Below are 72,089 nucleotides of genomic sequence, written 5' to 3'. Positions count from 1 at the left end.
TCAAAGGTTTCTAACAGATAAAAATGATAAATGCTTGAGAAGCCAATATTAACAACCCTGATTTCATCATTACACTGTGGTCATGTATTGAATTAGACCTTACTCTTAAGTATGTAGAAATGTTTATGTCAATTAATTTTATGACTTAAGTTGAAAAACTCCAGAAATTGATGACAGAGTGTAAGTAGAGGATTACAGAAATGTTAAGAGAGTTTCTGAATGTTCTAGCCTGAAATAGAACAAATTGACATCATTCAGAGAAATGAAAGTGCTTAGACAATTTGTCTGGAAAGCTCAATAACGTTTGAGTCTGAGATGTACTGAATCTGTGGGAATGATAAAAATTTTATAAGATAGGTAAGATGCATATTGAGGTGATAGTGCAAAAGAAATAAGATTGAAACACCCTGTGTTGAAACAATAGCAACTCTTATATAGATGATTACCGTAGAAGAAGGGATATTAGTGTGGTGGTGAGGTGGACGCCTTAGAGAACCCTTCACTGGAATAAATATGAACTTATCAGTAGAGTTTAAAACTCTAGTTACCTAAAAGAAAACACTTTTAAAGAATTAACTGAAGGCTAAGGAGTATGTAACTCAGCTGGTAGAGGGCTTGCCTAGAGTGTATGAAGTTCTGGGGACAATCTGAAGTATCACATAAACCAAGCTGGTGGTCCATGCCTGTACTCCAAGCACTCTGGAGGTGGTAGGTAGGAGTATCTGGAGCTCCATTGTGAGTTAGAAGCCAACTTGTGCTATAAGAGGCACTGGATGAAACAAAATACTCCTGGGGAGGAGAAGGAAAGGAAAGAGGAGAACAGAGAGGAAAAGGAGGGCTGGAAGGGGGAAGGGGGAACATGACAGAAATAAAAGCAGAAAGAGAATGGAAAAGGAGGAAGGGAGAGATAATGTAATGCTTTCGCACATTAGAGGACAGTGTGTGAAATGATCACATTTTCTGAAAGCTTGATTAAAAAAAATAAGTGAGTAGGAAACTTTTTTATTTGTAATTAAAATTTAATTGTATCACTTCCCACCTCTTTTCTCCCTCCAGCTCCTCCCACACCCCTCCTTCCAATCTCTCCCATGTCCGCCACCCTCGATCCCCTCTCAGAATCATGGCCTCTTGTAGCTAGAGTTTTCCTGCCTGACCCACAGTCAGGACAAATCTTTGTCACCTGCCAGTCCCGCAGCCGCTCAAACCCGACCAAGTAAACACAGAGACTTATATTGGTTACAAACTGTATGGCCGTGGCAGGCTTCTTGCTAACTGTTCTTACAGCTTAAATTAATCCATTTCCATTAATCTATACCTTGCCACATGGCTCGTGGCTTACCGGCATCTTCACATGCAGCTTGTCATGTTGGCGGCTGGCAGTGTCTCTCTGACTCAGCCTTCCACTTCCCAGCTTTATTCTCCTCCTTGTCCCACCTATACTTCCTGCCTAGCCAATAGCCAATCAGTATTCTATTTATTGACCAATCAGCAACACATTTGCCATACAGACATCCCACAGCAGCCTCTTTTTCTTTTTATCTCATCTTCAAATTGTTTTGATGCCTGTTTGCTTCTCTGAGGATAATCACTGTGCTCTGCCCTCTTTCCAACCTTCAAGCTGCTGTGCTCTCAAGGTGTCTGCAAGGGAACATTTTTTTAAAATATCTCTGTAGGTTTTATCTTCTTGTCTGTGTGTGTCACCATAAAATTTTGATTGTTGTGCTGAAATTCAGTGACCCAGACTCTGACTGAGTGTGGTAAAAACTTCCATAAAATGACACACAAAGATGCAAAAGGCCCCGATGGGGTCTGCTTGGAGGCAGGAACTCAGCCCCAAGTCTACAACTTTGCAGGTGGAGGATAGGATCCATGGGGTGAGTGCTCTGGGGTGTGCAGATGCTGCTCCTGTTTTTGTCCTGTTTGGGATTACTGCTTCATACAGTTACCCGAGGGCACAGCCATGGCATCAAATCCACTTGGCTGTGAAGCGCTGCGGGGAGTTACTTCACTTTCTCAGCATCTATCCATTTCCCCAGATGGTGTTGGGTAGGGTGGGACCACATAGGCGAGAGAGCCACATACCCTAGTGAACTGTGCGATCTACGGGTAGAGCAGTTTTGACGCTTTAGAGTCTGGACCACACTTCCTTGAACAAACACAGAAAACGAATGTTTTCTAAGGCTATTCAGAAGATCCAGGCCGTCATCAATGGGCCTCCATCAGCTCCTGTCTTCCCTCTCATCACCTCTTCTTCCCTGATACCCTGATGGTTCCCTCTCAAGTCCCCTCGGGCAGATGAATCAGGAAATAAACACTTGATTCTTTTGCTTCTTAGTGGAGAGAAGAGGCATTTGGGGTCCTTTGGAGCCGATGAGAAAGGGCAACAGGGGAAAAAAAAACAGTCCTTATATACTGTAAGCAAGTAAGGAGCAAACCTAAATTGGACAGCAATCGCACAAATGGCTGAGAGGCTCCTGCTGTAACAGCCTGGCTCAGGCCCTTAGCAGCTCTTCAGAGAGAAGACAGGGGTAGCATAAAGAATGAAGCAGCCATCTGTGGAAATGCAGCAGGCCCTGGCGATGGCCCTGGTTTCAACTCATGACTGCACAACTTGACAGAGAAGCCATTTAAGCATGCTGAGCCTCGTTTCTCATTTTATGTGGGAATCATAACTCATTCTCCTTGGGATGGCTGTGATAGTTAAAGGTTAAATGGCCAGTGCTGTCTAGGCAAATGTCACTTGTCCTTCCTCTCTTTTGGCTCTTCCTCTGTCCCCCACACCTTTGTATTACTCAGAGCATCACTATTGTAGCATGGTATTTTATCTAGCTTTCTTCTCCCCCTACTTGAGGAAGTCCCTGATCACAGAAATGCATTCTGTTCTTACGGAACTATATTGATAGCCATACTATTTGACAAGAACATTGATTGGTCAGAATGAATATCGGCCAGTGTGCCATAGTCTTATTCTCCAAGTCCTGTCTTTAAGAGTGTGAGTTGGGGAAGCCCTACAATGCCTTCATGCAGAGCCCTTGGAGGGCTGTGATTAGCAGATCAGTGGAGTTTTTTTTTACCTCCTTCAGTTAAGCCTGAGTTACTCCCATTCATATCAAAGCTGTTATGTCCTGGCCATTACATTCCCAGTAACCGTGTAAATCAACACATGTCAGGATCTAAGATCTACCCACAATTTAGCCAAAAATACATCTATTGAACCCTGATCTGATTCTTCTCTTTCTAAATCCCCCCCAAATGCCTGTTAATCTACATTCTATGTGGATTTGCTTCTGGAATATTCTTATTAAAAAGATATAACTAGAAAGAGTGGAGAGCTAATGGCAAAGGACAAAGTCAGTCATGGAAAGCAGACAAGGACTTATCTCTGCTGTTTGGAAAGTGAAAATAAGAGTTAATCCTACCTTTAGTGAATGTTTTTGACAAAATCGGGTTGATTAGACTTTACAACACAAATTCCTGTCTCGAACAATTGGGGTGTGCTCAGCAGAATAAACCCCAAGACAATAACTTTATTTTGTCCACTCCAAATTTTTCTGTGTTAATCCACACTCAGCAAAAATGTCATCAGAGAGGTCGAAGGCGGAAATAATGAAAAAGTGGGATGCTTCGGCATTGCCCGACCTTCTAGGAAGCAGGGCAAATCCAGATTTGTGGTCACCTGAACAAATCCTTCAAGGACCTGCCCTCCAAGTGTCCTTTAGCTGGCTATGCCGCAATAAGAGCTCAGTGCATAGGAAAGTGAAAATTGCTGCTGTGATGTGAGCAGCTGAAGGAGAATCGAAGCAGCATTCTCCTCAGTAGCTAATAAAAGGCCATCTGGAAACACCCTTCAACTTTTGTGTTAAATTTTATTTTTTAATGCACCGGGAGTCACACAGAAAATTAGGTTTTGTGGAAGCTAGCAAAGTGGCATATCTGTTGCCTTTCCTGGAGAGTTTGTCATTTATATTTATGACATTGTTTCAAAACTGACAAGGTGACTCAACTCCAATCCATTTGCAGAACTTTGGGACGCGCTGCTATAGATTCTGTGAATTACAAGAACACACCTTGGAGAGTGACTAAATAAATACCGTGTCTCAGGTACCAGTGTCCTCTAAGTACTGTTATAGACAATGCAAAGTGAAAATTCTCCTTTTGTTTCCCTTTCCACATGAACTGAGTTTAGAGCATTGTCTATCATGCAACTACATAACCCACAGATCTGTTTCTCTCGCTAAAGGAAGCAAAACCTAGCATGCAGGCAGTTGGCTCTGTCTGGGGTGCACATTTGTAGAGAGTGGATTGAAGGAAAATACCAAAATAGTAAGAAAAAAAGAGGCTCGGGAGAACAAGTAGGTGATTTTCCCAAATCCAAATGCTGGTGAGAGGCTGAATGATAACTACCTCCTCTACCTGTCCAGTGTCTGAGTCACAAATAAATTGATTTAGTTTACAAAATTAATAGGAGGCCATGTCCCAGGTGGACCTTATGTTGCTTCTTGCCTTTGAGCTCTACGTTGAGGACTTGGGAAACTGAGGCAGGAGAATTGCTAGATTAAAGTAAACTTCAACAACAATGTAGTGAGTTACTTCATTTAAAAGGGCTTAAAGAGAAAGTGAAACTTTGATCGAAGGAACAGAAGGAACGGGCAATTCATTTTCACATTGGAATCAGAATCATACACATGACACATAACATACCCATCAAAACCCAGAACTATGGTACTTCTCCCTCAGCTACACACACGTGTTCATCTGCACACACATGCTCATCTGACACGTGCTAAAATGCACACATGCACGTACGCACAAACATGACTGTTCAAACCTCTGAAGTTATTTAATATGAAAATAAAGAACTTGACAGAAGAAAAATCTCTAGAGATGTGTAGGAAGCATTTCTTAGAACATTCATTCCTGTCAACTGAGGTCCCCGTGGAGTGCAAAAGTCATGTTCTCGATCTCTTGAGGAAGCGTCTCTCTTCATACAACAGAAATTCCAGATACTTGAAGCAAAATGGCCTCATTAAATCCATAGTTTCTTTGAGGCTAAATATTAGGGTAGGAGAAAGAACAGGAGCTTGAGCTGAACATAGTGCATGTGTGTGTGTGTGTGTGTGTGTGTGTGTGTGTGTGTGTGTGAGAGAGAGAGAGAGAGAGAGAGAGAGAGAGAGAGAGAGAGAGAGAGAGAGAGAGAGCCAATTTACTGCAAGAACACATTCCAATCCCCTCCTCTGTGTTCTTTTCTGCACATTCTACATAAATTAACTTTTCACTTCCCCAACCCCTTTACAGCATCTCCGAAATCAAAGCCCATGTGTGTAAGACAATAAAACACAAATTATACACCCCTGTTGAGAGACAGTGTGTCCTCAGTTGTAGGGAGAAAAATGTGGTCTGCCTGAGGTAAGTTTCCAGTAGAACTTAGCATTCATGGACTGGACTTTGGGGAGTAACTCTGACATCAGTTTACTTGATATTTCCTTTCCCCTGACAAGTCATTCTTAGCTGCTGATTGATTAAAAACTGGATGTTAGAGATGGAAGCCTTCAATGTATAGCAAGTGCAAGTTTGCAGTTATCTCGAAGAATAGAATTATTTTCCATGTTGACAGCTGACATTTTAGAAGTAACAAAGAACACTTCAAGTCTTGAGGCAAAAAAACAAACCTACACCTCTTCTGATTCTTAATCCCTTGCTTGTCAATTAAATACAACACAAATATTTGGATGAGAAATGTCCATAGGAATCATGTTGCCTATTATATATATATACATATATATAATGTATATATATATATATATATATAAACTGTATGTCTGTAGGTTCTATTTTTCTCCACCAAACCAAAGAATGGTTTGTCAATAGTGTACCTATTAAATTTCTTTGTGACCAATAATACATTTACTGTAATAATCATGGGTTCTAAAATGGACCTTACAAAATGGATTGAAATTGAGAGTTCTGCTCTGCCATGACCAATATTTTTAGTAATCACAATGGATTACAAAGAAGGTTGATCATATTCCACAACCTGAGAAATAGCTCCCTATGTACAAGTGGATTGGCTATTCACAGGCAAACCACAGGAAAATACTTTCCCATTCCTATGTCACTGGCATTTTAGAATGCTATTGTCCCTCAATCTCTTCAAATTCCTTAGATACAAAAAAAAAAGATACAGAACACAGAACGTGTAAAAGGTTAGAAATTCTTTTACAAGTAGAGAATTTTTTTTGATACATCAGTAATATGTCAATTTGAAATTAGCAAGCTCCCAGGAAGAAATCCATTTTTGAAACTGTTTCAGAGTAAGGTGTTAATGAGCGATAAAAACTTAGGAAATATTTTCACCCTCATTGCCTTTTGTGGATCCCATGTTCTTCTCTCTAACTGCTCCCTTTTCCCTGAACACCCTGTACCTCTATGCATCTCTGCTCTGCATCCTCACTCGTCTGCCCACTGTATCCCTCCCACGGTTTAAGTTCCAGATACTGGTGCTTCCTTGGAGCTTTCCTTTATTCCACAGGAGAAAGTTAGCCACTCCCTCTCTGCTTCCACAGCACTAAGGAGACCTCCTTCATGGCAGGTAGTCACAGGTACCATGAGGCATGCATGCATATTTCTTTTCATTTCTAGGGGCAAGACATGAGGTGTGCAATACATAGTTAATACTGGGTTATGGAATAATGATTTCTATAGCAATAGGACTCTGGCTCTCAGAAAGTACAGCATTTTCTATGCAGTAAATGTTTTATTTTGCTTTTACTGCACAGTTCAAAGACATCACAAACCTTATCTCAGTCCTTCCACTAGAGAGTTTAGTGGGTCGCTATCATCCTTTGATTAAACAAAAAATGGACCCAGCTCAAAATTAGCAGTGACACTCTTAGTGGTTTTGGAAATGAATTCAAATGATCATGTTCATATTCAGCTTTTTTTCCAGGTATATTTGCAATCATGGAGAATATTTTTAAAAGCATAATTACCTTAAATCAAAAAGAACATGTCGGAGACCGAGCCATCTGCTTCGTGTGCTTCAGTACTTAATGTCTAGATATTGATGTATTCTCTCTGCAGGAAATTGTCACTAATATTGTTCTGATGACCATATGGTCTGACAGGACTGGCCACACTAGAGGGACGGTAGGACAGAAGCACATGAAGTCATGGAACCTGAGGATCACATCGCGTTGCTCTGGACCCGTACCTCTCTAAGCAGCTGTGAATGAAGCTGAACATTCACAGGATGACTGAACAGCAAAGCTGTCTGTCTGCTGCATAGACACATCAAGGTTATTGGATTTGCAGCTGTGCAAAATTTAAGAGTGAGGAAGTCACGCTTAGTGGACAAACCTGAGATCCTGCACTGTGAGGCGGAGGCAAGAGGACTGTGAATTCAAGGCATCAGTAAAAACTTGTCTCAAAAAAATCAAGTCACAACAGTAAAAAAGAAGACAATCCTTACATTGCTTTATTTTCCAAAGTAGTAATATATTATGATTTAACAAATACTAATCAAAGCAAAAACACATTACAATGAAAACCATTTGCATCTGATTTCAGAATAATACACAGAATTGTTCTGAAACAAATTATTGATTACTGCACTTCTCTTTTTAAGTATTTGCACGTAATTATTTATTATGTTTAACATGCAAAACAGACTCCAGTTCATAGCTTGGTCTCATGGTGAACAGTAAGAGGTCAGCACAGTAAGAAATTTGAAATGACAATACAGGTCAGGAAAAATTTGTAACTTAAAATGAGTCAATGTGAATCAAAGATGGATTTACTCAACAAAATTCAACATTAATCTTGTCTTAGTTACAGTGCTAATAAACTGACCACCTCAGCAACCATGTGCAGAGCTGTTCATAAGCAATTACCAACAGAACACGCTCCAAATGATGACATCAAGAATGCCTAAATGGATTATTAAACAGACATGCTTTTTCTGTAAGTGCCTATGGGCCAAGGGTTTTAAAACTGAGTATCATGTCAAGCAGTGAAATAGAGTAATCCTGAGCTTAGAGCACCACCTACAGGTCAGCAAGGAAAAAAGAGAGGGTAGATATGAGAACCAAAGAAAAACAACAAAGAACTATTAAGAAAACGGGGTACCAATTAGTTTTAGTCATGTTTGCAGAAAAACAGAACCAAGGAGGTGAATATGTATGTGTACGGGTTTGTACGTGCATGTGTGTGTGTGTGTGTTTGTATATATAAATGTGTATACATTTGTGCATGTATGCATGCTTGTGTATATATCTGTGCATGTATATATGCTGTGTATATATTTGTGTGTGTATGTATGCTTGCGTATATGTGTGTATGTATACTTGTGTGTGTGTATATATATGTATGTATATATGCTTGTATATATATATATATAAGTATATATATGTGGGTGTGTATGCTTGTATATATGTGTGTATACATATATAAATGTATTAAGAGAACTTTAAAATCACAATGAATCACACCTGGGATGCTGAGAAACTCATACTCAGGTGTTGTTGTCTGTTTTTTGCTCTTTTAGGGGGTCCACCACCAAGCTCCTAAATAAATCACACATGGAGGCTTATTCTTAATTATAAATGCCCAGCCTTACCTTGACTTGTTTCTAGCCATGCTTCCTTAACTTAAATTATCCCATCTACCTTTTGCCTCTGGGCTTTTCCTGTTCTCTTACTTCTGTAAATTTTACTCTTACTCTGTGGCTTGTTGTGTAGCTGGGTGGCTGGCCCCTGGAGTCCTCTTCCTTCTCTGGCTGTTTCCCAAATTTCTCCTTCTATATATTCTCTCTGCCTACCAGCCCCACCTATCCTTTCTCCTGCCTTGCTATTGGCCGTTCAGTTCTTTATTAGACCATCAGTGGTCTAACAAAGCTTCACAGAGTTAAACAAATGCAACATAAACAAAAGTAACACACCTTAAAATAATAGTCCCCAACATTACTTTCCTATTTTCAGTGGATATTTCATTGTAAATAGATGCCACATTTTGACAGATACTGGGATTGCCTCTGCCTTTTGACCTTTATAAATAATGCCACTGTGAACATAGTATCTATTGGTCAGATTGACAAAATAAAATAAAGTCCTGTAGACTCAATAGCCTAGAAACGATGTTTAATTTTCAGTTTTGGAAGTAGTGAAGTTGCTGGGTAGTGTTGGCACAAGCCTTTAATTCCAGCACTTGGGAGGCAGAGGCAGCTGTTACACAGAGAAACCCTGTCTCAAACCAAACCAAACAAAACAAAAAATTGGTGAAATAAAAGATGAACATGTCAGGCTTTGTCAAGGGGCATGTTGAGGACAACTCCCATTTTCTTACTGTAGTGGGGACAGGGACCAGGGTCTGTGGCCTCTTAACAAGACATGCATTCCATCATAAAGACTGGGCAATGATTCCCTTATCTAACCTACAAACACCATCACATTTCAGTATTCAAGATACAGACTGAGGCGACAGTCAGTACCTGACAACTGCTACATAAAGGTGTTTGAATCCCTGCACTCACCTTTTTAAAAGATGAAAAGACAAAAACAAACCTACATACCTAGAAACAGAACTACTCAACCATACGATAATCATGTTTAGTTCTCTGCAGGACTTAACTCTTTTCCACAATAGATGAACCACAGTAAATTTCAGGAAATGAACAAGGTGCCCAGTTCCAACCCCCGCCGCCCCCATCCTAGCCTTTTGTTCATTTCTTTATTTTAGACTATGGAATAGACATTCATATAGGAGTGAAATGAAATGCGCTTGGTGTTGATTTGCATTTACTTAAAGACTGGGAAGTAGTGATGGTGAATATCTTCTCCTGGGCTTTGAACAGCTACAGAATTTACTTGGAGAAGTGTCTTTAAGTCCTTCGCCCACTTTAAAAAATATTTTCATTAATTTTGTGAGAATTACATACATGCATACAATGTATTTTGAGGCCATTCACAACCCCATGTAGGTCCACATTCCATCTCCACTCTCTCTCAAATTCTATCCACTTTTTTATTTATTTTTATTTCATGTGTATGTGTTTTGCCTGCATAATAGGTATGTGTGCCATGTGCATGCCTGCTGCCTGCAGAGGCCAGAAGAGACAACACAACCACTGGAACTGAGATGCAGTTGTGAGCTGCCATGTGGGCGCTGGGAACAGAATCCAGTACCTCTGCAGGAGCAACAAGTGCCTTCCTCTTGGCCATCAATCCACCCCTTTGCCTACAATTAGAATATTTACTCTTATGCTTTGTTAGGCTGGAAACTATTGATACATTATGGAGAACAGCCATTTATAAAAACACATTACCATAATACCTTACACAGCTGCACATTTCTTGTGTAGATAATGTACTTCGAGGCACAAGTTATTAATTTTTATTTTTATTCTTCTCTCATATATTACATCACAACTGCAGTTTCCCCTCCCTCTTCTCCTTCTACTTCCCCTCCCCTCCAGAACCATCCCACACACACACACACTTCCCCTCAGACAAGAGCAGGCCTCCCAGGAAGTCTCAATAGATACAAGAAAATTGAAATAACCCCTGTATCCTATCAGATCACCACAGACTAAAGGTGGATTTCAAAAACAACAGAAAGCCTACAAACTCATGGAAACTGAACAAAGCCTACAAACTCCCTACTGAACAACTACTGGTCCAGAGCAGAAATAAACAAATTTTTAATTTTTATGATATCAAAATATTCCATTTTCCCTGATATTGCTTGTGCTTTTGATATCACATCCAACAAACTACTGTCAAGTTCAGTCCCTTGTTTGATTTTATTTTTATATTTGGTCCAATTTGGGTTATAAAGCATCCAACTTTATTTTTGTATACTGTTTAGTATTGCCATCGCCATTACCTTTTTGGGGGGTCTACTGTACTGCTTGGAGGCAGTTTTCTACTCACACCGTACAGGAAATTAAACATAAACAGAGTGTATCAGTCTCATTGAGCCAAGGAGATGATATCAGAGTTCAGGTGGTCAAGGCAACTAGGACCTGCAGGGCAGAGTATCAGGAAAGGAGTTACTTCTCAGGGAAAGGTGCCAAGGAAGACCTCCCTGGCCATGAAGGTTGAAATTCCAAGCAAGGAAGCAAGGTCAAAGGAAAACTAATACACAGGATGTTTGCAGAGGATTAGGAAGAGCTTGATCTCCCCCCCATTCAGAGTTAAAGAACGTGTTACAGTCAAATCCTCGGATACCCCTGGAAAATGAAGCTATAAGACTCTATAACGTATCCATCCTATCTCACGTCCATGTTATGCTGGTTAACCAACCTCCCACCCTTTATCCCAGCTCTCCTCAGCCTTAGTACAGCCACTCCTCTTCTCTCAGCTTCTACGAAATTTACTTTTTAAAACTACATTTAAAAGAGGATTTTTATGTCTTTATCATAAAGGAATGATGAAAATTCAAGGTGATGAATATGCTAATTACATTATTAGACTCATGAAACAATTACGCATTTAACAAAACATCTTACCATACCCCCATTAATACATACAAAACTATTTTGTCTCTTCCTAACAAAATTTCAAAGGACAAAAAAAGGAAAAGATTTGAACTCAGCTGCTTGTACATTCATTAACTCTGTCCTGGCGAGAAAAGGCAAAGTTATGCACAATCTATGTGATGAAAGGCTATTATCACCATCCAAATTTGTTAGGTTTTACATGGGGCAGAATTTTCCAGAGAATATCTAGGTGGACTATTGAGGAATAAAGAGTTTATTAGACAAATTACTAATGCTATAGACAGAGAAGTAACAACAAGGTGAGGGCTTTGAGGAGAGTTCAGGCCCCATCACCAGAGACAAACAGCATGATGGGTATAGAAGTGGAGGTCTGTTCTTACAGTTTTCTGAAGATGGGAGAGGTTTCATGGCAAGAGTTTGTAGCCAGGCTCTCTGGTTTCCAGGCAGAAAGAGGATAGGGGCAGAAATGTGGCCATTCTTTTTATGTGACTGAGCTTCCCTGATAAGAACTCCTGGCAAGGGTTGCCTGTTATTCAGTGTATAGGATATCTGTGGGAGAAAGGCTGAGCTGAGGCTGGAGTCTAACATCACATTCTTACCAATCCCAGTGGTTAGAGGTTCATGAGTGACATTAAAGGAACTCTGAGAATAAGAGTGAATTCTAATGGCTGGTTTTGAGAAAGAACATTCCAAATACCTTGGAGATAACCTGTTTGAGTTAGCATCCGTGGTCTTCTTCCTCAAATTTTCTATCACCAAATAGATATCTATTGTTTCTACACATGGGTTGCCACACTAGATAGCAGACATGGACAGGCATGAACCTCTGGGTCGTGTGCCTTTCTTCATATAGGAATATGAACCCATCCTCTAACTGCTAATACGGTGTGTCTCTAGTTAGGTGGCTTCCAGGGTTAGTCACCTGAGACTATGGTAGAAAGGTAAAAACAGTCAGCTCTGTGGTATGCATGCACACGGACACACAGACAGATGGACGCATGGACACACACACACACACACACACACACACACACACACACACTATACCAATCCTTCCTGAATCTTTAATGATACTGAGATGGAATTATATGTTATAACTCAAGGTCTTATTCGGTTGGCTTTAATCAAATGAGAGGTTATCCTGAATGGCCCATTTGACCCACTGGGAGGATCTCTTTGAAGGAGACCCAAAACCCTTGCTCCATAGACTCCAAACAGTGGCTGGACCTGCTGTTGCTCTCCCAGAACCCTGCTAGCTTCCTTCCTGACTGCCTACTTGCAGAGAGCATGCCTCAGCTTGTGCCTGAGAGTAGTTGCCTCCTTGTGGTCGTTTGCACGTTTCTGTTCAGTTATGTAAGCAAATTCCTCCTATAAATCATAAAGCATACATCACTGTCCCTGGTGATTGTTCTCATTATACCCTAACTGATACAGAGGTTCTCTTCTCTCTGCAGTTCCACACTGTGTGTGCAAGGGTCTATCTACTGTTTCTCACTGATCTGTTTATCCTTTATCTGTACATAAAGATTCATGTCCTATGCCACATGACACATGATTTTGTCACCTTTGCCCATACTATGGTTCACAAAACCAACATTTGATCAAAGATGAATGCTGGGACGAAGATGTGGCTTTGACTGTTTTAGCAGCTAGTAGAGACACTGACCTTCAACCCAGGTATCTCAGTAAACCTTCTTTGCAGTGTATTTTGAATGTGCTTTATAATATCACTAAACTTTCTGTTTTGATTCCAGTTTCCATCAGGAAGGTATAAAGTGGCAGATGCCGTCCTAATCTTTTTCTATTTTATAATATGTGATGACTGTGGAACGTTCACTTTCTTTTTATACATGGTCATTGTCTAATTCCAAAAGTGCCTATTGGTAAACACAGAGGTTTTGATCCAAAGACAGAAAAATTAGACAGAATATTTTCTTTGGAATTTTCTGAAATAGTAAAAATTTTTTTGGTTTGTTTGGTTGTGTGTGTGTGTGTGTGTGTGTGTGTGTGTGTGTGTGTGTGCCATGGTGATGTTTCCCTAGGTCCTCTCAAAGTCAGACAAACAGGTGGGATGTCTGGAGCAGTCCTGGTCTCTTTTTTTTTTTTCTCTAAAGATTTATTTATTTATTATGTATACAATGTTCTGCCTGCATGTATGCCTGCACGCCAGAAGAGGGCACCAGACCTCATTATAGATGGTTGTAAGCCACCATGTGGTTGCTGGGAATTGAACTCAGGACCTCTGGAAGAGCAGCCAGTGTGCTTAACTCCAGCCTTGAACAGTAAAATGTTTAAATGCTGGTATTTTCTATATACAATAATGATAAACACTTAATCTAGAGTAAGGCCAAACTTACTACCTATGCATCATGTTTCTGGGTACTTCAGGAAATATTGTCAAATAGTGAGATTATTGATTCTATTACTTTGGGGTTCAGGTAAAAAACACATGATAACCATAAAATCTGGTAGCTTTTGACGACTAATCTTCTCAAAGTGGTCATCAAAGAGAAATGTCAGGCCAAACCAAACTAGTAGGAACTCATGAAAGTTGGATCAATGGCTGTAGAGCCTGCATGGGACTGAACTAAACCCTCTGCATGGCAAGACAATTGTGTAGCTTGATCTGCTTGGGGGGCCCCCTGGCAGTAGGATCAGAATCCATCCCTGGTATGAGCAGGCTTCTTGGAGCCCACTATGATGGGACACCTCAGTGAAGCCTTGAGGCAGGGGGAGGGGCTTGGACTTGCCTGTACTGGATGTGCCTCCTCATGGGAGGCCTTGCTTTCTTGTGGGGAGGAGTGGGTTGGGAGGGAGAGGCTGGTGGGGTGGGAGGAGGGAAGAGGGGGATCTTTGATTGGTGTGTGAAATGAATGGAAATTTTTTTCTTAATTAAAAAAAAAGAAAAATTTCAAGAATTGTAAATATATAAAACAGTGCATGTCATATCACCAAGCACATAAGGGAACACATCACAGGAACAACATATTTATTGAATATGTATTTCTTTTTAAAAAGTACATAAGATGACACAATTAATATATTGCTGACCTTGAAGTCAAACTGCTCATCTTCGAAATACAAACAATAATCATGATGCCCTCCTAAGAGTCGTGTTCTGAAAATTGAACTGTATTATAGTGTAGTTTAATTCTACAGCAATATATGATTATGCCCTCCCAAACCCTACTGTCTGATTTATAATACAGAAATACACAAAAGAACCCTTATTACTTACTTCACCTTCATTAAATACCTTATGTTAACAAAGAATGATTCTCTTCCTTTATTGAATGAATTATTTAACATCACACTACAAGGGTTCTTTGGACTATTTTTATTTTTGTAACTAATCTTTAGTAAGAAAATCTATACGAATCAGCACATTTCTAGATCTGAAGACTTATTTTATGTAATGGACTTAGAATCAGAACTTCATCGAAAGAAGTGTTCACAAACATCCTTTCTTGAGTTTTGAATCAGCCTGACATTAACGGTATCATTTTCATGCTAAGGAAGAATTGAACAATCCTGGAAGGCATATCTGGTCTTTGTCCCCTATTCCATCCTGCAGGGTATGATGCAATACTTTTATTGGAACAATGGTAGATCTGGCTAAGGATCATAACTCCAATCTATTTCCATACATAAATACCATCCACTCTTTCTTCTAAGATAAATAGTATTTTATTAATATATTAACACAGGAACTTGAGTACTCAAATCAACACTAAATTGACAATAGGAATCAGTCAAATTTTAATATGTAGGGTTTAATTATTTGCTGCACATGTTGGCACACACCTTTAATCCCAGTACTCAGGAGGCAGAGGCAGGTAGATCTCTGTGAGTTTGAGACCAGCCTGGTCTAAAAAATGAGTTACAGAATAGCCAGAGCTACATAGTGAGACCTTGTCTCAAAAAAACAAAACAAAACAAAAGCTTAATTATTTATAAGTAATTGTATTATTAGTTATTTCTAAGCAGTTGCTGGGGATGTCTTTCTGTATGCTGTGAATGTGTTGCTCTGACTGATTGATAAATAAAACACTGATTGGCCAGTAGCCAGGCAGGAAGTATAGTATAGGTGGGACAAGGGAGAGGAGAATTCTGGGAAGTGGAAGGCTGAGTCAGGAGATGCTGCCAGCTGCCGCTGCCATGAGAAGCAAGACGTGAAAGCAGAACTGAGAAAACGTACCAAGCCACATGGCTAAACATAAATAAGAATTATGGGTTAATTTAAGTGTAAGATCTAGCTAGCAAGAAGTCTGCCACGGCCATACAGTTTATAAGTAATATAAGTCTCTATGTGTTTACTTGGGTCTGAGCAACTGTGGGCCAAGGGATTGGAGAAAACTCCAGCTACAAGCAGTATACCATTTTAATTTTTAATTTTCAAAATAATATATTTAAGAAATATTTGGTGTAGATAATTTTTAGAGATTTTTATTTTTAAACTCAGACTCTTTAAATATGTGTATTAGCATGACTTCATGTTTATAATCAGGGTCTTTTATTGTGAGGCTGCCAAGGCAGGCACATTAACAGGCACATAACATTTACTATCTTCTTTGGTCATAGCTAAAGATCCAGATGTTATACAGATTGCTGCTTCTCTGTCAAACACTTCTCAATATCATCAAGCACTTGAACGGCGGCTTTGGGAATCCGGGTTCCAGGACCAAATACATGGGAAACACCAGCTTCATACAGAAAGTCATAATCCTGTTGAACATATTTGCTTGATTAAGAGAGACATTATTTCAAGTTCAAAGAAATATACTTTATACATATGTGTCTGTGTGAGTGTGTATACCTTTTCCTTTCTCAGCTGGTACACTGTTTGCATGTGAAGCTGAAACAAACACTTTTCTTGACTGGGGCAGGTAATAATAACCAGCAACACTATGCTCAGATCCTAAGTCTAAATCAGAACTCTGCCTGGTGTTGTCTGCGATGTGAAGCTATGTAGCCCTAATGAGGAAGGAACTGCACTTTAAAATCTAATTTTTCTCTGTTCTACTGCTTATCCTTCTCTGTGTTAAACTTAATATCATGATGTTTCCAAGTTTAAAAGTCTATTTATTTTCTCCTGGACATGTAGCTGTTACTAGTGAATAGTGATTCCTTGAATGTAGCCTCACGATAAATCAGATTTTCTGTTTACGAAGACCAGTCGTTTTTCTGTTCTGCTGCAGCAGTCATTAGCTTAGTTTAGTGAAGGCCAAGTTTTAGTGTAAGGAGTCCCGGAGCACAAGTACTGTCACAGGCTTTAGGCTGCGTTAACAGCAGAACATATTTAGCTATAATAGTAAATTTAGGGTGTGCTGTGAGGCTTAACCCTTACCATACACGACAGATGGTCTAGTCCATGTTTAACTGTTGCAACAGTGGTCTTTTTCTCCTATTTTCAAATGATCAAAACTAGACAATAAATGGCAAATCACACGAATTATCTGCCAAGTACCCTTTCCTACCTTTGTACTATTCTTACAAATTCTTTACACTTTTTTTTTTTTTGCAATAGCATTTAACACATACTCCTGAACCTGTGTCCTTTTTGTCTGAACTTCTGAGAACAGAATTCATGTACAGTCATCTTCGTATCCCCTTCACTGGACCTATAAACACTGAAAACACATCACTGTCTGAGACAGCAGGTGCTATGTGTTTTAAGAGCCCATAAGAATGACTGAGGCATCTGGTAACAACCATCTCCAACAGGCTGACTGAGAGGCTGCCTTCTTTTCCTTTCTAATAATGCAGCATTCCATGACGTTATCCTTACATCTGAGCTATGGACATGGAATGGGATATTGAGCTGGCAGCTTGTGGAGTCCTCTGAAATTCTGTAACTCAAAAGGTCTGACTTGCTTAAGTCTTACACAAGCTTTGTAAAATATACCTTAGTGGGTGTGTTTAAAGTTAGCAATTCCTAAATGTGGGCAAAGGGCACACAGATGTTATTTATGCTGTTTTCATTTATGCACCTTAGGTATTAATTTGGAATTATCTCCAAATTAAGGTACTTCACAAGGTCTTCCACAAACCAGGCCAGGAAAAATATGCTTCAAAATGTAACTAGGATCCATGTATTCACTCAGCTAGCCTAAAGCATTTGAGGACAATGATGCAAAGAGGTCCAGATCCTGGCTGAGTTGCAAAGTAGTGGAGATGGGACATGTTTAATCAAACTGCAGAAACTGTAAATGCTGCATCTGGAATGGGTACATCTGCTGGATTCAACACTCTGTGTTACACTTTCTAGTTTAATACTAAGTGGCTTTAAGTTGAGTAACAGCAGCATTTCACATACACCCTGTACTATAGTTTAATCAGTGTTCCCCAAAGGACCACACATTAAAGGGTTAGACCCAGGCCTGTGCATGACTGTAAGGTGCTGAAGTGGTACAAGTGGGATCTAGGAGTCTTGGGTCACTAGTCTGAGAATTCATTCTTCTTTATTTTTCATGTTGGACCCTGAGGTGAATAATTTTCCTTCTCTATGCTCTCCTTGTTATAATGTAGATTCCCAAAAGCAACAGGAACAATAGACAATGGACTGAAATCTCCAAAACTGTGAGTTAAAATAGCTTTTTCACTTTGAAAGTTGGTTTTCTTAGAAATTTGTTACAGTTACAGAAAACTAATAATGAGTATATGAGCTCTGTTTTCACTACCTAATAAAGGCTACCCATACTGATAGAAGTCTGTCAGAGAAAGCAGCCATGCTCAGACTTTAACTTTATAGTAAAATATAGCAAACAGTTCAAGATGCTCTCAGTGACTCTATCAAGAAAGTTAACGTGACTTGAAATGTATTTCTTGAAACTACCTGTTTATTCACACAGCATATTTAATTTCTTTCTCAACTGTTATTTCAATCCAACTATTTTCCACAGCTTAATTACTTTAATTCCTACATTTTAATATCATGCCCTAGAACTTAGGAATTATAATTTCCATAGCTGCAAGATATACAAATTATTCCATAGACAGGCAATCTCAATAAATAATAGCCCTTAGCAAAGTGTGGTAGCATGTGCCTGTGACTGACATGGGGGACTGCTTGAGCAGAGTACTGAGACCCACATGTCAAGAAATAAAAAATATACAAATAAATTGGTCTTTCTTTTCCCAAACATAAACTACACTTACAAAAATTGGAAAGTGTATTAATATAGTCATGTTGACTATATCATGTTAACACCTTATTGATGTAGGAAGAAAACAATATGCAAGCCACTCACTGCATCATCACCTTAATAGAGGAATAAAGATTGTACATCTAGATGCAAAATCATATTTTACTGATGCGGTGTTGTAGTGGGGTCTTTGCAGCACCTACAAACATTTACTTTCCTATACACTCATAACCAAGTTTTTCCTATTCTTAATTAAAAAGGAAAAGTGGTTATCATTGGAAGCCAGATGGGGAATAGGCCTTTTTTGCATCTTAAGTAATTCTTCTAAACCAACAGTAATAACACAGGGTGGTGTCATTAAATAGTTAATTGACATCATCCACTTCTCCACTCCTAAGAGAACTCAAATGTGTGTTAAAATAGCCATTTCCTCTCCCTCTAGCCTATAATATTCAGGACAAGCTGATTTCATGTGCTAGCCGTATGGCATTTTTCAATCCAGAAAAACTGTTTCAATCAAAATAGTTTCACTAGTAAAGGAGTTTTATCAAGTTATGCAAATGACACAACTCTGGAGTAGGACAATACTCAAGGATGGGGTCATGGAAGAAATGGATGAGTGACTCTCTACCAGCTCCAAGCCACCTAAACGACCCATCTAAAGCTACTATACCTCTGTCCAGGGTGTGACAGACACACTGCATTTCCATCATCTGTCTCTCTCTATTGTGAAGCCCATTGCTCTTATTCAAGTCTCTCTGCCACTGCTCACTGAATATGAAGATGGTAGATAGCTATCGTAAATTCCTGGTAGTTTTCTCACACAATTTTTGTGGAGAGTTAAGTTAAATGTTATATAATGAATTAAAATATAACCTTAATAGAAAAGTAATAGCACTGTCTGCAGAATTTAGCTAGAGAAATCACCGGGATATAATTTGCCTCTACATCTAAAACAAATTCATCCTTAGAAAAATGTCTATCTGTCTATCTACCTGCCTATCTATGTACCTATGTACATATGTACCTATGTATGTATGTATGTATGTATGTATGTATGTATCTATCTATCTATCTATCTATCTATCTATCTATCTATCTATCTATCTATTTATTTATCTATGTCTGTGTTAGTCCTGCATTACTATCTATCTATCTATCTATCTATCTATCTATCTATCTATCTATCTATCTATCTATGTCTGTGTTAGTCCTGCATTACTATCTATCTATCTATCTATCTATCTATCTATCTATCTATCTATCTATCTATCTATGTCTGTGTTAGTCCTGCATTATCTTCAATTTCACAGCCTAATAGATATGCATGGAGGGTTGGGTGATGTATATGTGTTGTTTTACATAGCAATTTTCTCTGAATTATTGAAACCTTCCTTCAAGGAAGAAGCAAGGAGACTCCTGAGACTCAGGAAGGCAACTAAATTCACGTGTCTGGGACAGCTGAAACTTGCAGGATTCACAAGGACCCTACCCCAAGGCTACAGGAGCAGCACACAACTGCTGGAGGACACTGACCAGCAAAGCTGCCATGGAGAGACTTTTCGGATCTATGGAGGTGCCTAAGTCCTGCACAGGGCTCCAGGAAGGCACTTTCTTAAGTCTTCCCCGGGGTCAGGGTGGGCTCTTTAGTGATCTGTTTTTGAGTCACTCCTGCTCCTGTAAGAAAAGCCCTCACTCACACTCTTGTTAGCAACTCCTATAAAAACCTGTGCGTATCCATGTGTGTGCACGTGTCCATGTACCTATGTGGACAAAAGTATGAAGAAAAAAATACCTGTGGAGGAATCACACCGCCACACATGACCAGGATATCTGGCCGTCCCAGGACAATGAGTTCTTTGATGAGCTCGGGTACAAGGGTTTTGTGGCCAGCAGCAAGTGTGCTGATGCCCACCGCATGCACGTCTGCGTCCACAGCCTGCTGAGCCACTTCATGAGGGGTCTGAGCACACAGAAAGCAGAGAAAGAGCTCTGGTTATTACCAGGCAGGGGTGAAGGAGCGCGCTGGGTACTGAAGTCAACGTCCCGCACTGCTGACTGACTGTCACTGCCTGGTCCCTCGTTCTTAAATTCCGGGTAGTAGAGAAGCTGTGGTGGAATCAACACCAATCCTGTATGTGCTTCTGGGACTGGAATTTATCAATTACGTCTCAGTTAGAAAAAAATGTCTCCAAGGAATCTTCAAGGTAATCTTCATGGACCACAAAATACCAATCAACACTCAAAGACACTAATAAAACCTTTAAAGTAAACCTCGCTTTCCAGAGTCCCATAGCATTTCATTCTCAACTGACATTTATTTCCACAAAAATCAGAGTTAACGTGAACTTTTTACTTTTTAATCATAAATTAAATGGAATATATATATATATATATATATATATATATATATATATTGGAAAATGCAGAATTGGTTGGACTTTTTGAAAACAGTTTCAAAAACATCATCTTGGCTATTAACATTGACTTTACTTTTTCTAAATGTGGCACACACCTGAAAAAGAGGGCCTATGTCCACATCAAAACCAAGATCAGCAAATCCTGTAGCAATAACCTTGGCTCCTCTGTCATGGCCATCTTGTCCCATTTTTGCCACAAGAAGACGAGGTCTGCGACCTTCACGTTCCATGAATTGATTAACTCTGGGAACATTTCAAAAGGCAATAATATTTAAATATTAACTGTCCAAATATTTAAATTTAATTTAAATTAAGATATAAAAACCAAAATTTACCCACATAAATCTTTTTTTTTTTTTTTTTTTTTTTTTTGGTTTTTCGAGACAGGGTTTCTCTGTGTAGCTTTGCTCCTTTCCTGGGACTCACTTGGTAGCCCAGGCTGGCCTCGAACTCACAGAGATCCGCCTGGCTCTGCCTCCCGAGTGCTGGGATTAAAGGCGTGCGCCACCACCGCCCGGCCACATAAATCTTTTAAGAACACCCACTTATGTGCAAGTCATTAATATCTGTGTTTAATGGTGAGAATGCCATGCAAGCCTTGATTGAATATGGTTATCTTCTGTTTAGAGGCAAGTTTGAAAGATGGCACAGTCTGTGAGCCCATCACCCCAAGGCAGATAAATTCCTAACAAATATAGCCTACTGAAATTAAATCAAAGGACAAACACCTGACTGATCTACAACAGACAATGGGATCAAGGCAGAAACAGTCTCCCAAGAAAGAAAAGCTTTTGACTGGAGAGTTCACTGCCAATCACTGGAGAGTTCTACCAATCCTTCAAAGGAAAACTAATACCAATGCTTCTCAAATGGCTCCATAAAACAGAATAAGAGGGAACATTACCACAATCATTCTGTGAAGCCAGTATTACCAGATAATGTGGCCCATTGTGATGATACATAATCAGAATGCTTGTGTGTATAAAATGACAAATTATACCAAACATGTCAAAACACAACATCAATTTTTGTTTTTAAAAAAAGATTCCTTCTGACGACTTTTACATTGGCTATTATATTATACAGTATTAACACTGTATAAGTGTTAATGCAGTTTTTAGAAGAAAGTGTGTTATACAAGTTGAAAACACCAATCATCCAGAAGTCGGTTTTATATCCAAGAAACAACACAAACTACAGCTTCATGTCAGGCAGTGGCAACGGTCCTCACTGTCAACTCAACGAAGACTGACTTTACATTTTATACGGGTAGCAGCCAGATGTTTGTTTTTCAAATGGGAAAATTGTTTGAACTATTCAAGCAATTGAATCATGTGAAAAAAGTTTTGAAAGTCTATAGCAACATGATGGTAAGCTCTCTCCCTGGAAGATTTGAAGCAATGTCAGTATTAGTTAAATAAACACGTGTTTGAAATGAGAGACTCCTAATGGCGACCATGGTGCAAGGTAAAAACAGTATTCATTTTGCCAAATTTTAATATTTAATTTCATTCTCATTAGTCAGTAAATACTATGTTTCATGTAATTATATATAATTCATTACAGTCATAAAGTATTAAATAACTAAAGACATCTTCAGAGAATTGAGGTGGCTTTGTCAATATGCAAACATTATACTATATATAAACTTAGTGGTACAGCTTACTACACATCTAGGCTCTATGGTGTGTGTGTGTGTGTGTGTGTGTGTGAGATATAGCTTTCTGTTCCCACAAGTGTTAAAAAAGAAACACAAAATTAAATCAAATTCGGGAGAAAATGGTGCAATTAAGATTCAGGAAGCAGAAGCATGAGGCTGCTTACAGCCTGCATTCTATTTTGCAGTACACCATTTTTACCAGTAGAACGAGTGCACTCTAAAATGGAAATTGAAAGAACAGCAAACGAGCAACAGCACTGTTTGTTATCATTAGTTACTATGTACTGTACATGATGGTAAGTGCTATACTTCTAGATAACTAGCAGAGCACAGGTGTATAGCAGCATCACCATCAACACATGACTGTGACCATAGCTACAACACCACTAGGTGGAGTACCAATGGGAGACAGGAATTAGCACCATTACAATCTTATGGGATCTCCCTATGTATACAATCTATGGTTGGTCAAATATTAAAGTTTCACATACTGACACAGGACTGTGTATTTATAATTATAGTTATGAATAATAAATTATATAATATAAAGTTAAATATAAATATAAATATAAGTTATAGGTTAATCACATATTATATTAACTGTATTATATATATTATTTAATATTTATTAGTTTTATAAGAATACAGACTAGTAGAAAAGTCGATGTATTTCCCAAGTAGCAAGGACACTAAGCCATCAGCAGGCTCAAGGGAACTGTATTAACATCATGAAGATGAGATCAGAGCTCACTAAAGCTTACACAGTACCTCTTGATGGCATATGTGATCTCTTTACTTTCTCCGAACTCCTGCCGATAAGCTCCACTCACCATACGATCATTAGCTTTATGCTCACCAAAAACCTTTTTCAAAGCATCTGTGATTTCTCCAACTGTACATCTACAATATTAAAAAGAGGTGTCAGGGAGAGCATTAATTAACAATAAGTAGATAAATGTTCACCTCAATATCAATACAATTAGAATATTTTATTAATAAATAAAAATAGACTGTAGAAATTCAAGAATGTTAAGATACTATAAAAGCATCTTTCCTGAAAATACTTAATATAAAAGTAATTCTTAATTCCTTTATAATATTCATCAACCAAAATAAAGACTAAATAACCTAAAAGTTACAAGTCAGTAAGTATCTGAAGACAACTCAACAATGTCCCATTTATCAATACAAATGGGCAGAGCAAAGGTATCACTGCAATTTTCTGATGATATAAATCTTTCCGTGTGTTTCAGCCAAGCAGAGTGGTGAACTCAAGAAGACCAGGTAGATTACAGAAGAAAACACTGAAACAGGCCAAGCCATCAGCACAAAACCAGAGAGGAAACCACTTGCTCTCTTGCCTCTCCCTCCCCGGCCTTTCCCCCCTTCCTTCTACTTTCATTTTCTACCACAAGATTCATCTAGCCCCAGAGGAGAAGGAATTAGTATTGCGGGTTGTGTATTCTCCTGGCTGCTTCATGATTAATGATTCCAAAGCAATGACGTGACAATAACTTCTTTTGAACAATTACCAGGTTAAGAGATTCCCCTCTTTCCTTCAAAGACTATCTATGTCACGGCTGTACACACAATCTTGATCATACGACTGAGTACTTCAGATCTCAACCTACCAATCAAAGAAACTGATGCATTATAGTAGTGCCAAATGTTCTGAGCTACAGTGAATGGCACAACTACTAATACCCCTCAAAAGATACTAATATTTTAAATATTAATAAGTGTTGAAACTTGAGAAAAACCAGTGTAACCTTTCTAATAGTTTCCATTCTTTCCTTTCAGGCTCACGGAATTTACAGAAGCAATGTTTTATTTGAGTACAGTCTGAAAAGCTAAATTGGTCAAACTTTCACTATTTGGAACTCTCCAGACTCCCACATGTTCACCTTGCATGAGCTGCATCCACAGCAAGAGCCAAAATGTTGCCGTCTCCACTGGCAGCACACTGGGTAAGTGCCTGGAGACACCGCTCAGCCAAAGCTGGATCCCTGCTGGATTTGATCTTAGAGAGAAGAGAAGGGACAGCTTTAAGGGAAAGGGCAATAAAATAGGTTTTACAAGATTAAACTCTGGCACACACTCTGTTGACCAAGTGCCATAATCTTTACCTCGAAACAGGGGAAGAAGTAGAAGAGAATAATATTCAACCTAAGAGGTGTGTTCATTTGTTTAATTCATTCATTCAGGATTCTGTAAAATAATTCTGATTTAGCACAAAGCCAACAAATCAGAGGCAAGCCGAGCGGTAACTTTCCAAATAGTTGCCTAGGCTTTTCTGAAGCAACAACACAATGAAAACAGGTGGGCCCTTTACAGGGGAATGCCAAGGGACACAATTAACAGTGGGAAGAGCACCAGACCGGAGCTCACAGTGGAGTTTAACTATACCAGAAATGTCCTTTAAATGACTGACAAATGCTGGCCATAATACATAATAGTGCTATTAGTTTTATTTAAAAATCATTCTAAGAAGAGACCTGGTCAGAGACAGAAAGAACCCAAGACAGATAATAGAAAGCATGGCTAAAACCACGTCCCGTCAGGTCCGAGCTCCACTGTGCTCTGTCATCAACTTGAACGATCAACATTACTCAAGCCCAAGTCTCACAATCTGCACCTCCTGCAAAAAGAGTCCAAACTGTGACATTTCCCAGGATGCCACTGACAATATAGCATCTGTTACCAGAGATGGATGGAAAATATGTATTACAGCAAAGAAAAACTCAATTCAATTCCTCTTCAAAAAGCAAAGGTTTATTTTTCATTATTTTATGGCTGCATGTTTTGAATCTAAATTTTCCATCTAAGGACAGTGTGCTAGAGTGTGGTGCTTCTGAGTTATGACTTGTAATGCACTACAGTATGATAGTGTAGAATTAATACTTGTGATAAACCTTTTTATAGAATTTGAATAAAAAACACCTAAGGGCATGGAGCTTGGTTTACAAAAGTATTGTTTGCTGAAACTTATCTTTGTAACAGGTGCACTCACACAGTGCACATAGCTAGGTATGTAGGAAAAATGCACCTTTTGCTCAGAGTTATGGTAAAAAGAAAAAAGGAAATACACTAGAATTAGAATGAAGAGAATAGGCACTGGAATCTACTTATACTGGGTTCAACCTCCATCTCACATTCACTTAAGAAAAATACAGACATCTCTCCAAACCAGCTTCCTGTCATATTGGATTGATTAACAGAATTAAATGAGGAAAACATGTGTTCTTACTATGTGACATCAGCACTAAAGTCTTAAGAGACCTAGACTGAGTCATGATTGTCCAATTATTTATTCCAAGCAAGTTTCCCAACGTCTTACCTTTAAAAAAAAAAAAAAAAAATGAGAAGTAATATTGAACTCTTCCAGATATTATAGAAGCTATGTGGAACAATGTAAGAACTCAGAACCCAGAACCCAGGACATACTTATCAAAAATTGGTCAACAATACCTTCTTAAGTTTTTCAATCTGCTTGTTACGCACTGAAGTATTGTCAATGGCCAGAACTTCTACAGTGTCTTCTTTTTCCAACTGATACTTATTTACTCCAACAATTACTTCAGAACCTATTGATTTGCCAAAGGAAAATAACATGTGAATTTACTCATAAATGGTCCCGTATTGAAAACGCTCTGATTATCACATATTTTTATAAGTTCAATATTTTTAAGTAGCATTCTTAACTCATAACAAATTTCAGCGTAATGCCGAAACTCTATTCTGGGATACAGGTAAGGTGGGAAGAATAGTTACACAGTTTCATGACGGGCTCTCTGCAAGGAAGGACTTTGCTATTCTCCTGAGCTACAAACTTTCTCAGTTCCTAACACACACAAAAAAGGACAGTCAGTTACCATGACAGATTTAGAAAGCAAAGCGAGTAGTCATACCCAATAGCTTTCCAATATTTTCTAGAATTTTCTTACAGCCAGTTGCTGTTTAAAATCTGTCAATAATAAATCAATATTAAGAGCATACCTTCCTCTCATCTAAAGGTAATTCACCATCGCACCCCAGTTTATACTTCTTACTTCCTTACAGCACTTAGTGTCATCAGTAATTAGTTTCTTTATGTGTTCATTTCCATCTTTATTGCAATGAAATCTCTATATGCAGAAGAGTTCATGGCTGTCCTATTCACAGCTGCATGCGCAGTCACAACAAGCACATCAAAAAGTATCCCCAGAGTAAATGAGTGAATTCCTCCATGTAGAGTACAATGACTGTCAAGCATACTATCCTTAATTCTGTCACTGGCAATAGTTCATACATGCATGTCTATGTTTTAAGTACATATAAGCTTGCCTGTGTGCTTGCAAGGATGCAAAGATCTAAGATACAGACATACAAATACATTTGGATATGCAGATACGAGAAATATTCTACCAAAGCCCAATTTTTCCTTTTAAAATGTATTTGTATCAATTGTGCATAGTATCCATAGACAGAAACTAATAGTCCTCTTTAATCATTGAATTTCATATACAAGCTTTTCTATTCTCTTACCAGAATCTATTCTAGCTTGTCTTCGGGCAGCGCATTCTTCAATGCGAAGCTTAGGTATTCCTTCAGCTACAGCTTTGGCCATCCCACCCATTTCTTCAATTTCATTTATGAGCTAAAAAAAGAAAGAAAGAAAGAAAGAAAGAAAGAAAGAAAGAAAGAAAGAAAGAAAGAAAGAAAGAAAGAAAGAAAAGAAAAAAGAAAAAAAGACAAAAAGGAAAGGTTAGTAAAACTGAGAGATAAAAGCATTAACCCTTTTATATATAGCATTAGCCCTATATGTTATATATCCCCTAATAGCATTCAAATTACAAGGCAAATGTTAATGCTTTATAAGAAAGTAACCAAATGAATAGAAGAGAAATAATTAGAATTTGTGTGCTTAAAGCTATCTAAAAGGACAAAAGAAAAATTTTAAAGTATATTCTAGAAAACCTGAAATTTCTCAGTCATGTCTTGTGAGGAAATGCCAACAATAGCTCCAATTCTCTAGCCTTTATTTTTAGTTACATGAACAAGATTTTTTAGGTTTATGACTCTTTAAGAAAAATAGACATCAAAATGCAATTCTACTTTCAATATGAAAAACAAGAAGTGATACCATATATGTGTGTATATGAGATGGAAGAGAACCATCAAAAACCCAGTATAAAATAGAATAAAATATGCATACGAGATAGATACCAACACAAAAATCAAAAGAGATCTTGATGCTTTCAGAAACAAAGAGCTGGCATAAAATAGTATCAAATTTCTGATCACAAAAACTAGAGGCAAGAGTAGAACTTAGAATGAAAAGCAGGCCAGTATTAATAAAGTTGATCACAGAATCATGAATAGAAATTATTTTAAGCCAAGTCTACTGTAGCTCATGCATGGGTTTGTGAACTTGACTGGGGTGACAGGAGATTAAGAAAGACAGACAAATACAAGTAACATAATCAATGCTGGGATAGGGTGGACCATAAGTTCTCAGGTGGAAAGCAATGCACCAGTCAAGAGCAATGGCCAGGAAACTCAGTGCTTTTTATGTACAGCACAGGAGGAGAGGTCAGCTAGTCTCCACATGAAGTCTCTATAAGACAACAGCCTTAAGCTGCAGTCATCCAAGAGGAGCAAGCTGCACTTGCTGTTCTTGAACACACCGTCAACATCTGCCCATGGACCAGAGGAAGGCTTTGGCAGTTCTCAGGATTTCATCCACTCCTTACACATTCACCCAGGACTTCCTCTGCTTCCCATGCTAGTCCAGGATAATAACACAATGGAGAAACTTTCAAACACATAAAGTTGTAAGTGATTCATCTCCTAGAAAGCTTCTATGAGAAGTGCATCAAGTTTAACATACAGATGCACAACTGGTTAGTGCTTAAAGACCAAGAAACTGTGGAATGCTTGACACCGAATGGTACGTCTACATCCCATCTTTTCCCCAAAAGCTCAAGTGCCCATTTTGGAAGAGGAGGGGGAGAGACTCTATGAGGTAGAGAAAGTAGAAGTCTGGAGAAAAACAGTCTTGACAGGCATGACCACACACTTGCATATATAGACTCACAGTGGCTGTCTGGGACTGCATGCAAAAGAGCTGCACAAGACCAAGCCAGTCAAAATCCCAGCATGGATCAGGAGGGAGTTCAAGTTCTATCCCCATCTTAGGAGCTCCTGGCCATTGGAATCTAGAGGAGAGGGAGCCCATTACCTGTAGGGAGGAGGGTTCTGACAGTAGATGGTCTGCATCCATGCAGAGGCAGCACAAATGGACTTAGTATGTATTTTTTTTTTTTTTAAGAGAGAGCATGTGAAGTTAGAAGGGAAAAGTGGATGAGGAAGAATTTGAGCAGAAAGAATAGGGGGTGGATTTGATCCAAACACATTACATGCATGCATGAATGGTAAAGAATTTTTTAAAAAGTGCTTCAAACAGGCATGAGATTCAGGTTTTATATTCCATAAATGTCAGTAGATCTAGAGAGAAGCCAGTTCAAATCAAATAAGGACAGGAAGGTAGAAACTGCGATATCATTATATTGCTAGGAAGGGGAAAGAAAGAAGTATTTATCAGCTGAAATACTAAATATTACTAAACCAGGAAAGCAGAAGACAATATCTGAAGCATTGTGTCTAATGCCTAAAGCCAACAAAATCAGAAGACACAGTACATATGTGAGTTAAAACACACAGATAAAAAGAAAAGAAACTGTGTAGCTACTCCAGTGAACAGAAAAGTTAGACCTGAAACACAACAGAGTACTGCCTCTTTCTCTCTCCCCACCACCACCGTGTGTGTGTGTGTGTGTGTGTGTGTGTGTGTGTGTGTGTGTGCCTGTGTATATGGGTATGTGTGTCTCTGTGTGTCTGTGTATATCTGTTTATGTCTGTTTGTCATTGTGTGTCTGTTATGTGTATGTGTATATGTCTGTGTGTGTCTGCCTGTTTCTCTGTGTGTTGTCTACATGTGTGTGCATCTGTCTGTGTCTATACATCTGAGTTAAGCATAAGCACTTTTAATAATAGCTATCTTTTAATCCTGCATTAAATATAATCATAGAAACAGAAATATACTTTTAAATTATGTTTTAGTAATGAAAATTATAAAGGTAAAGATAAATTTTGCTTCTCTCACATATATTTTATGGCTTTTAGTATAAATCTAAAAATGATTATAGATTTTAAAAAAAATCTATAAAAAGCAAAGTTGAAAGAGGAGAAACTGACCTTCAGAGCAGCTTCATAAACATCATTTGTGAGTGATTCCATCATGTATGATCCTCCCCAAGGATCAGCCACTTTGGGGATCCCAGATTCTTCTTGAATGATGATTTGCGTGTTTCGGGCAATGCGAGCACTTTTCACAGTTGGCAAGCCTAGAGCTTCATCGAAAGAATTCGTATGCAAAGACTGTGTCCCTCCAAACACAGCTGCCATTGCTTCGATGGCAGTGCGGACAATGTTATTGTAGGGATCCTAAAACATTTGACCAAAAACCAAAGGCAAAACGAGAAAAAAGTTCACAGACATCAGAGCTAGAAGAGACATTATAATTCAGCAACAACTATATAGCCTACACCACATCAGACATCAGAGTATCAAATAAACTCACACAAATTAGTGAACAAGCTAGAAAAAATTAAGAGCCAAGGTGTCTAGTCCAGGGTTAGGCATGAAAACATTGTCTCACATATTCCTCTAAAATATCAAACAATTTTACATTGTTTAAATACTGTTCCATAAGCATATCATGAAGTGTAATTTTTCTTATTACAGGAATCTTTTTTCCTAATTTATAATCCCTTAATTATTTTGCATACCTGCAATGGATGTATCCAAAGCAGGCATTTAATAAATGACTAATTAAACTGATTAAGTGTAAATTCTTCGGTAGGAAATAGGATTCTATTTCATTATATTCCTAACTGTGATGTTGGCTATTCTATAGATTTCAGTTTTAATTGTAAAAATCAGTATATTAAAATAAGATTACAAAAGTTCCTTCCAACCTCAGAATCTCTACTTCCCTAGTCATAAAGAACACATTGGTTGTTATTCAATGTTAAAAGTAGAAAAGACATGTAACTTAAAATCACAGTAAGTGAACGTATAAAATGAATGGATATAGAAGCAAAATATCACCACACAATTTTAATGGAATCAAATTATACCATCCGAATGATAGTCTTTAAATGCCTGTGTGCTTTCTTGCTTAAAACACAACTTTTATTTGAAAGTGTGTGTATGTGTTAGAATAAAATCAAATTTTAAACAGGTAGATTTATGCTAAAATGTATCTCTTAAGAATTATTTACAAGTATTGATTATAATAGGGTTTGCATTTCTTCTTCATCAGCAAACAATTTTTCACTGTATTAGCACAGTAAATAGTCCCATGAATTGACAAATGAGGTTTCATGAAATGCAGAAGCTTCTGTATAACAAAGGAAACAATCTCCAGAGTGAAGAGACCGGCTACAGACGGGGAAATAAAAACCTGCCACCACACACCGAACAGGAGCCTGATACCTAAGATACATAAAGAACCTCAAAAACTAAGACCCCAAACCTGAACCACCACATCCCTAAATAAGCTAATGAACTGAAAAGACCAAAGAGATTAAAAGCTAAAGACCAAAAAGAACTCAAAAGAATAAATACAAACGGCAGGTAAACAGGAAGTATTTACAGCCGTAGCCAGCAAGGAAATTCCTATTAAAGCTGCTTCCCGATTCCATTTCATCCAAGTCTGAATGGTTATCATCACGAGCACCATGACATAAGGTGTGGCAGCACAAAAACCTGTGATCACATCACTCAGGATGCAGAAGCAGGCAGAGGCAGCCCGGTCTGGTACTGAGTTCCAGACCATCCAGGGCTATGGAGTAAGATCAGAAGAGATAAAAATTTAAAAAACAGATGGGAAAAAAGGAAAGAGAGGAGACAAGAAAAGGAAAGGAAACAAACAGCACCAAATACCATTAAAGAAGCAAAGAGGAGCCCTATTCACTGTGGGTGAGAGTGTGAACTGTTGTGTAGCCACTACAGAAATCAGTGTGCACCAACCTAGGGTCCTACAAGTAGCACTACCATAGGTTCCAGCTATCCCACTCCTGAGTATACACCAAAAGGACTCTAAATCAACATGCCATGGATATTTGCACAACCAGGTTTATTAATTCTCTAGTCACAACAGTTAGGAAATGAAATTAACCTAGATCTCTATCAACAGATGAAAACATATTGATACATAAATACAATGGAATTCTATTCAGCTGTAAATAAAAATGAAATCATGACTTGCAGGAAAATGGGTATAACTGGAAATCCTATGTTCAGCAAAATAAGCCAAATTCAGGACAGAAAATACCTTGTATTTTCCTCTTATCCACAGAACCTAGATTTAAAATTAAATGTATATGTGTGTGTAGTTACAAGTGTGTTTGTAGGCCACAAAACTAAAAGAGGTCCATGCATGAAAGAAAGATACCTTATGGTTGGTGAGGAACAGAAAGGATACAAGTGATTAAAAAAAGTCTAGGAGAAGAAAGGGAACCAGTGGGGAAAGGGAGTGGTTAGAGGGAGGGCAATGAAGAGAACAAAGTTTAATGTCATATGTGTATGAAGATGATGTGATGAAACAGATCTACAACTTTGTACACTAATCTAAAATACTAAGATAATAAAAGAGGACTATGCACAAGCCAGCTAGGAATGATTTTAGAGTTAACCACTAGAGGGAGCTAACTCTTTTAAACATGTGTAAACTCGAAACCTAAGTGTGCATTATGCTTCAAGTTATTCCTGACTTTCAGATATTAGCAAACAGGCTGTTGAAGGCAATCCCTGGCTCTGTTACCTAGAAGAAAATGATTGTTTTCTTATTCAAGATCTCTATTTTCAGATATATACATACCTGCTCAGTAAGTGACCACCCTGATGTCTGGCAATGTGTCCGCAGAAGAAGAGATTTGGGGTTTTTAGCATGGAACATTTTTTCTACTAAGTGAGCCCAAAGTCTTCTCCCAGCTCGCATTTTCGCTATTTCCATGTAGAAGTTCATCCCAATTCCCCAAAAGAAAGACAACCTAAAATGGTAAAGTCCAGAACTAGATGAAACTTAAAAATACAAACAAGAAAATAAAACTAATTGTATCACACCCTAGAAAAACCCATGTCCAGATTTGAATATCAAGCAATTAATTTGAATTAAAAGCAAAGCACACGTATCTAAGTAACTATGAGCCTAACATAAAAATGGCTGTGAACGTCTGCTTCTGGGAAGAGTTATTCCCTTCACAAGTGATTTTTCTTTAGGAAAGACTTTCCTCTTGTGTGCTGGTAAGACAAATTCTTGGGCTGGGGGTGCAGCTTAGTGGTAGAGTATTTATTCAACACACACTAGACTCTGGGAATCAAACTCTTATTTCCCCAGTGCTAGGATTGAATTTAGGGTCTTATACTTGTTAGGCCAATGTTTCCACCATCCAGCTACTGTCCAGCTTAAGATTCATTTCTTTAAAAAGAAAAAGACCCAGGAATCCCAACTTTGTAACACAGGGGTTGTGACTGGAAGAACAGAATCACATTCTTGCTTTGTGTAGCATGGAGTTGCTTTTTTGTGTGTTTTAAGAAAATGATTGGGCACTGAATTTGGTCAAATTCTCCTCTAATTTGTCCTCAGCCTCACTATTCCCTTTTACCTCACATTCTGTAATGGATTTAACTGATTTACGTATTTAGATTACCTATTTGCCTCTAGTGACCAGAAGGTTGTAAAATCTCATGAAAACCAAATGAGCTGTAAGACACTAAAGTTCAACAAAACTCAATGTACTCAAACACTGAGGTCTTAGGATCTGTGCTCATCCTCAAAATCTGCTGAAGACTGTGAAGAACTTTTCTTTATTTCAAGGTATTTATCTAAATTTTATCCATTAGTTCATGTAAAATAATAAACATATATCAAATGGATATCTTACAAACAGCAATATTTCTCTATTATAAAGACTTAGAAAAAAATAAACATTTTACTTGTTATTTTAAAATGTTTTTATGAGAAGGTTGTCCATTTTCTGTGTGTTTATGTGTGTGCAGGTGTGCACGTGGAGGCCAAAGAATAATTTGAGGTGTGTTTCTTGGGCATCATCTACCTGGTTTTGCTTGTTTATTTTTGAGACAGGGTCTATCACTGATATGGAACAAGCTGAGATAGCTGATCCGTGAACCCCGGAACCCCCCTTCCCCTGCCTCCTCAGCACTGGGATTGCAAGCATGTCTATAGCTTTGATACATGGGTTGTGGGGATTAAACTCAGATCCTCTGTATGTAATTATCAACTGAGTCGTTTTCCCAGTCCTGTTTTACATTTCTGCAAACCTCTTTAATGTGCAGCTTAAACGAAGACAGCTAAAACCGTACGTATGTCCAATCTATTTCAATATAGCATACCATGTAGCTTTATATCAACTCTGGAGAAAATAAAAATGTAAAAGAAGAATGAAGTTTTAAAATACTCAGGAACAGTGTAGACCTTGAAGACCTACTTAATCCCCAGCAGTCACTAGACCACATTTTGGGAGCTGCTGTAATAACAAGCATACAATATTTTTAGAACAAAGAAACGGTCACTAGCTATGTTTTGCACATTTGAATTGTCAGCACACAGGTGAGTCTCGCTTCAGGGACTGATTGGATTGATTTCTGACCAATTTAAATATTTCATAAACTTTATTTGAAATGTTTCCATATTGTTCATACTTTATTAACTTTATTATTCCTTTTGAGACTATATAGTTTATAGTATTGTACATCCTCAAACATTTATATACGTGTTATAGAAAAAAAAGGAATAGGTGATTTCCATATTTTCAAATGAAAAAAAAAATGTAACCTGATTTCATGTATATATATAATATATATAGTTGTTGTTGTTTGTTTTTTGTTTTTCGAGACAGGGTTTCTCTGTGTAGCTTTGCGTCTTTCCTGGATCTCACTCTCTAGACCAGGCTGGCCTTGAACTCACAGAGATCCACTTGGCACTGCCTCCCGAGTGCTGGGATTAAAGGCGTGCACCACCACCGCCCAGCCTCATGTTTATATTTTAATATAACCTCCGTGCATGTGTTAGTTGTGTTCTGTAAATTACTAGAAAGATGGTGTTCTTCCAATTTATAGAGAAGTGTGGTCAAATTAAATTCTGATTTTTTTGCTACTGATAATATTGACTTATTTTCTCTTTCTCACTAGGAAAAAATAGAAGACAATCTAAATCCATCATGACATTTATCACTACAAATTTATTTTATCAGTAATATTTTGCTATATAGGTGGAAAATGGTTCTATGCATGTTGTTAATACAGAAAAGATACCTAAGTTTAATCTACTGACCTTGGTGCGAATTCATCAATTGAGAGTCCAGCCTGGAGTCCAGTTCTGCAGTACTCCACCCCATCTGCGAGGGTATAGGCCAGTTCTAGAATGGCATCAGCTCCTGCTTCCTGCATATGGTACCCACTAATCGAAATGGAATTAAATTTTGGCATGTGCTATATAAAATAATAAAATATAACAATGAATAAAATATGAAAAGGTTCTATTAAACTTATGCTACAAAAGTAAATATTATCTATAAAGTGATGTTCAATTTCAGATTACTTGGTAGTTTATAATCTTAACTAAAAAAAAAACCTAGTATTTGTTAGAGTAAATTCCCTCTCAAATTTAAGTGATTGATCTATGAAGCATCTTCAAGATGTTATATTTGTTTTTCTACTAGGAAAGAGCTGCATCAGGTATCTTTTAGGCTAGCTAAGACTTCACAAAGACCTTATGATTTGACTGATATGTTGATACATTTAATATTTCTTACATTATTTTCTTATTTGAATGAACATATCCAATATGAACAAGTACAGAGTGAACAAAACTGATTTTACCCTTAGTGTTATATTTTGAAATAAAACAGGATAAAATGCACAGCTCAAAAATATCAAAGACTGGGGCTGGAGAGATGGCTCAGTGGTTAAGAGCACTGGCTATTCTTCCAGAGGACCTGGGTTCTAGTCCCAGCACCCAGATGGCAGCTCACAACTGTCTGTAGCTCCAGTTCCAGGGGACCTGACACCCATATATAGACATACATGCAGGCAAAACAACAATGCATATGAAATAAAAATACATTATTTTTAAAGGTTGGCTTTATCCTATTTTAAAAAAAAAAAATCAAAGATTTCAGTTTGATTCACTGTGATAGTTAATGTTAAGCATATTCCAGGTTCTTTCTACCATGACCACTAAGAATACCACATACCATTATTTCCCACCATTACATGTGAGGTCAAGTACCTGACTGGATATATCCTTAAGAACCAAAGACTTATCATACTACTTGAGTCAGCTAAATATAAAATTAAAAACACTGAAAACATGAGCTCTGATGTCAGAGGGCTCAAATTTTTGCCATGACATTTAATCACTATAAGTTTCTCAACTTTGCTATTCTTTGGTTTCCTACAAAACAGAGGTAATAATTGTATTGCTCTTATGGAATTGTTTTAAGATTAAATGATTCATCTAAATCACTTAGTATTACCCTAGCAGACACTAAGCACTCAAAAAAGTTAGCTGGCATTGTTTCTGTATGTTATAAATTAAATATACCACATTTACATATACCCTGGTTATGTACATTCATACAATACACAAATATAGTTGTGTGTTTTACATTCTCAAGTACTCTAACACAAAGTTCTTCGAAAATTCTCTATAACAAAAATCAAAAAGGGGATAGAATCACATGAAGTTGAGAAAAATAACTGCATTTTGAGAGTTTATATACAAAAGCCAGAAAAAGGTGCTTTGCTGTGCAGAGGAGTGTACTGATCCAGACTTTTAAATAGTAGAAATATAAGCATGATACAATACTATGCAACCTTAAAAAGGAAGAACGTTCTGATATGGCATACAAAGGGCAACACTGGGAATATTATATTAAATGAAATTAGCCTATCCAAAAAGCGAAATACTGAATGATCCTACTCATGTGAGCAAACTGCAGTATTCTAACTTGCAAACGTTACAGCAATACAATGGTGGTATCCTAAAGAGGAAAGGAGGGAACAATGGCATTTTCTGTTCAATAGATAATTTCAGTTCTGCAAAATGAAGAGTAAAGGTAGATGTTGGTAATGGTTGCACAACAGTGGAAAAATACTTAATGCCATTGTACATTTATAAGTGGTTAATATGGTAATATCATGATATGCATATTTTTCCATAATTAAGAATTCTTTTAAAAATACAAAGTTCATAGGTTAGACAATATTTCAAAAATCATATCATTTGATCAGAATCTGAAACCCACATGCTATCATTTACAGGAAGGATTATGTAAAGACAATTCAGAACTTCTAGATAACATTAGGATCTTTTACAAGGTAAAATACACAAGGATACAGAAGCATAGAATGATACTATCCACTCCAGCAACCAGTTTTCACCTGCTTCCTCTGACAGCAAGTCCTAAGCTTAGAGTTCCACAGTATAAGCCCTCCACTTCATCTTCTCTTACTACTGTGTCCACAGAGATACAGGAGGACTTTGCTAGTCTTCTATAAGATCCCTCTCCCTGCTGGGCGGCAGTGACACATGCCTTTAATCTCAGCACTCGGGAGACAGAGCCAAGCAGATCTCTGTGAGTTTGAGGCCAGCATGGTCTACAGAGCGAGATCCAGGAAAGGAACCAAAACTACACAAAGAAACCCTGCCTTGAAAAACCAAAAACAAAACAAAGAGCCCTCTCCCTCTTGCACAATGGCCAGCCTGCCTGCCTGCCTGCCTGCCTTCCTTCCTTAACCATAGAAGTTAATATGCCTAACAACAAAAGAGAAAAGGAACCAGGAGCCCTGATTACTATGGAGCTCCACAGATACAAACCCCTCACAGCCCACCTTCTAACTTCCTTAAACCAAACAGAGCCAAGCCCTATTTAACTTAAGCTACTGCTATTTTTGTGCTCGCTACATGTTGCTAAGCAAAATATTTATATATGTCTTAGTAATCTCAAAATGTGGTGTAAAAACACTGTTATATATAATACAATTATACATATACAATTCTATGTAGTACAATTCAATGGGGCAGATGCAAAACATGAAAATCCTTTGCAAAGTACCAAGGCTGAGTATCAAATGAAGAAAGCAGAAAACGTTGGCAAGATGTCTGGCATAAGTAGTTGCCGAGGGTGAACCGGCTAAAAAGAAGGTTGGATGCAGAAGAGATTTTTCTCCTCGGCATTAAGCAATTTTAAGGGATGTGAGGAGAAAAGCACCGCTAAGAAGTGAACACCAGAGAAACCACGCACTGCTCAGAGGGAAATGTGGAGGCAGCGCTGCTTCAGTAGCAGTGCCCAGGGAGCCTTCTTCTCCCGCTCCACAGGCTGGGGAAGGTGTGCCTAACTCAGGGATGAACAGAGAGATCCTGGAGATGGCAGACATATAAGCAGTCTGTTCCAACCCAGTTTGTAGTAGAAATAAAACCCCATCTGTCTTGATACCAGTATGTATCTTGACTCCATCTGAACTCTGAAGTGACTCTAACAATTATCAGCCAACTGAGTATCAAGGACAGAACAGGAAGTGGAAAAGTGGAATGAATACTGCCTAGGTTACAATCATAAAATTACTACATGAAGCCAGGTGGTGGTGGCACACACCTTTAATCCCAGCACTCGAGAGGCAGAGCCAGGTGGATCTCTGTGGGTTCGAGGCCAGCCTGGGTTACAGACTGAGTTCTAGGAAAGGCACAAAGCTACACAGAGAAACTCAAAAAAAAAAAAAAAAATTACTACATGAAGACGAAAACACTTTGTGAAAATCCCTATAATGACTACAGCAAACGCTACAGAAAGAAAGCATACCTCTGCTGTGTATTGGAAAATGTCAGCAATAATCTTCATGGACGGTTCTGGGGGGAAAATGTAAGTATTTCTGACCATAAACTCCTTTAGGATATCATTCTGAATTGTGCCTGTGAGCTTCTCTTTCGGCACGTTTTGCTCTTCCCCAGTTACTATAAACATTGCTAGAACTGGGATAACTGCTCCGTTCATGGTCATGGAAACGGACATTCTCTCTAAAGGAATGCCATCAAAAAGGATTTTGGTGTCTTCTACAGTGTCGATTGCAACTCCGGCCATTCCAACATCTCCGCGAACTCGAGGGTTGTCGGAATCATAACCACGATGTGTTGCCAGGTCAAAAGCAACGGACAATCCCTGCTGACCAGCTAAGCACATAAGAAAAAACAAAAAACAAACAACGGTTATGTTAGAGTCTCATAAAGAAGTAACTGGAAGCAGATTACCTCACTCCCATGCCCATATGAAACAAATACTTGGCTTCCTAAGAGTCAGAAGTCTCCAAAGAGGCTAAGACTCACAAACTGAGCTTCTAGATAGATGAGAAATAACAGCAACAACAGCATATCGCTTATCTCTCACCCGTACAAGGATATTTTTCTCAATCTCCTACATCAAACAATTTTTGTAGTTGTTTTTATTGAGATGTTTTCAAAATTCACAAAACGTCCAGCTGATCAGATATACTTAATACAACTTAGTATATATATGCTTTCTTACTTTATTCTTTACCACTGTCATAGCATAATGCCATAGCCATTCAAAATATTGTTGAACTAGAATTTTAGATTTTATTCGCACCACCCCCAAAAAATGTTAATAAAACTAGGAATGAAATCCAAGTTGGCCTTCAGCACACTAGGCAAGCACACTACCACTCAGCTAAATATGCAGTCCCTATACAAAATTTCCAAATAACTAAACTACATTAAATATAAATCCAATCCTTCCCTAAGTAACATAAACCTAGAAATTCTAAAGTTTAGCATGCAGTTAAGATTTTATCATACATTAGAAGGGAAACTGTAGACATAATTTTCTAATGAAGGACAGATTTCACTGTACATAGTTAGCACCTCATTTCCTACTATGGAGCTTGGCATCACTTACATTTAAGCTTTCCCTCCAATTCTTAGCTCCATAAAACTAAAAGCTTCCCAAAGATAAACTCCATCTCTTTCCTTCGTGCATCTTCATCTCATTTCTTTTCTACAATGTAGCTAACAGTATGGTTTATCTCCAAGAAATTTACACTTTTTACTGTTGCCTCTTATGTTTTTGACCACAGAAGTTGAAAAGTATCCATTTGTTTCACAGTAAATTCAAGCACAAAATGCATGTCATGTTTCCAGAATGAATTAATGTCTCCTATGTCATCACAAGCATCATGCCTTCCATTGAAATCTTACCCTTAATATTGTCCTTATAGAATTTATTGCTTTCTTCCACAGTACTAAAGCCTGCATACTGACGGATGGTCCAGGGTCTAAAGGTATACATGGTGGGATATGGCCCACGAGTGAAGGGCTTCATTCCTGGAAATTCTTCAGGTAAGTCCCTAGTATCTGCCCTGGAATATAAGGGCTTTATAGCGATCCCTTCTGGCGTGTGCCATATTAGGTCCTCTGGGTTTTTGCCTTTCAGTTGCTTTTTGGCCAATACAGCCCATTCTGGGTGGATGGGTTGCTGCTGGTGTAGGAGCCGTTTCCATCTGGAGGCTGATGTATCTTTTAATTGCTTCAGGTAATGGGGTGATAACAAAAAAAGCTGACTCTTAGCTCTCAACATGGTGAAGCATGGATACTCTCAAAAGGAAGTGAGAACTGACCTAGAAAATTTTAGAAAAACAATATACATAGTTAGAGTTGTGAAGGAAATCCAGGGCTTTCAGTGAGTCGGGAGAAAGAAAAGATAGAATACTGGTCCTGTTTCATTTTTCTTCCCTTTTCTGCTTTTGCACCTGATATTATATTACGCTTACCCTTGTTCTTCATAATGACTATTGCTCTAGATACTGTCTTCTTCCTCCACAGCCTCTTAGCTGGTCTTACAGACCAGTCTTGGCTCCCTCCAACACATCCAACACTGATAAAGTGCAAATCTGACTATACCATACTCCCACAGAATTTTTCAAAGGTTACATCACGGGGTAGATGTAACATAGTATTTCAATTAATTTTCATTCCAAGCCCACTTACAAATCTTTTAGTTTATGGTAGATACTACATTGGTGTGTCAGGCTGGAGAACTGGCTCAGCAGTTCAGAACATTTCTTGCTGTTGCAAAGGATTCCTGGGTTTGATTCCCAGCATGCACATGGAGGCTCACCACCTCCTTGAGTACCAAACATGAATGGGTTCACAGATGTACATGCAGGCAAAACACTCATACACAAAAAACGGTAAAAGTAAATCTAAAAATATTTTTTAGAAATTCTATTTTCCGTATTAACTTCTGACCTACCAAGTTAATAAAACATTGAAGACTGCCAACTGGATATTATGGATCACAAAACAAGAAACATAAAATCACTGATAGAAACATTAAGTGTTTTAACTACAATGTAAATTTCTAATACATAATATTAATGTATTATGTTTATGGAGATTAGTACTCTATCCAACTACCATGTGTGTGCTTTCCCTAAGTATTTTGACATCAATTTAAAAGTTAAAATTATGTTGACTATACTTGCTATTAGAGTAAACAGGCTCGAATAAGTATTAGGTGAAAGAATCAAGATATATCCCTGTAAATGCAATACACTCAACTGGATTTTTTTTTTAAGTTAGCAGAACAGAATATAAACATAAATACAACAAATGCAGTACCAACTTTTTAAAGCCTTTGTAATTTTTAACCTATTAAATCCAAGAGAGTTTTGTCATCCATTTTTATTTCAAGCCACTCGGATTTCTGAGAGCGGAAACGGTGAGTAGTGAGAATGCCGAGCTCACATCTGCACTACTTCTGCAGTGATGCGAAACGCTGAAAGGGACTTGACAAATGTCTGGACTACAGTGGAGACAGGAAGCACACCCATTTCAAACCAAGTTTTAATGAATCTTTCTTCAAACTGGACAAATGATAAAACAGGGCCCCAATCGAACAAGGACTTCCCGAAAAGCCAAAAGCCGAATTAGTAAAAGTTAAAACAGCACTTCAAAATAACCGTACTAGACAGGCATAGTCTGGCTTTAATCCAAGAACTTGGGAGGAAGAGGCAGGTGGATCTCAGTGAGTTCAAGGTCAGCCCGGTCTACAAAGGGAGTTCCAGGCCAGTCAGAGCTACATAGTGAAACCCTGTCTCTAATAAATAAATACATATATACACACATGCATACATACATACATACACACACATTTAACAGTACTGTTGTTATTGACAATAGGACTTCTAAACTTTCTTTGAAGAGTCATTAAAAAAAGATTTCAAGAATTCAAAGAAGCATTATGCAAATGTGTTAACGACGATTAGAATGTGTTAAAGTGAAATAAAGCAAAAGCTATCCTCACAACTCTAAATATTTACGTATGTATGTATGAATGTATATTCCCCAGATAAAAGTAATTTAGAAAAAGCCAGGGAGCCTTTAAATCCAGCGCTCACAAAGGCGGATCTCTAAATTCAAGGCCAGTCTGGTCTACAACGTAGAGTTCCAGGATAGCCCGGACTACATGGAAAAACCGTGACTCCAAAAACCAAATTAAAAAAAAAAAAAAAAGTAACTTAGAAACAAAAATAACTTTCAAGTGCAAGTGTAACAGTCTACATGTAGCTCTGCATTAACACGTCACAAAAGCTAGCCACGCCCACTGTCCGATTGGCGTAGGTGGTGGATCCACAGAGCATGAAAGTTATTATGATAAAGGAACTATCAGCCTAAGGAACTATCAGCCTAAAGCAGAAGTTCTCGATCTGTGCGTCGCGACCCCTCTGGCAAACCTCTATCTCCAAAAATATTCACATTACGATTTATAAAAGTAGCAGATTACATTTATGAAGGAGCAACAATTTATGGTTGGGGGGAGGGGGCAGTGGGTTACAACATGAGCAACTGTACTAAAGGGCAGCAGCATTAGGAAGGTTGAGAACCACTAACCTCAAGGAACTCATTAAACACAAAACTATGTTGGAGGAAAATCAGCAAGTATTTAAAAATCACACGCATGTGTCGCGCTCTGAAAGGCAAAACTGAGAGGCTAGAAATGTTTATTTTTGTATCAAATTAGACGTGCCTTTTCTTTTTCATCTCTTCCTCCTATCTCTTGCTTTTTGTCCCACCACGTCTAGCAGAAACAACGTACAAACAACCCGAGCCTCAGGTCAGCGTGGACCCAGAGCACCTCTTAATTACAAGTGACCTTGCGCGTGCGTGGGAAGCCAGGGAGGCGAGGGATAACGCTGCCGCGCTGCCGAGAAGCACTTTGCAGCGGTGGCCTCCGAAAGCCACGGCCCTAACCGAAAATGAGAAGTCGGTCGAAGCGATCATCTGAACTTCAGGGGAAAGCAGGGGGGGTGGGGGGCCCTCCCTGTCACAGTAGGACGGCCAAGATGGAAGGGAAGCACCGGAGGACAGAGACAGGAGGCAGAAAGATGAACACAGCAAGGGCAGAGACTCGCAAGCCTGACGTGCTCCACAGCGTACAGGCCGACTCACAGGCCACAAAGTGGGAGGCGACCCGGCCGAGCCCCGATCCCACCGCCGAACCCCGATCCCCGCGGCTCACAGGCACTCGCAGCGGGAGCTGGTGAGCCCGTCCAATCGGGGGGGGGCGTGGCCGACACCACCCTCCCGACCAGCCAATCCGATCCCGCCGTCGCGGACGCGTTTCTGTGACGTATAAGAACGTGACGGGCGGACGGGTCTCCTACTGCTTCATGGGCGCTTCCGGTTCCCGGGTCGTGGTGTTTGTTTTGGTTTGCAGGGTATTTTTTTTCCTTTTCCGGTTGTTTGGGCGCGAAAAGACTGAGCCGCGCTTTCTGAGGCCGGGAATAAACGGCGATGGGTGGAGAAAGAGGTGAAGCGGCTGACGGATCCAGAAAGGGATGAATTTTGAGCCTCACGCGCTTGTGGTAAACTCCGTGGTTTGTTTGTTTTGTTTGTTTATTTTTTTAAGGGCAATGTCTAACATCCAAATAGGTCTCTGCCACCTAGGGCAGCGGCTTGAGATTCTCTGGAGAGGAGTGAAAACACTCGCCTCCGTCCCTATTTCCCCAGACCCTCCCGGTCCTCGTCCCTGAAGCTCCGGACCCCGTCCGGGAGCGCCTGGCTGTCTCGCCCAGGTTCGTTCTCGTTTGTGGCTCGCAGCTAAAGGTCTGAATTGAGATAAGGAGCTTTAAAGTAGCTTCAGCAAACCGGCAAAGAACACCAACAAAAAAGTAGGGTGCCTGGCTGCCGTTTCCCACTCCCCCATAAGCATTTCAAGTCTGAACCGAGTGGTTCATCAAGCACAGCATTCTCCTCTGAGCTGTCATGCCGTCAGACTTAGCTGGTTTCACTTAAGTGCTTCATTTCTCTTCCTCCTAGAATATTCCCACGCCTGCTTACAGGTCAGTTTGATTGCATTTAGTATATTTCATACATAGTAATTGTTTTCATATCTGTGTCTGCCAACCCACTGTTAAGCTATGATTCCCTATGGATCTGGGAACAGTGAGGAATACACACACACACACACACACACACACACACACACACACTGAAATTGTCCCAACGGGGACAGAAATCATGACCCTTGTTTAGATTCTTACAGTGTCTGTCTCATGGACTTATCTAGGAGTTTTGTGTACTTTGTGCTATCCTTTCAGCATTACAGGTGCCTGATATTGGCACTGTTTTATCAGTGGGAAATTTTAGTTAATTTACTGGATTTGGGGCTAGGACGTTTTTAGTTAATTGGGATTTAGAACCTGGACTATTTGTCTCCCGTTTATAGTTTGTTCTTACCCGTCATGCCATTGGCTGTCCACCGAGGGGCGTTTTTGACTAGAGGGATATTTTGACAGTCATCAGACACAATTTTGGTGGTCACTGCTTGGGAGCGGGGCCATTCTAGTGTCTGGAGAGATGAGAATGCTGCTAACCATCTTAGAGTGCACAAGCCAGCCTTTCACAACACAAACATCCCAGTGTTAATGAGGCTGAGGCTGACGAGCTTTTCCACTCCAGTCTGTTACCTCAGCTTGAGACCATGATATAACACCATGGGCAAAGGACCAATTCTGTTTGGTCTTGCTTTTGTATTTCTAGTCAGTCAATACTGATGATTTTGTTGACTACAGTTTAAAATAAATTAGTAGTCAACTTCATAGACAATGTATTCAACACCAGCAGTGAACCCTAGGGTAAACTATGAATGGGGGTAATAGAGTGTGTCAGTGTAGGTACATTCGCTGGTAGCTGTTGTACCACGTTGTTGTGGGATGTTGTTAATGGTTGGTGAGGTGACAATGAGAAAGACTCGTTAGGTGGCATATGAAAATACCTTATACTTTCTTGACAATTATTGGAATGTGAAACTGATCTGAAAAGCTAATCTATTTTTAAGTATTAGCTATTAGAAAAAAATGAAATTCAAAAGACATGGCCAATTACTTTGTGAGTGAATTTGACATACATGAAGTTCTGTTAAATTTCTATAGAAACTGTATTCTCAATTTCTGCATTTAATATAATTTTACAACACAGTTTGTAAATCACATCGGGAGTAGCCTTGAGTTAAATATTATTGAGTATATATCTGGAGAAAACGATTGACAGAACCCACCTGTGTTGGATGACGGGAATTATAAGAGCCCATAGATATGTGTGGAGAAATGAAGAGGCATGATTAGAAAGGAGTTGGAAAGATTATGACTCATAATCTGAGTGAGCAGAGATAGACTAGAAAACAATTCAGGTGGAGTATATGTACAATATGTGCATGAGAGACAGAAATATTCAGTGTGTTCAGAAATCAAATCTAGCCACAGAGGGAAATTTAATGTAAGAGTAACAGGAAAGAAGGATTAGCAGATGAGTAGGGTTAGATTCTTAGCAACTGTAAATGGCAAGGTAAAGAGTGTAGGTGTTAAACATAGTAAGTGAATATTTAATCACGTATTTTGTTCCAAAGTTTAGTATTGTAGCTCTTGTACCAATTAGTAGGCCTGGCTTGTATATTTTTATATAATTAAAGATATAGTGGCTCAGGCACATGCACCCGGCATTAAGGTGGTTCTGCAAGCTCAGATCAGGCTTTTGCCACGGGTTTCAATTCCTCTTCCCATCGCTTGGTGACTGGGTTCCACGAGCAGGTGTTTCCGAGCACAAGAAAGTTGAAGCTGCCAATCTCTTCCTGCTTAGGCAGTGCACCTCAGCAGAATCACATCCACCGTATTGTGTTGTTCAAACAGCTGCAGGTTCTCTATGATAGAACATGGAGTGGCATTGACCCTACCTCCCTTTAACAGTAGTGAGAAGGAACTCATCGCATTTTAATCTGAAGATCTCAGTCCCCACGTTCCCTCTCCTGTAGATGCTCTTATTTAGTGCCCATGAACTGTTTTAATGTCAGTTCTAGACAAGGTCCACAAGGAAAGCTTACTCAATGTAGGTTGGTGTTTTAGTAGAAGTTGAGCTGAGGGAATTCGGTATTTTAGAACTGAAACAAGGGAATAAGTCTGGGCATAGACTAATGTACCACACTACTCAATAACAGATAAAGTGTTTTGGGGGGGTGGGGGTTCTAATTTTTGTGCCCGATTTGATACATGATTCCTAAGTGTGCTGTGTGATCTTTCAACTATTTTTTTTTTCCGTGTATTCTTTCTGTCTTAATTTAAGCAGGTGAGAGGAGACTTTAGTTTAAAAAAAAAAAATATTCAGGGACTCAGCACTGGCTGCTCTTCAAAGGGCCCAGGCTCAACTCTCAGCACACGCATGCTGGCTTACAGCCATCTCTAACTCTAGTCCAGAGGCCTCAGTGTTCTCCACTCTTCATGACAACCAAGCACGCTTGTGGTTCACAGACATGCTTAGAGTTCAGAAAGAGAGTGGTAACAAACTTAGTAGATATATGCTAAGAATTAAAACACATGTATGGCTGGGAGGCAGCGGCACACACCTTTAATCCTAGCACTTGGGAGGCAGAGACAGGCAAGTCTCTGAGTTCAAGGCCAGCCTGGTCTACAGAGTGAGTTCCAGGACAGCCAGGGCTACACAGAGAAACCCTGTCTCGGGAGTAAAAAAAATAAAGATGAAAAAAATCACATATATACATATATATACTTTTTTATACTGTGCCTAACTTATAACCTATCCACTCATTATAAAATGCAGGAATACATAGCTCATGCCTCTTTTCTTTTTAGCAGAAATAAGTTTGATTTTAAAGGTCTGCTAGAGAAAATAAGTTACTCTAAATGTTGTCATTGATAACCTCCGTCGCCATTCCCTTGTCTGGTTTGTAATTCATGAACGAACTGAGTAGTCAGTTCTTTCTGTACCCTTGTTACAATTCACACAGTTCTGAAGGAGGTACAGCTAACCGCCTTTATGAGTGGCAGATTTTCACATTACTATTCCTAGTGTGGAATTCCAGTACAAGCCCTCACCTTTGCCGTAAACTGAGTTGTGGTGAACCTATTACTTAATATCCAGTACAGTTCTCTGAACTGACTTTGCCCATGTCTGTTGTTGTTGTTTTCTTGAATTTAAAAATGGAGATATTTTGCATATGGGAATATGTAAATTCAAAAGCATCTTTAAAAATTTTTTCTGAAACCATGAAAATTATAGCCATTTTAAGGAGTAAAATTAAATTGATACCATTTTACTAGTGAGACCCAAAGGTCTTTGTTGATTTGTTTTTGAGACAGGGTTTCATTTATCTTGTTAAAGACCTGCCTCAAACTCAACTCTGTAAGTGAAGATAACGGTAAACTTACAGTCTTCCTGATGCTACTCCTGAGTGCTGAAATTATAGACATGCACACCAAGCTAGATTTATACAGTGCTTGGGAAGCATTTTAGATCAGTGTTCAACCTCCTGAGCTGGATCTACAGCAACAAAGTGATTTTTTTTTTTAACAAGTTTAAATGTTTTAACAACCTAAGATGTTTTTCCCAAATTCTGAAGACATAGTTTAGAAAAATTGCATGTAATGTTTTCAACAAAGCATGGTACAAATCTTTATCATTTTTCTGTTTTTTTTTTTTTTTTTCACCTCTGCAGACTATGTGTCATTGCAATTGTATTGTTTAGATCAAAATGCCTGGTAAAGCAAATGCTTCTAAGAAGAAATCTCAACAGTTAAAGAGAAATTCAAAACAAAGAGCTGATGAAGAAGTGGATTTTCCAGAGAATGAGGTAATAAAATATCAAATACCATTTAGATCGCTTTGATTAGAAAAAGCTATTCCCTTAAAAAGACTAAAAGTCAGTTTTACTACAAATTGTAATTCATATCACCATGGTTTAGTGCGATCTTTGTTCATAATACATACTTTATCTGTAGAAACAGCAGTAACAGTGCTACTCGTTAGTATACATGGAAATGGGTTGAAGAACCATCTTTTTAACTGATTTTCATTGTTTGTGTATCTCTAGGTTGGAAACACAGCAAAAAGAAACAAAAGTCGTGCAGGGCATCTATCCTCTAAAGGTATTGCTCTTCTTGTATGTCTTGTTTAAAGTGTCTTCTACCGATTTTCATGAAAAATTTTTCAGCATCTTGGTTATGAGTTCATCGATGGGAAAAGGTGGTCATAAGCAGCCACATTCACAGTATTTAATTCTTCTAGCAAATATATAGAGTTGTATCTGCCACATTGATAGAAACTAGAAAACAAATCATTGTCCCCCACTCTGAATTACTCATCTCTGAGAAATAGACAGTCCTACTTCTTCAAGACATCTGTCCTTTCAGCTCTGCCAGTACTATACAGGTAATTTATAATCTCTAGCTTAAGCTTTTCAGAGTCAATGAGTCCGAAGTACTCACGTTTTCGTAAACATCATTTCTTTATAAGAAGATTCCTTAACTCTCAATGTAGATGTGTTCTGATTTTATATTTCCAGGGCTATCATGTTTTTTGTTTTTTGTTTTTTTTGTTTTTTTTTTTGTAATTTCTGCACTCCTGTAATTTGCATAATAATATTCCCCTTTTCCTTACCTGATCTTTGTGAAGCCAGTACTGTATCTTGTGGCTTATGCCTTATGAGTAGAACAATGCATTGTTTAATTTTTCTAGCAAACACTATTGAGGCTTATCTGCCGCACTGATATGAACTAGAAAGTAAATCATTTTTCCCCACTCGGAATTACTCATCTCTGATATAAAGGGATGTCAGTCAGTATCTCTCTGTAGCTTGTTCTGTCACTTCTAATGTTTGATAGAAATAGTTTTCCAGTATTTTTATTGAAACTTTTAAAATTCAAGTCATTTTTCAGAAGCAAATTTTAGTAGTGATAACTTTCTTTATTTAAAAGTATTTGTATTTTAGTGTCTCTTGATAATATATCAGCTATCATCACAACGGGCAAATTCACTTTCAGTAACTGAGGTGTTATAGTTGCAATAAGATGTGAATTAAAGAGTAGGTTGTTTTAGTCTCATAATGCCATTAATGTTCTTTAGATTAAAATCATTTTTAAGTAAAACTGCAAACTTCTATATTGATTAGACTCTCTTGTATTACCAGCAACAGGACAAGCAAAGTCTATTAACCTAAAGCGGATAAAAGTAGCGTCCAACAAGAGAAAAACCTGGCAGCCTCTTCCAAAAAATACTGAAGAATATTTGCAAAGTATGATGGAATCCGTAATTCTGTGAGTTTCAAATTTCCTTTGCAACTCTTTCCTCCTACTTTGGTATTTACTGTTTACATTTTTCTGAATATTACTACATATTTTAGTTAATTTTTCCATGGCCATGACAGGATGCTTAACATAAGTATCTTAAACAGCAGAAAGATTGTCTAGGCCCAGAGTTTCAGAAGACGTGTCCATAGTCCTTGGATCCATTGATTCTGAGCCCTTGGGAGGCAGAACATCCTAGTAGTGGAAGCATGATTTGGAGGAAGCAGAGCACAAGACAGGGACCAGGGACCAGGTGTCACTTAAAAACACACCCCAATGTCCTGCACATCCTCCAGCCAGTCTCTACTTACTAAAGTTTCTACAACTAAAGAACATTCATCACATATGCCAATGGCAGGCATATCAAATTTAAACCGTGACAGCATTAGCCTTTAACAAAAAAAGGTTTTCTTAATTGTAGAAACTTGGAACCTACCAGTGAAGTAAAAATCAAGTCTGTGTGGATTGATTTGCAGTCCATAAATTTTTTTAATTGCTCTGTCAATATTGATTCTTTGTAAGTTGTATTCACAAAAATAACACTTTCTATGAAAATACTATGTTACACGAAATACAAAGAAACTAAAAGAGAAATCCTCCACAGTAGAATTTAACTGCATCAGAAAAGTTGGGTGTATAAATTATAATACAATATGATTCAAAGAAAATGTCACTGTTCTGCTTAAAGTGTTTTTTGTGTAATAGAAGAAAAATGCTATCAAATCACTGCACACATGTGTATGTCTGTGTGTATGTGAAGATGTCAAAATAAAACCCACTACTTTGTATTAACATACACCAGTAACAATGTAAACATAGATATATAATACTAAAAATCTTAGTATCATGAATTTCAGTTAAAGGTAAATTATATTATTAAAAAATGTATCTAGTATAAAAGAGAAGGTGAGCGGTTCTGCCTAGCTAGTGAGGTTGAACACTTGAAACATTTTTGAAAGACGGATTGTATTACGTTTCACAGTAATACTTAGTAATAATTAATACTTTTTTTTTTCCCTCAGAGAAATCTTAACCAAAAACATTAAAGGGAAAGAACAAATTCAGTATCATCTCAACTACTTGAAGAAAAGGTAATACACAATTGGACATGATTAAATTATAATTATTTTTAAACTGTGACTTGTTCCTGTGTTCTTAAATGACTTCAGTCAGTGGACTATATTTTCTAAATGAAATGAAGTTTGAAAATACATGCTTCCTAAGTTTCAGAGAATATATACAAAAGAATATGGTCATAATGTAACTTTTATTGTCATGTTTCACTGTTCTGTGTCTTGTGTCAGTATTTGAAAATACATGATGACTGTAACTCCTTTATACTTTAATTTTAATAACTTAGAGTAATAGTTCACAACTCATAATTTTGTCTTGTTTTCCATTGCTGTTGTTTATTGTCATATCCTATTAGTTTCCTTCACCTCTATCTTAATTAGCTTTTCTTTTGCTTTGATAAGACACCAGGACTGAAAGCAGCTTGGAAAGGAAAGGGTTTATTTCACTTATAGCTTATAAGTGATCACTGAGAGAAGCCAGGACAGAAACCTAGAGGCAGAAACTAGAACAGAAGTCATGGAGGGACATTGCTTGCTGGTGGCTTGCTCAGTCTGCTTTCTTACAGCACTCAAAACCACCAGCCCAAGGGTGGTGCTACCCACAGTGAGCTGGACCCTCCTATATCAATTGTTAATCAAGAAAATGCACCCCAGGCCAACCTGGCAGCAGTATTTTCTCAATTGAAGTTCCCTCTTATAAAAAGACTTGTGTCAAATTGACAAAAACTAATCCTAGCAACCTCATATTGTATTGCTCAATTATACGAGCAACAAGTATAATTTTCGCAGAAATTGCTCTTAATCTTGTGGTACATCACTAATGAAGGTTGCTTTTTAAATGTTCTTTAAAGCCACAGTGACACTGGTGGTTTTGGGTAAACACTTTACTCTTAGTACAGAACTTTTTCTTGTCGTACAAAAAAGGTTTTACATTTCAGCTTCAGGTTTGAAAGAAATGTTTGTGGTCTGGTTCTTTTCATGTGATGGGTCCTCTGAGCATAATTCTCTTTCCTTTTTCTTCAAGAATGATTCTCAAGCTATAGAAAGAATGGCATGACTTGGGGTGGGACAGGTGAGCGAAGTTTGTTGAGCGAAGTCGGCAGATTAAAGAACTTCTGGACTTCAGCTCACAGACCAGTTACTAGAGTGATAGTCTAATAGTGAAGGGCCATGAGTATCTCCAGAAGAGAAAAACATAAGCTAAATCAGTTACAGCTAGTCTGTTGCAATATAGGACAAATAGTCAGATACAATGTAGGAAAGATAATAGGGTACATAGTGATCGTCCTTTGTTAGCAAAAAGACAAGTTCAGCAGGTAGGTGTTCTCTCCATGTAGAACTAATTCAAGGCTTGCCTATTTCCTCCCTATTTTACCTTTATAACTTTTTAGTTATTAATTTTCAGGTTTACCAAAGCAATGACATTTTCCTATACTTGTGTTATTATACTTTAATTTTCACTCATTGCTTTCCTCTGTAACCTCTTTAACTATCTAGCTGGTTCCCTTCCCCCCCCCCCCCCTTTTGTCGTTCTTATTATGTTTATGCCATTATACTCCCCGCCATGTCTTCTTCACTTCTCATGATCTATTTTCTAATTTCATCATTTACACATATATAGACAAATAAATGCCTGTTTTCTTATATGCAGAATGTAGGTTTAAAACTCATAACTTGAGTGATGAGTAGAGATAAATCAGATGGTAAATTGCTAGCTGTACATGCATGAAGACCTGAGTTCAGTTCCCAAAAGTCACATAGAAATTTCAGGTTTGTGATCCCAGTACTGAGGAGACAGAAACAGGAAGATCTTTGGTGCTCCCGGGCCTGCCAGCCTAGCCTAATCACCAAGCCCCAAGCCAATGAGATATTATACCTCAGAAAAACAAAGTAGATGAAGTAGATGGTACCTGAGCAACAACAGCTGGGTTTAACCTCTGGTTCCTACACGTATGTACACCTGCATACATGTAGTTAGCAAAATAATCATACACAAGTTAATCTTACTTCTTCTGGTACATCAGAGTATAGCACCAAATCCTAACTTGGAATTTTGAGTAAATTTAACAGCATTTCTCTAATATTCCAAAAGATACTTCATGACTGAAAGTGATCAGTGATGGATTATGTTTGGGTACATTACCATATACAATGGATAAAATCAGCATGTTTGAATTTCTTTAACCTAATACCTCCCAAACTGATGCTTTTGGCAGGAACTCATTTACAAAGTTTTCAGATGTTCACAATATATCAAACCTACATATATCTCTTCAGCCTTGTAAAGAAAAAAAGGGAGGGGGGGATCTCTTACTCCTTAGTGCCAGTTCAAAAAATCTGGAGATGGTCTCTGACTGACCTCGCTGAGAAAATGTTCCTGTGTTTGGACTGATTTTATAGCATAATTGATATAAACTAAGTCACAATTGCCTACCCCCATGAGCAGAAAGTGCTTCTAGTCAGACAAAACCATCAGCTTATAGCTTCTGAAGCAAACTGCCCTTAGAAACCAGTGAGAAAAAGTGATTGTGTTGTTGATGTACTATCTTCAGGGTGTACTTTTATAAAGTTTAATAAGTTTTTGAGATTCTTCAAAATCTAACCATGACTTCGAACATTTGGAACAGTAAATTGAACCTTACACATAATTGATTTAATAAACGTAGGAAAATCATAGTCTTTATGTTAACTCAAAACTAAAATGAATGCTACTTAGATCTTATAAACACGCTGCGTTTATTGTAATCTGGTGATGACTTCATGGCAAACTGAAGATTGTCTTAACAGTTTAGTGAGACTGATTAACTGCAGAGTTTATACCACCAACATTTTTCTTTAAGAAGACTAAAATATTGAACATGTCTCTAAAAGATAAATGGGGGTTCCATTCTTCTGTAGCTGCTTTCAGATCTTAAGTACAGGTATTCATTCTCTGAAATACTTTCCACCAGAAGTGTTTCAGGTTTTGGGTTACTTTTAGATTTGGAGATATTTACATATAAACAACAAGGAGTCTTAAGGATAGGACCCAAATCCAAACACAAATTCATTTATTTATCCTGTCATTTTGCTTTAATTAATTTTTGCAGTATTTCTTTAAAACTTTATTTTGATTGTGTGTGCATGTGCAAGAGAGAGCATATGCTGTGGCCTGCTATCAGAGGTCAAACACAACTTTGAGTCCTTGGTTCTGTCTTTCTACGTGGTCTTCCTTGTGTTCCAGGAACTGAACTTGGATCTTCAGGCATACTTGCTAAGGGCCTTTACCTGAGCCATTTTAACAGCCCTTATAATAATATTTTTTATACTTTTTTGCATGAGTCAGTGTTTTATGATGGTGAATTTTCCACTAGTGGCATCAGTTTGGAACTAAAAATGGTTCAGATTTTGGAACATTTTGGGTTTTAGCTTTGGGAGGGTGTTCAACTTACAGTAGAATTTTTAGAAAACCCACACTATTACTGTGGCAGAAGCAACTACAATGAGTTTATTCTCCTTGATTTCTTTCTCATGAAACTGAAGAATCAAGTCTGAGAACATTATTTTACTGTCTGCTGGGGAAGTAGGAGTCACACAGATCAGTTAAGACTTTAATTAGATAGAATAGAATTTGTGTCATAGTGTTTGACAACAAAGCATGTAGTGATCATCATCTTATCTGCCTTAAACTATAAAACTCAGTCATCCTTAAGAACATTTAGATTAACCTGTATTGGTTACATTCTTTAAAAGTTAGAAGTGAGGTTTGGCATCAGACTTAAAACTAGAGTTCTTTCTCTTGTTCAACAATCCATACTAAACTGGCAGGCTCACATGCTATAGTAGTATAGAAAGCATATTTAAACAGTAGTAGGAAATTCTGATTTTAAAATATATTTCTAAATGTGTGAACTGAAAAATGTTGTAGTAAAGTAGCCTTGGCATTCCGTGATTTGCGATAATTGTTAATGTATTGAAAAGTTAGGTGATGATTTGTCAGGCAGAGCTGTTTTGGGAAAGAATGCAGTTAGCTATTGTGAAAAAGAAAGAGAATGTTGTAGCCCTTACAAGTGTGAGAGTAGGGGAAAAAATGAAACTGTTTCAAAACTTAAAAAAAAAAAAAAAAAAGTAATGTTCCCCAAAATAAGCATGTGTAATTCTATTTTTAAGATTACTGCAACAGTGTAGAACACTGAAAGTCCCTCCCAGAAAGCTGAACTATTTAACCGATGTGTCAAATCTGCTGAAAATGGAAAGGGCACAGGAAAGAGCTCATGAAGAGGACCTGGCTTTACTGCAGGTATGACATCCAAAAAGGCCTCAGTAATTAGAAAGCTGGCAGAAGGGGACTGGGGTCAATTAAGTCATTGCAGTATTAGTCTAGTAATGAATGCAAAGTTTGGATTGAGGCTTTTTGTTGGTTCTTGTTTGTTTGTTGTAATGAAAGCAAAGCTTTCACTTGAACTTTGGGCCTCTATAATTGAAGTGTTTATGATTTATTTATCTGTGATCAAGTAACAGCCCCACTCTTGTAAATATTTTTTTTAAATCCTTTCGTATATATTGATCATGTCTTTTGCCTCCTACAGTTTCTCCCAGATCCTCCCCACCTCCCTACATATCCAACTTTATGTTCTTTCTCTGTCTCTCTCTTAAAACAAACAAAACCCACAGACACACACATACCCAAAAAGGAAAAAAAAAAAAAAAAAACACGATAATGGAAATCAAAACAAATAAGCAGAAGACCACAAGACCAAAAAGTCTACAAAAAAATACTATTTAGTTTATTTTATATTGGCCAAATATTCCTAGTCATGGGCAGCCCCATTCTTTGAGTTACTCTATTTTAGCTGAAGTCTCAATATTTTTAATTACCAAGTCTTGTCATTGAATACTATGGAATTCAAAACCTTAGTTCCATACTGTTATGGAAGGTTATAGTCATTGTCTCAGTTGTTACTGTAGCTCATGTATATTGAGATTTTTCTCTCCAAACACACCATAGTTCCATCTCTTATCCTCACATAGTCTGAGAAAAATGTTGCTTTTCCAACTGAGCCATAAACAAACTGCCTAAAGTTAAATGCCAACCTGTCAGATAATCAGAGCATAGTACTCAACGTTCAGCTTTTAATTAGTTGATATTTGAACAAGTAAGAAAACCAATGTTAAAGAACTGACTATAAAAAATAAAACAAATTGGACCATATATTCCTCAGACATTTTGAAGTAATTTGTAGATGTGGTTGTGTTAGTGTTTGAATAGGCCCTTAGGAAGTTCAGGGTAGTAATTGTTAGTGCAAGAAATATGTTGTGAAGAACATCTAGTAACTCCAAACTCATAACTAATTCATTCCCACTTCCCCTGAGTATGAAGAATGATATTGTGCAGTCCACATATATTATAAACTAATGAGATGTATTTATGGAGTAGTGGCCCTACTTAATTCATACATTCATACTACGATTTCCATCCTGAAGTTACTTCTCTGAGCATCTTTTAGTATTGGTACCACCTCTACCATTTAATGAACAGTGACATGGCATTAATATAGGGTTTTTATAAATATTTTAGACCATAGAAATGGTGAGTATTAGCATCACTATTTGTATTAAACAAGAGTGTTCATAAGCAAGCAATAAGTGATAGTGCGGCTTTATGGGAAAGTATTTCTAGTGTCCAGTTAAAACTTGATGGTGACGAGAGAAACACAGATGCGGTCTGTGGTTTCCTTGGAGCTCACTCAGGAAGTACCACATCCAAGGGGTAGGAGAAGATGGGTGAAAGTGTGTTACAGTACAGCATAAATATGACAGGAATGCCCAAGAGGATAACAAAAGCAATAGGATGAGATAAACTTTCAATCTTACAGTGATTCCCCTTTTTTCTGTGATGCTGGAGGCTGAATCCGGGGCCTGAAACACTCTGCTGTTGAGTTACACAGCTAGGCTTTTTATTATATTTTGCGACAGATTCTTGCTAATTTCCCTGAGCTGACCATCAAATTGAAATGTTCCTGCCCCTGCCTCCTGAGTTCTTGAATTAATTATAGATAGATAGATAGATAGATAGATAGATAGATAGATAGATAGATAGATACATGCTACAGTTTCTAGTGTCATAAAGATCGTCATTCCTAGTGTATGTAACTCTTCATTTAGTGAGTGATGTGGACTGGGGGAGGCAGAGGGCAGGGTCTCACTATGCAGTCCTGGCTGGCCTGTTACTCAGCTGTCTCAAAATTAATTAATTAATGGAATAAAAAAATTTCAAAATGAGATGTTTCTGGATTTCATGGGTGGTTCTTAGATCCGAAGACAAATGTCTTTACAAGAAGCAAGAAAAGATACAGAAACAAAGAGAAGGCCATGGCAAGCCACGGGTAAGAGGTGGCCTAGTGCAGTCACAAGGAATGCTATCAAAAACCTAAATAGACAAGGAAGAAATCGGTGTAATTTTGGGTTTTTTGAGACAAGGTTTTATAGTTCCAAGGCTGTTCTCAAAACTCCTGATCTTCCTGCCCCAGTCTTTACATGTTGTGGTTGGAAGCATGTGCCACCATGCCCGGCTTGCCCATAGAATCTTTTTTTCAGAAATTGAATGTTTATTGGGGAAACAGGTACACAGCAGAACACAGAGAGGAAGTCCCTCCACAAAGCAGGGGGCTCTCAGGAAGCTGAAAATCCAGTCTCTTCACCTGGATGGGGGTTTGTTAACTCTCTGAAGACTCCTCCTCCCCTAATTTAGTGGTTGCTCAATTTGAAGGAAGACAGGATAGCCAGTCTATCAACAAGGAGCCAACTGGGGGTAGAGGGAGTCACAAGGCCTTTGTTTTAAGCTGCCAGGCTTTTGTCTCAGATTTAGAGAGTAAGGAAGAAGCCAGCCATCTTGGGAGTTTGCCACCTTTGTTACCTAGCCAGGCCCCTCTCCCTATCTGTCTACCTACCAGGAAATCTGTCCAACTCCTAATCCCTCATTTCTTCTTTTTAGAGGTCACCCTAACTACTGTTAGGGGTTTGGGGATAGGGTGCCTTCCACTCTAGCTCCTTTGAGCTGTCAAAATGGGTGGTGATGAGGGAGGAGAAACTGTCAGAGGGCCTCAGGGGAGATTGATCTAAGGGACCACAATAAAACTTAGGCTCTCCATTGGTGATAGCATGTCTCTTTGGATTGTGACATTTGAGGGGGGTAGCATCTTAATAATTCTCTCATCCTCTGAACAAATTCTGAGGTGAAGGTCCCAAAAATTTTACCATCTAGGAGTCTTGATAGGGTTTGTTTTTTCTGCCAGTAAAAATTAAAAGGCAGGAAATAGCTGGGTGTGGTAGCGCACATCAGGAGGCAGAAGCAGGAGGATCTCTGAGTTTGAGACCAGCCTGGTCTACAGAATGAGCTCCAGGACAGCCAGGGCTAAACAGAGAAATCATGTACCGAAAAAAAAACAAAAACGAATGAATGAATGAATGAATGAATGAAAGAAAGAAAGAAAGAAAGAAAGAAAGAAAGGGCTCAGTAAGTAGCTGTGGAGAAATCTCTTAACACAGCAAATCAGCATTGGAGACAGACTTATTGGGTTCAAAGAAATATACACACAGTAGGGGCAAGGAAGCATACACAGATGAAAAAGACCCTCTTCAAAGCAGACAGGGGACTTGGGAAGCCAAATCCCCATGCCCTCTCCCCGGGCCTCCAGATAATTTAGAGGGATCATAGCCAAACCATCACCTTTATTTTGGGCTATTGCCCTTCCTAACTGTAACAGAATAAATCATTGCATGCCACTTTTGATCTGTTAGAATAGCCATCGTAAGCCGGGCAGTGGTGGTGCACGCCTTTAATCCCAGCACTCGGGAGGCAGAGCCAGGCGGATCTCTGTGAGTTCGAGGCCAGCCTGGGCTACCAAGTGAGTTCCAGGAGAGGCACAAAGTTACACAGAGAAACCCTGTCTTGAAAAACCAAAAAAAAAAAAAAAAAAAAAAGAATAGCCATCTTAAACTGATATATATGGTGTTTACTTTATGTCTTTCCACACTTCGTAAATCCAGCAGTCAGTCCATAGCAGCATGATGCTATGGAACAGGTTAGCTTCACTATGGAATGCAGTTCACAGAATTCAAACCCTGGAGCATTCGTAAAAACAAACAGCCTACTTCCTTCTACCTAGGAATTTCAGTGACGTAAAGAATTGGACAAAAAAAACTTAGAGAAAAAAATAAACCAATCATAACCAATATGGAGCCTGACTCAAAGTATAAAGTAGTTTCTGTGTACAAGGAAATAAATGTTAATAACATATTCAACATTATGGAATTTAATAGGATTTTAACTACTGTGGTGAAACAGATCTTAAATAGTGTTAAGTCCTTTATAGTTGTGCATTGAAATATTTACAGATAAAGTGGTATGAGGTCTAGGATATACTTTAAAATAGTGCAACTTTAATAACCCAGAAACTGGTTTATACTGTACTTGGTCTACAATCAGCATATTCTTGTTATTTCTATAACTAATTTCATTTATTCTGCATAATTGTCTTTCTCTATAAATTAACATATTTTTTTAATTTAGAAAATGCTCATATAGTGTTTTTATTAATATCTAATCCCAATGCCTGCATTTTATTCTCTTGGCATATTGAAACAGGCATTCAAATGTTCCTAACTAAAATGAAAAATATTTTCATTTTTTCTGGCACTTGAAATTATATGCTACTTAACAAATGCTGTTGCTTGGTGTCATTAGTCCTTGGGCTCTGCAAGACTCATACAAGGGTTTTCCAGGACCTCTGTGTAGTTGGAAGGTTTCTCCGATCTTGCCCAGCCCCACGGTCCTGCAGCTGCTCGGACCCAGGTAAACACACAGAGGCTTATATTATTTACAAATTGGATGGCCTATGGCAGGCTTCTTGCTAGCTAGCTCTTATAACTCAACCTATTTCTTTTTATCTATAAGTTGCCATGTGGCCATGGCTTACCTGTACTTTCACATCTTGCTTCTCCTGCCGGTGCTGGCGTCTCCCTAGGCTCTGCCTTTCCCTTTCCTTGGATTTCCCACCTGCCTCTAAGCTGCCTTGCCATAGGCCAAAGCAGCTTATTTATTAACCAATGGGAACAATATATATTCATATATATTCACAGCATACAGAAAGATATCCCCCAGCACTTCTGATATTTGTTAGCTTCTGTGTTAAATTTTGAAGAAGCATTGATGGGCATTTATCTCCTTATCCTATAAAAGTAAGTTTCCTTGTAATTCATGTTATAGTGGCCAAGCAGCTTTCTAGAGGCTCTGTTTTTTGAAAGATAAGCAAAAGTAAAATTACCATTTTTGTCCAGAGTGTCTTAAAATATAAGGTATTATATGTATACAGTCTCCTGGTGTTTCATTTATAAGACATTTACTTTAAAATATTAACTTGTCTTTTTGCTTCAGGAAGAAATAGACAAAATAGTAGAGACCACAGAGTCAATGACTGAAAGTATTCAGAGCCTAAAGAACAAAATTCAGACTCTGACAAATGAGGTAGAGGAAGAGGAGCAGAAGATGAAACAGGTAATGCTTCAAAACCATATTGCTAGTATTTAACTATAAGTTTTAATGCCAAAGTGTTACCAAGGTAACTTGAGTTCTGTAAGGTGAACAAAACCAGCCTTTTGAAATAATCCCTAGCTCTCTGTTTTATTTAGGAATTTCACCTGGATAGTAATAAGGTACTGTCTCTTCCAGAACTTTCTCAGAAAAGTCTTAAAGCACCCACACTTCAAGTAAGTACCTTTACCATACTATTGCCAGGCTGTATTACACACACACACACACACACACACATATCCCACACTCACTCATATAAAACCATATCCCATGTCTTTAAACTAATCCTGTTATAAATTTCTTGACAAATTCCTTTTCTTACTTGACATTTAATTGAACCCCTGTTCTGTCAGTTCATGTAGACTATTCTTATCAGTATTGATATAACAGTCGATTGCACAGATAGGCCATTGCTGTAAAGTACTGATAGAAATGAGTAATTTTATAGTACACTCCTTCATATATTTTTACATGTTTGTATAGTCCTAACGACAGGTACATACCTCTTTAACTTTGGACTTTTAACAGTGACGTACAGCCCTTTATGCACTAGCATTGGAGTATTTGACATTCATCTATATGCTGGTAGTTTGTCTTTCTGCCGAGGAGCTCATTGATGTTGTCATATAAATGCTCATTATCTGTAGTGCTCCAGCAGAGCAGGGATGGGAGAAGAAAGACTTATTTGAAAATGAATGGCCATCAGTTGATGACTAGTGAAGTGGGTGGTGGATACTTAAGATTATTATATAGATCTCCAAATAACAGACATACGACATTTTTTCATCGTAAAGTGCTATAATTAATTGTACTCTCTTACCCACAGGAAGAAATTTTGGCAGTAATTCCAAACCAGAATGCTCTTCTGAAGGACTTGGATGTCCTTCATAATTCATCCCCAGTGAAGGACATGTCAGCGTTCATTCAAGAAGCCTATAAGAAACTTGATGGCTCTTAAGGAGTTGGTTGTGGTTTTTGTTTTTAAGCATTGTTCCATATTAACTTATTGTGTATGAATTGTAAAACCTTCCTTTTTAGGACAGAGTCTCACTCTGTGTGTTGCCTGGGCTGGCCCAGTGTCACCCATACTGGCCTTGAACTCACAGCAGTCCTACCTCAGCATGCTGAGTTCTGGGATTACATATGTGAGCGGCACATCTGGCCCAAAGGTGTACAACTTAACTGTAGTAAGACTATAAAGCTGATGTTTTTGCAGAACAATTACCCCCTGTTATCCACTTTAAAAATAGCCTTTGTGGCCCTATCATTAGTATCTAATGTTCTAAAAACAGTTGATAGCAGTTGCTAAACCTAGGAAATCCATATATGCTGTATCTATAGTTATTTGCTAAAACCGTATACTATGAATGATTTTTGAAATTAAAAAGGCCATGTTGTAACAGTTTATGAATTCTGAAGGGAACTTACTTATTGAAAGTAGCTTTGTGGATATGAAAAATTTATGTGTAGCACCTAATCAGGGGAAACATGAATGTGTCTCTCCCTTTAGCTAATAGCTTGCATTTTGTTCTGTCTTCATGTGGCACTTGAAAAACTCCCAAATGCCTCCTTAAATCCCTGATCTTTGTGGAATTATTGCTGTTTTTTTTTTCCAGATGTTTTTATTTTGAAGGTAATAACATTTTGGTCCTTTGGTTGATTGGTGAAGCTTAGATGTTGGATATTCTAATATCATCAAAGCATGCTCTAAGAAGATTTTTTAAAGGAAACCTAAGTATATCTATTCCCCTGAAAATGAAAACAAGTTAACAAATAGGCAGAAAACAGTTTCGGGGAAAGCCAGTCAGGAGAACTGACTGCTGAAGGTAGAAGCAGGAGGTGAAGGAGGAGGCCAACCATCCAGGGTTACAGACTGTCATGTGTGAGAGGAAGACCCAGCACCCTGCAGGAGAAAGAAAGGTTGCTGTGGGAAGCCATACCTGGGCTTTCGGAGAAGCTGTTAACGCATGTCACTCATGAGGCAGCTTGTGTGTTCGTGCCCACCACAGGTGTTCATCTCAAATCTCAACAACTATCCTCTAGAGTAAGATATGGGCCAGGCCAGGTGGCAGTTTTGACCAAGACAACATTAGTTATGTCAAGCTGTATCCCTTCAAAGTGTTTTTGCGTAAACCTTGCCTCATGACGAGTTTATGTACATAAAGAAATAATTCCATACGCAGGTCAGAAATCATCTCTAAGCAGCAGTAGTATATTGGCTTGGATTTTTTCAAATCTACTTATAACTGCAATTGAATTTTTAGTAAGAAAAATTTCTAATGAAGAATATTTTTGTTGATTTATTAAGGAAATGCCATAATACTAATTTCCCCCAAGCAGAGCTCCCCAGAATTCACCTACAGTTAAGTATGTTGATATTGATGCCTATTATAGAGGGAAATAGTCATGTCTTAGGAGTCCTGGAGCTACTTGATTCCAAAGAATCAGAAGCAGGCTCTTCTTAGGAAGTAATGGTCAGGAAGACTTCAGGAAAGGACCAGATTCCACAGAATGCCTTTAAACCCTCCACTCAGCAACGGATGGCTTCGAGCTTCTATACTAATCAAACCTTAAGTTATCATTGTTTATCATTACCCAGAGTGTTTACACCAGCATGCTGTTTTCCTCAGGATATCTGCTTGAGAGATTTTAGTAGGATATTTTAAGGTATGTTACTTTCAAAATATTGCTTGGTCTTTGCTCTTTTTTGAGGGGCCTGTCACCCAGCTCCCAAATAAATCACACACACAGAAGCTTGTTCTTAATTGTGAATGCCTGACCTTAGCTTGGCTTAGTTTCTAGCCAGCTTTTCTTATCTTAAATTATCCTATCTACCTTTTACCTCTGGCCTTTTCCCATTCTCTAACTTCTGTAAATTTTATTCTTACTCCATAGCTTGCTATGTAGCTGGGTGGCTGGCACCTGGAGTCCTCCTGTTTCTCTGGCTCCTAGGTGTTAGAGCTCTTTTCCCAGATTTCTACCTTTCTATATTATCTCTGCCTGCCAGCCCTGCCTAACCTTTCTCCTGCCTTGCTATTGCCCAGTCCTTTAATAGACCATCAGGTGTTTTACACAGGCACAATAACACAGCTTCACAGAGTTAAACAAATGCAACATAAACAAAAGCAACACACCTTCAACTATTCTACTACAAGACATGATTTCAAGTCAACTAGAATTTTAGTCTAACAGTACTGCTGAGTGAGAGGCAGCTCATTGCCAAGGATGAACTAACTGGCCATGCTGCCCTCCTAGCTTTGGAACTATATAGCCTTTAACTTATATCTGTGCTACTGTCTGAGACCTAACAGGCAATCAGAACCATAGTTTTTCTTGAAATGCTTTATTTTAACATACTTCTGGTGAATGTTTTCAGATAAATACATGCCTAATATTCTTTAAGGCCAAATAAATGCTAAATAAATAAATAAGGTATGAATGGACAGCAGGTGTCAGTGTAGCAATAGCCCGTGTCCTAGCAAGCAAAGATAAAGCTGTAATGATACTGCATTGTAGATAACTACATGAAGCTCTGATGGTTTTTAAAAAGATTTAAGAGCCAAGCCACATAGGAGTACAGACTAAAGTCCTACAGACTAGAGAATTCAACATATATTAAACTAAGTCTTTATATATAGAGAAAACCACAAAATAGGTATAAGTTAAATGCCAAGAGAAAATGGATTAATTCCTAAGGGAAAAGTTTTAAAGGCAAGCAATGTTTGAAAGATACTCAACCTTAAAACCCAAAATAGGTGCTTTTACCAATTAGTTTGGAGAATGTTTATTTATTTTGAACTCAGAATGAAAACTGTTGAATTAAACTAACAGGTAAATAAGTTGCGTAAACTGCCATACAACAGTAACTTGGTATAACTGTTTTGGGAAAACACTATACAGGTAAATTATAGCCTCCATGTCATGTCAGTCATTCAAAATTCTTTATGTGAGCCTCTCCATTCCTTCCCAACTCTGTTGGGCATTTCTTCAACAATTAGGCTCTGTTTAATGTGAAACACCTGCGGTAGAACCTACGATTAAAGGATTTACTTTATTTTGTTGGATATCATTTCATTCTCTGTTTACCAAAAATATGCAGTTTGCACCTGTCAAAATTAGCATTTGGATTGCTCAACTTGGCTTCTTTTCTAAGCATGTCTAAGTCTTCTCATGTTTCATTCATTGTCAAGAAATACTAGGCTTTGGGAAAGAGAAGGAAAGGAGAGCAAATAGAGAAATTCAAGCTTCCCAGTTGAGTGATAGCATATCTACAGGTGTGAGCCTACATTTCCGTACTACTAAATCACCACACGGCCACTTTTTCTTGACTTAGGAGTTTGCCTTCTTGGAGTTTTTAGAGAGAGGGCCTCACTTTATAGCCTAGGCTGGCCAGGAATAAGTGTCAATCCTTCTGGCTCTGGTTAGAGAAGGCTGGAGTTAACAGGCATGTACCACCACACTCAGCTCACTTCCCTTTTTAAAATCACCTCTGTGACAGAGCTGTGAATGACTATAGCAGTGGTACACAGATGTCATGACTCCATTCAGATTGAACAGAAAGACGAAAGAAAGATGTCTTCCAAATTCAATGAAACTTTTAGAACTCATTTTTAAATGAAATTGTATGTAGACCAATAGAAAAGGTATGTCTTGGCCAATTGCAACTGTTTTCATTCCCAAGGAAATTCTTAAAATTAATGCACATTTTCAAATGAGACAAATACAACAGAGGGGACTTGGTGACAATTACAGTGTTAGAGGCTGACATGCCAGTGTGTGTGTGTGTGTGTGTGTACACATGCACTCGAGCTCATTCCTGCCCTATACCAATAGTTAATTTCTTAATCCAGTGGTGATTAAACCCCATAATACTCACTATTATATCCATTCAGCAGATAAACTGAGGAACTAGAAAGTTAAGTAACTGTCTTAAGGTCACAAATAGTCAGTGACTGAATTTGAAAATGGACAATGTAGTTGAACCTTGACTTCCTAGAAACTTCCTGGACTACAACTAGAATATCAGTGGATCCCCTACAATAGCATGGATCTTTGTTCTTTGGAAATAATAAGTGAAGTACATATTTATCACTTGTGTTTACTGAGGGAAACCCCATTACATTTATTATTTTACACACTTTCTTTCCTTTAAGTTTGGAGTTGAGTGTTCACCATACTAGAAAGGCCATACTGCAGGATAATCATCTTCAACCTATTCAATTTTTCTGGAAAGTGCACTTTGCCGTTGTTAGTTTCCTTTAGGCCAGAAGCAACCATTCTGATGTTATTAGGAACACTTCTACAGGATATCACTTACATTTCGGGAGACACTTAGCTCTCAAAGGCCATGAATAATAACCTTACCTGTAACTTTAAATAATTCCCTTGGATGCTCTATACACACATGGTTCTATCTTGCAATAATAGTATCAGTTCATTTTTTTTTTAAAGATTTATTTATTTATTATGTATACAGTGTTCTGTCTGCACATATCCCTGCAGGCCAGAAGAGGGTGCCAGATCTCATTATAGATGGTTGTGAGCCACCTTGTGGTTGCTGGGAATTGAACTCAGGACCTTTGGAAGAACAAACAGTGCTCTTAACCTCTGAGCCATCTCTCCAGCCCCCCAGTTCATTTTTTAAGGTTGTATTTCTTTTTTTATTTTCCCTGAGGCAGGGTTTCTCTATGTAGCCCTGGCTGTCCTGTAACTCACTCTGTGGACCAGGCTAGCCTCAGACTCATTCTATATTTCTTAGCATTTATTTAAAAACTACTTAGAAAACTCTTACGACCACAAAAAGCTATATATTGCTTGTATAAGCCTTGCGTTTTTATCATTATGCCAGTATCTAACACCCTTAGTTCTTTTTTATTTAAAAAAAAAAAAATTTTCTTTTACATACCAACCACAGATCCCCCTCTCATCCCTCCTCCTGCTACTCCCCCCAGTCTCAACCCTCCCCCCAAAAGGGGTAAGGCCTCCCATGGGGAGTCAGCAAAGCCTGGTTCATTCAGTTGAGGCAGGTCCAAGCCCGTCCCCACTGCATCAAGGCTGTTTAAATTGTGCCATCATAGGTAATGGGCTCCAGAAAGCCAGCTCATGCACCAGAAACAGATCCTGATCACACTGCCAGGGGCCCCTCAAACAGACCCAGCTACACAAGTATTTCCACTATGTAGAGGGCCTAGTCCAGACCCATGCAGGTTCCACAGCTGTCAGTCTAAAAGTGAGTTCCTACGAGCTTGGTTCAGTTGTCTCTAGATTTCCCCATGATGATCTTAACCCACTTTGCTCATATAATCCCTCTTCCCTCTCTTCACAGCCTTAATTTTAGCACAAGGTAATTGACAGAATGAATTCTCAAACTGCAGGTTTTCAATTGCTGGGTTACTCATTTTATTCCTTAGTGTCTTAGTAAGAACATCCTAACTTACCTAGTCTTAGCCGCTAGGATGGTAAACAGTGTCCTCCTTCATGACCACTTCAAGAAAGCAGCCCTGTGTGCCAGGGACACATTTCTGCAGCTTATTATCTGAAGACCCGTGGAGCACATCATGTGCTGAGATGCTCGTTCAGTGCCCACTTGGTAGTGGAAATTCGAAACCTGACTTTTCATTTAAAAGGATGTGGTGAAGGAATTAAAATTCTCAAAATGACTCTCAGTTCCACAAATACCCTTTTCTGCGGTTTTTTAGCTTTGAAAGTTTAGGGCAACAAAATCATTTCCTTGCAAACAATTTAAAAACATCCGAGAAGTTGGTACAAACACATTTTCCAATTGTACTACCTTTGCCTGGCTTCTGTTCCTATTTTCTCCCCCAACACCCCACCCATAGAATTCTAATAAATTGGTAGGCTGTGTGTATAAAATGTATCTGACTAGCCATCTCCTGCTCAAGATTCATATGCTGAATTTCACACTACAAGACTAGATGGGGTTGAAAAGAAAGGGCCAGAAAAATACCTGCGCTGTTTTTGAGATGATTATTAGGCCCTGCATAAACCCCACCCCTTCCCCAGGTAGGGACATTCTCCCTCCTCTTTTCACTAAGGCTTAATGAGAAAAGTAGCCCAGACGTCTAAGTTTACCATTTACACAGAAGCAGCCCTGCATGGACGCAGCTAAAACACCTGTTTGCGACTGAACGCTCAACAGCAAGGTATGTTATGAAAGTAACACTCTCCAAGTCATCAGTCTATCATTAGGAAGGAAGGAGAGAAACAGAAAAGATAAAATTCACCTTAGATAGATAGGATACGTTATGAGGTTTACAGGAAAGAATACTTTGGTGTGGTTTCATTTTTCTCCTTAAATTTCGGTGGGAAAAGAAGCATTACAATGTCTTAAACTGCTCTGTGGTGTGATTATAACGAGTAACAAAAGATACATCATCTGAACCAAATGTCCTTTAATACGTGGTAATTACAAGCAATGGATTACAAGTCCTCAAAAGAAACTTTCCTTGTTTAAAAAGAAATGACAACGGTCATATGAGTGGGGGTAGTGAAGGGCGAGGGTGGAGGGAAGGAGAGCTTGGGGGAGCGGGAGAGCCCAGCTGGATCAACCCTAATTTTGATTCATTTCCCCTACAGTCTAAAGTGCCACATACAGAGAAAAAAACACAGGAATTGTGCACCTAATTGATGAGATGCTTTTTGGTGTGTGTGTGTGTGTGTGTGTGTTTTGGTTTTTTGTTTGGTTTTGGTTTTGGTTTTGGTTTTTTCCTGTTACATGGTATTTATATCAGAATCAGAAATCAGAGCTGCATTCAAAGATTAGCTGAAGGAAAATGGTTTTAAAACATGCAAATCTGCTGCCCCCGAAAACAACTATGAATTCCTCAAATAGTAGCCTTAAAATTGACATTTCGTCAGAGGCATTGCTCTTCACTTCAGCAAGGAGCTTCCCTAGACACAGTTCTGTGAACTGGAGTCTGCTTTCAGCAGCTTCCAGAGGCTGGAGGAGCAAAAGACTCTTGCCTAGAGCAACAGCATGCCTACCAAAACCCTTTCCTCACTAGCTAGCCTCCAGAGCTGTGGAAAAAGTGAACTTCTTTTGTGTTAGATGACTCAGATTGTAGTACTTTTGATAAAGTAGCCCTAGAAAAAAAACATTTTAAAATTAATAATTGCAATTTAAATATAATTTAACAGCTTACTGGCAGCAGAGATAACCATAATAAAGAAGGTAGTTTTCCCAGGGCAAGACTCAAAGGTTCTTCCATCACACCTAGCATGTACTGACCCCTGAAATTTCTACAAATTTGGTAAACAGGATTGCATAATTTATGGTAGCAGGAGCCTATGTTCATATGAGCTCTCCCCTAAAAATAAAAAAAAAAAAAGATGCTGGCCATTGTGTACCACTATGAAAACATTGTTTTACTTATTTATAAAAATCATTTTCCAAGAGTGAGTCATGCTTCAATTGTATGATTGGTCAATAAAATTTTCCAAATACTTTTCCTGTGTTGATAAACAATGTCCCTGAAGAAACTTGAGTTCTTAAAACTTGAAAACCTTATTTTCCTTGGCAAGATTTTATGTGTGTGCCTATTGATAGAAGTTTACCTCAAAGGGTTATAAACCTTTACTTTCCAATTCTAGAAGACATTCTGATTATTAAGGACCTGTAGTGGAGTGGGAAGGATATGACAGTCTGGTAACTTTCTTGATCTATGGGAATTTTCATATTCTGTTTTGTGGCGTTAACCAAATCTTCACATTTAGTGAAGATCACCTATGAAATTCATCACTGTTTACTGAACAGGCATTTTCACATCTTGTGTATTAAAGTTAGTATCATGTGTGGAAGGCCCTGGGAAATGTCTGGTTTTAATTTTTTTCACCTGAGTAGTTTGTTGGCAAGAACTAAGCCTAGAAGGGAGACTGATCCAGGGAGGCTTTGAATGTAGGAAACTGGACTGCTGCAGTGTAGCCATGGCAGACAGGTAAAACGAAGTGAATGCCAGGAAAAGAACATGGAATAACTTTACAGACGGCCGAAGCAGCAGCTAATCGTGTATCTTTCTCTCGTGTTAGCGGCTGGAAAGATTTAGTGTCAGATGTGAGCTCCCAGCCTGTCATTTCTCACTGTGGAGGGTTTTAGTCTGTAATGTCATGTGCTACACTGATCTAGTTGATACTGAAACATTGCTCCTAGTGACACTGAGTTAGGTTCCTACAAAAGTTTTCACTCACAGTACATAACCTCACTTTGTGTTTTCTTTATTTAAAGACATTGTTTAATTCGATATGTATTGCTGATTGGCTCTCATCGAACTGGTCAGTAACACTAAAACTCATGCTGGAACAATGCTTACTTAACGTGTTTTTCCTGCAAGACACCAAAGCCTCCTTGCACTTGGGAATATCTAAGCAGTGGTTGTGCACTATGCCTAGGAGCCGGTTTTAAATTTTTTTAATTGTTTGACAGTTTTGCATATTTATGGCATGAGCTTTATTTCCTTTCACCTCTGCTGCCTGCCATTCCCCCCTGTCTTATCCCCCTTCCTAACGAACCCTCCCCACCATATCTTCCTTTTGTGCAAGGCCACTACCCTTGATTAGAGTTCCTTCCCCTTGAATATGGGTGGGAGGTTACTCAGTGGAACAAGGGCCACTCATCAATGGCTTCAGCACTGAAGAAAATGGCATACCCTTCCTTAAGACCTGTTAATTGCCAACAGTCAGTCCCAGAGACGAGGAGCCTCTCACTCTCCATCCATGATGACATGTTAACAGGTCTAATCTTATAGAGAAAACCGCAACCACGGGGAGTCCACGAGTGCAACAGTCATGTCATGTTAAGGAAACATCTTTTGCTGCACATTCCGACCCTCTGGCCCTTTCTCCCTACCTCTCCTGTACTCCCTGAGCCTTAGAGAGAGAGATAAAGCTGTCCCTTTTAGGGCCAAGCACTGCCCCATTGCTTACCCACACATTTTAAACAGGAAATTACTAACAAAAGATTTTTTATTTAAGTAAATAAAAGGAGCAATAAATAGTGACTTTTGTTTACATCATAAGAAGTGAAATAGGACAATAAAGTTCTCCATTGAACTTCACTGAAAATGTGTGTCAGGAGACAGGTTTTTTTTTTTTAATTGTTCTTTGAACATCTACAGATAACTGCCACAACACTGCCAGGATTGATTCGGCAGTTACAAATAAATCTTAGTTAGAAGGCAGCTGGTTATCATATATGGAATCTAGAAATAAGATTCTATCTGCTGGACTACAGTCTATGTTTATAGACTAAATTTTCTCTTGGCTCTATTCCTTTTATATCTTACTTTCCATTTGCCTGAATTTTAATTTCAACTTAGTTGTTATGTCTATCTATATAGATAGGTATAGATATATATTTACCTGTGTTCAAAAAATTATTTCTCAGCATTTAGGGGACAATACAGCTAGCAGGTGGTTTCATTTTATCCTTCTCTTAAGAGACAGGAAGGAGTTCAGGACAAACCAAAGGTGACATTTGTTGACAAGCATTACAGTCCTCCAACAGCAGGGAGGCCTCCAGAGCCAGGGAGACCGTTGTCTCTAAAGGAGTTGGGGTTTATTTGGCTTCATGGGTCAAACCTAGTTATTTTTCTTTCCTCCCTGTATTCATTGGTCCACGGGTGTCTGTATTTCTCTTCTATCACACACAACTTACACGGCAGGTGATCCTAAGGAAAATAACAAACCGGGAAGGCCCTCCCTTCTTGCTGCCAACAAGCTATTTGAGACTAACTATTTGAGACTAACTGAAACAGAACACACTTAAATGTAGAAGTCCAGCTCTTACCAGTTCCCTGCTGGGGATGATCAGAATATAGTGGCTGTGTAGCCCCCTCTGTAAAGGATTAGGTCTAGTGATCTCCATTTCCACATATTCACTGGTTTACCTACCCTGCGGCCTCCCTACCTTTCATTTCCATCCTCTTCAAAGGAAGCGTCGGCGTTATACCAAAAGAAATCAGCATATTCCAAGTAGCATCCAGTGTTAATAGGCAGAAATTAAATATCTATCTTCAAGTTTCTAGTTAGGTGCGGAAGTGCATAACTTTGGAGACGATGTTGGTGCTAAACTGCTCCACCAAATTACTTATACTGGAGAAAATGTTGAAGAGTCACTTTCCTGAATCACTCAAGGTAGTGTAATCCTAATCGTACTAAGTTTCTCTATTGTACTAATTTAGGAGATAATGTCGACATGTGGCTATTACTGCTCTTTTCTGATGAACATGTTAGTGTCCCAGTCTGCTCCTCTCATCCTTCTGTTGCTCTGGAGGACTCCTTAGAGGAATTTGGGCAATCTAGACTATGTTATTTTAGAAGTAACCTGTTTTAAATGACAGATGACGGTGAATTTTGTGTCGCTGAAAGTAAGAATATGCTTGAGGACTGAAGTTTTTGTTGCAGGTTTGCTACCTCTTGGTCACTCAAGTCTCTATCTAAAATCCAAGGGGGCCCGCTGATCACTGTGTGACAGTGTGAAAGATGTCATAAATCAAAGATTCTAATAAATGTAAAAACGGGGCTGTGGTGAGCATGGAAGTTGGCTTTGGGTTGATGGACAGTTAGGTGTTTCCTGTTTGATGATGATGATGATGATGATGATGATGAAAATATTATGAATATTAACTCCACAATCCTTGCTATGCTGCAACTTTCACCAGCTCTGGGTATACGTGATGTTTTTAGGACAGACATTTTTCCTCATGAAGGAAAAAGATGGGAAAGATACAGAACAGCTCCTCATAGTACCCTCATATTAATTGGTGCTCAGTCACCAAGCATTCTCTCAGCTTCTTCAGGATGATAGGGTATCAGGATTTAACAGACTTATTAATCGGTTTCCATGAACATCTTTGAAGTGATGACTCTAAAGAAACACATGTTGTGTATATGTGTGTGAATATATCTATAATCCTCTCTCAGGGCTACTCTAAAGA

At 38.4% G+C, this 72,089-nt stretch overlaps 3 protein-coding genes across 4 annotated transcripts in view; 2 read left to right on the top strand and 1 right to left on the bottom strand.

Annotated features, from left to right (window-relative positions):
* Positions 1-15,924: 15,924 nt before the first annotated feature.
* Positions 15,925-43,435, bottom strand: Mmut (methylmalonyl-CoA mutase). Of its 2 annotated transcripts, none has more exons than XM_059282292.1 (13): positions 43,310-43,435; positions 40,058-40,476; positions 38,649-39,016; positions 35,120-35,277; positions 32,645-32,816; positions 29,956-30,204; positions 27,244-27,355; positions 26,188-26,303; positions 24,624-24,739; positions 23,488-23,619; positions 21,155-21,302; positions 20,435-20,602; positions 15,925-16,219 (listed from the first exon to the last, which is right to left on the bottom strand). In XM_059282292.1, exons 2-13 carry the CDS (start codon positions 40,434-40,436, stop codon positions 16,091-16,093), a joined length of 2,247 nt encoding a protein of 748 aa, XP_059138275.1. In that variant the 5' UTR covers positions 40,437-40,476; positions 43,310-43,435; the 3' UTR covers positions 15,925-16,090. The 2 variants fall into 2 exon arrangements, with proteins under 2 accessions (XP_059138275.1, XP_059138276.1); XM_059282293.1 differs by lacking the exon at positions 43,310-43,435 and adding an exon at positions 42,240-42,360.
* Positions 43,208-61,549, top strand: Cenpq (centromere protein Q). The gene is made up of 9 exons (XM_059282294.1): positions 43,208-43,725; positions 47,868-48,002; positions 48,243-48,297; positions 49,338-49,464; positions 50,517-50,585; positions 54,717-54,846; positions 59,983-60,102; positions 60,237-60,314; positions 60,965-61,549. The coding sequence occupies exons 2-9, from the start codon at positions 47,904-47,906 to the stop codon at positions 61,094-61,096; spliced, it is 810 nt and encodes a 269-aa protein (XP_059138277.1). The 5' UTR covers positions 43,208-43,725; positions 47,868-47,903; the 3' UTR covers positions 61,097-61,549.
* Positions 61,550-70,890: 9,341 nt separating this feature from the next.
* Glyatl3 (glycine-N-acyltransferase like 3) overlaps positions 70,891-72,089 on the top strand; it is a 10,964-nt gene continuing 9,765 nt past the window's right edge. Inside the window, exon 1 of the mRNA XM_059281764.1 lies at positions 70,891-71,286. Within this exon, the coding sequence (XP_059137747.1) occupies positions 71,209-71,286 (78 nt within the window). The 5' untranslated portion in view covers positions 70,891-71,208. The remainder of the gene's footprint in view (positions 71,287-72,089) is intronic.

The sequence above is a fragment of the Peromyscus eremicus genome, chromosome 16_21 (genome assembly GCF_949786415.1).
Source record: "Peromyscus eremicus chromosome 16_21, PerEre_H2_v1, whole genome shotgun sequence".
NCBI lineage: Eukaryota > Metazoa > Chordata > Mammalia > Rodentia > Cricetidae > Peromyscus > Peromyscus eremicus.
Note: the sequence above shows the minus strand (reverse complement) of the source record. Positions and strands in the feature narration are given on the sequence as shown.

Coding starts and splice junctions, on each gene's coding strand:
- Mmut (XM_059282292.1), bottom strand. CDS start 40,436: ATGTTGAGAGCTAAGAGTCAGCTTTTTTTGTTATCACCCCATTACCTG. Junction 32,817..35,119: donor ATTGATGAATTCGCACCAAG/GTCAGTAGATTA, acceptor TTACCATTTTAG/GTTGTCTTTCTTTTGGGGAA. Junction 16,220..20,434: donor GCGGTGTGATTCCTCCACAG/GTATTTTTTTCT, acceptor TATGTTCAACAG/GATTATGACTTTCTGTATGA.
- Cenpq (XM_059282294.1), top strand. CDS start 47,904: ATGCCTGGTAAAGCAAATGCTTCTAAGAAGAAATCTCAACAGTTAAAG. Junction 50,586..54,716: donor CTCAACTACTTGAAGAAAAG/GTAATACACAAT, acceptor TCTATTTTTAAG/ATTACTGCAACAGTGTAGAA. Junction 60,103..60,236: donor AGGAGCAGAAGATGAAACAG/GTAATGCTTCAA, acceptor TGTTTTATTTAG/GAATTTCACCTGGATAGTAA.